Source organism: Primulina tabacum, chromosome 4 (assembly GCF_025594145.1).
Source record: "Primulina tabacum isolate GXHZ01 chromosome 4, ASM2559414v2, whole genome shotgun sequence".
Taxonomy (NCBI): Eukaryota; Viridiplantae; Streptophyta; class Magnoliopsida; order Lamiales; family Gesneriaceae; genus Primulina; species Primulina tabacum.
In genome coordinates this window covers 43,440,728-43,512,816 of record NC_134553.1, presented here as the reverse complement: position 1 = coordinate 43,512,816, position 72,089 = coordinate 43,440,728, and the positions used below count along the sequence as shown (strand labels likewise).

At 35.5% G+C, this 72,089-nt stretch overlaps 1 long non-coding RNA gene across 1 annotated transcript; it reads left to right on the top strand.

Moving 5' to 3' along the window:
* Nucleotides 1-41,345: 41,345 nt before the first annotated feature.
* On the top strand, nt 41,346-50,178 carry LOC142543325 (uncharacterized). The gene is made up of 3 exons (XR_012819721.1): nt 41,346-41,515; nt 43,725-47,494; nt 49,701-50,178. It is a non-coding gene; the product is annotated as an uncharacterized LOC142543325 (long non-coding RNA).
* The last annotated feature ends 21,911 nt before the right edge of the window (nt 50,179-72,089 follow it).

Here is a 72,089-nt window from a genome sequence, read left to right as displayed (position 1 = left end):
TAACGCATCTGATTTTATGAATGAAATAGTTCATTTTATTATACTTCTTGTACTATGTTATCTACTGTTTCTACTTAAAGCATAAAGATCAGAAGATAGTAATCAGTAGTTACAACAAGTCAATTAAACCAAGAACATTTCAGAAATAAGAAAACTTAGTCTTCGGAAGAGGTTTTGTAAAGATGTCTGCTGTTTGTTGATCCGTAGGGACATATTCCAGAAGAATGTACTTTTTCTGCACATAATCTCTAATAAAATGGTTTCTGATGTCAATGTGCTTCGTTCTGGAATGAAGTACTGGATTGTGTGGAATTGATATAGCACTGGTATTTTCACAAAATATAGGTGATTTAGAGGCTTGAACTCCATAGTCCTTAAGTTGTTGTTGCATCCAAAGTAATTGTGAGCAGCATCTTCCAGCAGCAAGATATTCTGCTTTGCAGTAGACGTGGCTATGGAAGTCTGCTTTTTATTGAACCAGGAGATCAACCTATCACCAAGAAATTGACAAAAAGCACTGGTGTTTTTTCTATCTAGTTTGCAACCTGCATAGTCAGCATCTGAATATACAATAAGATTGAAAGAAGAATCATTGGAATACCATAGGCCGACATTTTAAGTACCCTTTAAATATTTCAAAATTCGTTTAGCAGCAATAAAATGCGATTACTTAAGGTTAGACTGAAATCTCGTACAAATACAAACAGCAAACATAATATCAGGTCTACTGGCAGTAAGGTATAACAATGAGCCAATAGGACCACAATACTGAGTTACCTTTACTGAAATTCCACTTTCATCTTTATCAAGTTTAGTAGATGAACTCATTGGAGTGGAAGCAGCAGAGCATGTTTCCATGCCAAACTTTTTCAGTAGTTCTTTTGTGTACTTAGCCTGATTTATGAAGATTCATGTATCTAGTTGCTTAATCTACAGTCCTAGGAAGAATGTCAATTCTCCCATCATGCTAATTTCAAATTGTTCATGCATTATCTTAGCAAACTTTTCACACAATTTGGGGTTAATTGACCCAAATATAATATCATCAACATAAATACTAACAGAATGTGCTTGTTTTTAACTAATGTGAATAAAGTCTTGTCCACGGTGTCGATGGTAAAATCATGATTACAAGAAATAGTGAAAGAGTATCATACCAAGCCCTAAGTGCCTGTTTCAAACCATACAAAGCTTTGTGTAATTTAAAGACATGATGCGGTAAGAAATTATCAATAAAACCTGGGGGTTGTTCAACGTAAACTTCTTCTTGCAATAGACCATTTAGGAAGGCACCTTTTACATCCATCTGATAAACTTTGAAGTTCTTGAAAGCAGAAAAGGCCAAGAATATTTTGATTGCTTCAAGCCTTGCTACTGGTGCATAGGTCTCATCATAATATATTCATTCTTCTTTTCTAAAATCTTGAGCCAATAACTGCTTGATGAGATGGTCTAGGTACAAGAAACCACACTTCATTTCTTTTAAATTGATTCAGCTCTTCTTACATAGCTTCAATCCAACTGGGATCCAGAAGAGCTTCTTCAATCTTCTTTGGTCCATCCTGAGAAATAAAAGCAGCATGCATATGTTCATTTATTATTTTCCTTCTGGTTCTTAAAAGAGCTGCTGGATTTCCAATAACCAAAGATGGAGGGTGTGATTTTCTCCAAACAAAAGGGTTTAGAGAGATTTCTTCCTGATTTAATGGATTTGAATCATGCTCAGGTAAAGCAGTAGTAGGTTCTGGACTGTCAGCTGCTGGTTTTGGTACATCCTGTGTCTGTACAACTGGTTCTATCATAGGAATGTCTGGTTCTGGATTTTGAGCATCTTTGACACTTGGTTCTGCATCATGTTCACTATTCAGTTCCAGATGAATTCTATCTAATATGTTACTTAGATTTGACATGTTAGAAATTTCAGGAGCACTGCTATCTTCATCAAAGATGACATAAATAGATTCTTCAACATTAAGAGTTCTATTATTGAAAATTCTATATGCTTTGCTTATTGCTGAATATCCAAGAAAAATTCCAACATCTGATTTTAAATCAAATGTTGACAAATAATTTTTACCATTATTATGCAAATAACATCTACAACCAAACACATGAAAATATGATACATTAGGCTTACTCCCTTTCCATATTTCATATGAAAAAATTATCATCTATATGATTATAAATCTCCATGTCCATATCAATGAAACATGACGTGAACACCACATATGCTAGTCTCGAGATGGAGCTGACATTTATTCTTATTTCAGGTAGTTGAATCGATTAGAAACAAATTTAGAATATACAATAAACTTCCTAATGAATTTCATGATATACGTGACTTGTGGACCTCATGGTACTTATAGTATATTCAAGAAATATTACTAAAATAAATATTATTTTTACATAAAAGTCAATAAATCTCAATCCATAAGTAGGTTCCATGGATACCTACTCTAACTAAATCAACATGAAAACATATGCAAACAAAAATAAATTGATTATCTATTGTTATTTAATAAATTAGAATCATATATAAAATGAGAGATTAGTTATTTTGTAAATTTCCACAAAGTAATGAAATAATGCTAGACGTAATCACCAACCTAATCTAAAATAGTACAACATTTACAAAATCAAATCATAAAAATCGATTTTTTCCGGTTTGTAATTCGGGAAGCACGCCCAATGTGTGTGTGGTAGCCTGCCTAACTGTATCTTATTTGGATTTGGGAATTCTAATGTGTGTATTGCGTATTGATTGACAACTATAAATTTTAGTCTACTGATAAACATTTGATCCTAACATAAAATATTTATTTATCATAGTTTAATATGTTTTAAGAAATTAACTTTAGATTTTTTAATTTGACAATGCTCTCCATTATTAAAAAATTATCTTATCCAAATCGAAGATAATAATTTCATTTATTAGATAATTCATACTATGCATCAAGTATAACTCGAGATATATATTTATATATACAATTTTATTATGTTGCCGTAAAATTAGTGTTCAACTTTAAGCGACAGCTGATATGGCTAACATGCCACATCATTTTTTTTTAAAAAAAATAATAATAAAGGAAGGTTGTGAAACACTTCTCTCGCACAAATCGTGTTACTCTCCCTTGGAGCAACGACTCGTGCATATATTACTTTTAACTTATTTAAATACAATTGGAGCAACTCCTCGTGCATTTTAAGTACAATCTGATTATACCTCTTGTTGATCATAGTTCTGTTTTATGTATAACACGCTGTGTTGATTGTTTCTGCCCAAAAGCGCTGAGAGATGTCTGCATCTGCTAGCATCGTTCTAGCAGCTTCTTTAAGAGTTCTGTTTCTCCTCTCAGCTACTCCATTTTTTTGAGGCGTTCTGGAATCTGAATATTCATGATAAATACCATGTTCATCCAAATATAACTCAAGAATTTTGTTAGTAAATTCAGTGCCCCGATCATTTATGATTTTAATGACAGAAACTGATTTTTCATTTTGAATCTTTTTCAGAAGCTTGATTAGGAGGCCACTGGTTTAATATTTTCCAGCAAGAAAGATTACCCAAGTAAATCTAGAAAAGTCATCAACAACAACAAGAGTGTATTTCATTCCCCCTAAGCTCATGATAGGGATTGGACCAAACAAGTCCATATGCAATAATTTCGAAACATCTCGACGTTGATTTACTGTCTTTATTCTTAAAGCTAGATCTAATATTTTTGCCAAGTTGACATGCAGAACATACATGATTCTTAACGAAACTAATATCAGGTAAACCATCAACTATATTCTGCTTCTTGAGATTATCGATTGACTTGAAGTTAAGATGATTCAATCTCTTGTGCCATAACCAATGTTTATCACTTAGGGAGGCAACTAAACATGTAGGAAGATTAACATGATCTTTGTTCCATGATACTTTGTAAGTGTTGCCTTCTCTCTTTCCGGTTAAGACTATAGACTCATTAGCATCTTTCACTGTGCAGGTGTGCTTCTGAAAAGCTACTGAGTATCCATTATCGCATAGTTGACTAATTCTAATTAAATTGTAACATATATTTCCAACCAATAGCACATCATTTATAGTGATATTACCATAGATAACATTACTCTTACCCATGGTTTTACCTTTTGAGTTGTCCCCAAAAGTAATCTTTGGTCTATTACAACTCATTATTTCTGAAAATAGACTCTTTTGCCCAGTCATATATCTGGAACATCCACTGTCCAGATACCATGTAGAGCTGCTTATCTTGGATTTCCTCTCCTGTTCCTGCAAACACAAGTTTTAGTAACTGGTACCCAATCTATTTGGGTCCAAGCCTTATCTGTCCTTTAGAAACCCACATTTGTACAATTTTAGGTGATCTTGTACTTCGGATATCCTCAGAGTTGCGTGCAACAGAAGGTCTATTAATGTTATTTCTAACAAAATTCATTTTAGGATGTTGTTCTTCCCTTCTGTTTTTATCGTCTGGTCTGTATCTCTTCTGAACTGGTCTACAATTATAGTACTGGTAGTTTCTAACCTTCACAGAGGGTTGTCCTCATGTGTGGAATCCTCTACTGGATCCAGCACTTTGATGGACTCTAGTCTTAGGTTCAACATAACCCAGACCATAATGTTTACTTCTGTTCGTCTGGTCTACATACCTTTCAATTTGAACAGTTGGTACTTCTGGTTTATGTACCATACTGGATTTAATAAGGTGAATGTATTTCTCTTTGCTCATATCTAGTTTTGGCTTTGTACTTGTTTCAGAAGTACTTCATCATTACAAAATTCGAGACCACTCATGTCTCCAGATTGCTTCTGTAATTCTTGCATCTTTTCTAATGAAACAGAAGACTTATTTCATGCATTCACAAGTACCGATAGCTTCTGATTTTCAGACATCATCGTCTGGGAATCTGCATTTACTCTGTCATTCTCAGTTCTCAATTTACCTATCTCAACTTCTAGATCACTGCTGTTGTTTTCTTGCAATCAAGTGAACTTACTAATTTGATCTTTCAAGTTTTGATTTTCAATTTTAACCTCCTCGAATGACTGAGAAAGTTTTGAGTACTCTTCTACCATATTATGCAATGATTTAACTAAATCATTTCGTGTAAATTCATCATAATCAAAATCAAATACCTCTCCAGATGTCGAGGTTGGTTCAGTATTCGCCATTGAGACACTTGATTTCTTCTTCATCACTATCGCTGGAATGGCTATCTGAGTCAGAAGAATCGGAGCTAGAATCTGCCCATTTTGATTTTCTTTCTTCAGCGATCATTGCTTTGCGATCTCTTCTAGATTTCTTATCATTTCGCTTGTACTCCTTCTTTTTTTGGTCATCCTTCTTAGGTATTGGGCAGTCAGCAATAAAATGTCATATTTTTCCACAGTTGAAGCATGTCATATCACCAGGTGGTGATTCTTTTTTGAAGTTTCGGTTTGGACTTTGGTATGCTCGGTAATTCTTCTTCATGAATCTTGAAAATTTCTTCACGAATAGGGACATTGCATCATTGCTGATTTGTCAGCAGTCTTGTTAGATGTACTTTCATTAGCAATAGCAGGTGATACACTTGAAATAACTGCAGCAATAGCATTAGTAGTAGCTGCAAGAGCTTTGGTAGGTGAATTCGACAAGGGCTCTTCTTCACTTCTTACTTCCAATTCAAACTCATAAGCTTTCAAATCTGCAAACAAGTCATGTATCTCCAACTTGTTCAGATCTTTTGAGACTCTCATAGCCATTGTCTTTACATCTCATTCCCTGGGTAAAGCTCTCATCACTTTGAGTGCCACTTCTCTATTGCCAAGTTCCTTTCCTAAGGCTGCTAGTTCATTTATTAAGCTGCTGAATGGCTCATCAAATTCGCTTAGAGTTTCTCCAGCTTTCATCTTAAGATTTTCAAACTTCTGCATTGCAACAGACAGCTTGTTTTCCTTTGTCTGTTCATTTCCTTCACAAATTTGGATGAGTTTCTCCAAGATCTCTTTTGTTGTAACACATTTTGATTTTGCTGAAGGTACTTTTTTCAAGTGTTTTGTAAAGAATATCCTTAGCAACATTGTCTAGATTTGCTTTCTTCTTGTCCTCGCTTGTCCATTCACTTCTTTGCTTTTCAACCATTTGTGGTGCACCTTCAGTAACAGCAATAGTTGTATTAGGCTTTAGAAATTTCAAGGGACCATTTGTGATGACAAATCTCATACCATCGTCTTTGGCTGCAAGATCGGCTTGCATCCTAATCTTCCAATCATCGAAATCCTCCTTTGAGAACATAGGGACTTTGCTGAAATGTACCATTTCTGTTGTAGAATTTCAGAACAAGAATAACCCGCTCTGATACCACTTGTTGTGGATCGATATAGAGTTTAGAGGGGGTGAATAAACTCTTTCCTTTCTTTGACGTTTTTGCAAAGATTCTAGAATCCTGTTAGAGATTATGTTTATCTTGTTCGAATATATTTCTAGCAGATCACAATAACTTGTGCGAAAAAGATCTGATGGTTTGAGGTGAAAATAATAAAACAGTAGGCAGCAGACGGTAGTTGTTTCTGCAAGTTCGAAGATGAAATCTTCTACGTCTCTCCTTCTTCTGTTTCCAGAAGGTATCGCTAAAAGACTTTGGTTTTCACTGAAACGACCTCGGTTTTTTTTCTAATCTTAAATCATAAATTTTAAAGTACTAAATAAAATAATTTAATATAATCATGAATCATAATAATTTTAAATTTTAAATCATAAGTGCATAAAATAAAATCTTAAATCATCGACTAACCAAAACATCCTAAATCGACCTTTACAAAAATCAATTAACAATAAAATAAAGCATAAAAATTATCTCTAATAAAAATCATTAACATAAATCCTTAAATCAAAAATCGATCTAGCTAGTGCGGAAACATAAAGGCCATCGGGTGTGTACTGCTGCACAGAGGGATGTAAACGATCCAAACCAAACAACCAAACAGTATCAGGCTTGAGCTTGGCTCGTTTAAGATTGTTTGAGGCTCGAGCACGATTCGAGCTTTTATTATCAGGCTCGAGCTTGGTTTGTCTTGAAATTACCAAGCTCGTGAAAAGCTTGACTCGTTTAGCATGTTAATCAAGTCGGGCTCAAGCTTGATTCATTAATAGCTCGTTTAGCATGTCTAACAAGCATGGCTTGAGCTCGGCTCGTTTTCGAGCTCATAAAGCATATAATTGAGTTCGAGCTTGAACTTGATTCGAGCTTGTTAAAAATTAAATATATTTATAAATTAATTTTAAATCAGACATAAAAATGTAAATTCATTCATAAATAATCAAAACGACACAAATAAGAGCAAAAAAAAACATAAATCAATATATTATTGAACATTCCAAAATAATACATCTAGAATATTCATCATACACTGATATCACCATATAAATAATAATGAAATAATTTCACCTCTTTAATACTTCAACTAAGTATGTTGAGAAAGTAGGGATGACGTCAGAAAATCCATTAAAATCAAGAATTACAAAATCATCTCCAATATCAACTAGTCAAATATCCTGCAAACTCCATAATAACATTTACTAATATTTTTATTTGTCTTGTGTTCAATTCCTTCCATTGACTTTAGTACTAATATTTTTATTTGTCTACTCAACAAATGAGTCAAGCTCAAGCTTACGAGCCACCTAAACGAGTTGAGCTCGAACTCGAGCTTACGAGCCACCTAAACGAGCCGAGCTCGAGCTCGCGAGCCTATTATCAAACATGTTTGCGAGCTCACGAGCAGAATATCTTTAGGCTTGAGCTTGGTTTGATTAATTTTCAAGCTCAAAATCGAGCTTGAGCTTGGTTTGATATGATTAACAAACGAACTCAAACGAGCTTTTTATCAAATCGAGCTTCGAATAGCTTGCAAACGGTTTGGTTTATTTACATCCCTAGCTGCACTCAATCCACTCAAGCGTCAGCACCTCCCATAAATCATCTAAACATGCATCATACAAACCTAGTGAGTCTAAAGACTCAACACGTTCTAAGCATGGATAACAAATAATACATATACATTCACATGCATTAAAATCATATTTTTATTTAAAATAGCTTTTGGACATAAATAAACCATTTAAAATCATTTTAGCATAATTAAATCATAAATCGTAAAATCATTTTAAAATAACTTTAAGCATAAATAAATCCTTCCAAAAATCATTTAAAATAAGCTTTGAGCATAAATAGATCATTTTAAAAATCATTTAAAAATACCTTTAATCATCATCATGAATCATATATCAAAAAAATCATTTTAATCATAAGCTTTCAATCATATATCATTTTGGGTGAAGTTTGATCCTTGAAAGTGACTAGCTTTTATCCTTTGGTTGATTGCAGTCTTAGCTCCACATGGTCTCCACCATGGAAATACGATCGCCGGGGTCCCTTAGGGCCTTTTCCATACACGGGGTCCCTCTGGGTCCTTGGCACGTAAACGGGGTCCCTCTGGGCCTTGGCCCGTATATGGGTTCCTCTGGTGCCTTGGCTCTCACGTCATCCCCACAAAATCATATATCATATATTTTATCATAGTCAAATCACATCTCTCAAAAATATTTTTCATTTTCTTTAACAATCATAAAATAAGACACATTTCCTAAAATAGCATTTTAAGCGGTATAAATTGTACAACTTTACCATAAATCATAAAAATATATATTATCATCAAAATCATCATTATAAATCATAAAATCTCATTTTACAAGAATTACGATCCTTCGGGATACTGCCAAGCTTTTACATATTTTTCTAAGTGTAAAATTATTATTTTGCCCATGTACGTAAAAATTCTCGAATTTATCTTTCTCTAACTTTTAATGACATGAGATTATTCTAAATAATTATTTAAGCTTAAATATAATTTTTCATAATTTTATGAAGCTTAAAACTAGGCTTTTCAATTAATTATTTAATTAGCGTCTCATGCGGCGATTAAATCACGAATAATTCCAAAACTCATTATTTTGATCCCAAATTTTAAACATTGCATTTTTATTATTTATTCTATCCTTCCAATTCATGAGCCACACCCCTAGACCCCTGGATTCAATTTTTGTTCTATTATTTTTGAAATTGACCCTTATAGGAACACACCGAGCCATCTCCCAAAATACTCGAGCCACGCCCAAGCCACCTCGAGCCAAACTCTAGCCAACCCACCTAGGCACCCAACTGACCAAGCCCATCCCCAGGAACCAGAACCTAGATCACCCAAACTCTCCTGGAACCAAGCTACACAATCTGGACATGGATGAACTCACACATAAGAACTCCTAGTGACCCTAGGACTCCTCCAGCTGAGCTACCCTCGATACCACATGACCCTGAACATCCTTGAACCACGCTTAGACCCTACCCAGACGAGCCCAAGCCCTGGACCCCGCGCACGAAGCACCTGCATCAGAAAACAGCATGCGCGATCCTCCCCTGCCCCCCACGTTTTGCTCGGCCCTCGCTGGACCAAGCCACACCCCTGGACACAGACCTTCCTACCCCTCTTTGGACCATCCTAAGCCATCACCCAGACCACCTAGCCAGCCCCTTAGCTAGCCACTCCCCTGAAATTCTCGGCCACCAGAAATTCTTTTCGAGAAGAGCCCCAACCAGCGTGGACTCTTTCCCGAGCCCCAAGCTCGAACCCAAGCCGCCCTAGGACTCTTACTAGCCTTTGAACCTTACCCTGGCCAAGTCCCCAACCAGATCTGGCCAGCCCCCAAGCCCCATGCAAAACCCTCGAGCCCCTTAAACCATAGCATGCCCATAAAACTCAAAAACTCACGGCCCTTCTTGTTAAAAATCTTACGGTTTCCAGCCTTGTTCTCTCACTTACTTTGTCATATTTTGGATATAAATCTATCATAATTTATCATGTGTTGACAGCGTGTCCGTCGGAATCAAAAACGTTTTTCAAATAAACGTAAAATCGTTGAAACTTTGAAAAATACGATCTAACGTAAAAAAAAATCCAACAATCATATTTTTCATGGATAAATAATTAAATCATGCCTAATATGATTTGTATGATGTTTGAAAGGGTTTAGAAAACGTGCCGTTGCGTTTATAACGCTCGAATTTTCAATCGTCGGCAAGGAAGGACGAACGGGCGACGAAGAATACAAGTTTTTCTTTTCCTCCAAATTTTCGAAATTGTGGTGTGTGCTTTGAGGTGTGTTTCACAGGCTGATTGGTGTGGAATAATGGTGATAAAATACCTAAGAAACTTATTTATAATTTAATTAATAAGTTAAATGGGCTCTGATTTTGGGCTTGAATGCTTAAATTAATTAAATTGATCTCAATAACACTTAATTAATTAAATAATAAAAGTTTATAAAATTAGTTTCCATAAAATAATATTTTTGATCATTTAAAACTCCTTGTTTGCCCAAAACCAGCTTCCCGATAAAAATCGAGCTCGACTCATAAAATAATTCGAACTTCAAAATTTTTAGGAAAATTAAATCATCATTTTTAATCATATTAGGAAGCCTTGCCATTATTTAAATAAAAATACATATTCTTGTCTTGGTCATCTCCGGTCTTCTTTCCCCTACTTATTATCGAATATTCGGGTAAAATCTTTAATTTCATGTAATCATGTCATATAATCATTTAATCATGCAATTATACATTTAATCATATAATAAATACCATGCAAGAATTTAAAAACAATTAAATAAAACAATTAAGCAATTAAAATAATTTTCATGCATGCGGTTTACGTGGATTTATTTTTCGGACGTTATATTGTTCGGGTGACCTGAACCCTGGTCGGGCGAGATGACCCTGGTTGGGCGAGATGAACCTTGGTCGAACGAGATGGACCTGGTTGTGCGAGATGACCCTGGTCTAGAGAAATGAACCCTTGTCGGGTGACCTATACCCTGGTCGGACGAGATGAACCCTGGGCAGGCGAGCCAGACTCTGGTCAAGGGAAATGAACTCTGGTCGAGTGACTTGAACCTGCTAACTTCTACCCGAGCTCTTCTTAGTTTTCCGAGAGTAACTTGGAATCTGGTCCTTCTTTGGTCCTCCCTTCCTGCCCGAGTCTAAGGATGACCTGAGCCTTTCCAGCATATCACCACTCCCTCCTCAAATAGTTGGGCTAGAGTTATACTTGCTATCTCGATTAGTCATGCTTGGACTCCACCGAAAAAATATTTAGTTCTTGCTTTCAGATTGGCTCCTACAAATAAAAATGAGCAATTTGAAGAGGATGGTGTTGTCCTTGCGAACATGAAAAACTTATCCCCTCAACTGTACTTGTTTGATGAAAATATTCATTTTCTAGTCCAATCCTTTCTTTCTTGAATTTTTGCTAGCTAGTCGAGCAGATTGCAGGGTCTTGATCACTGAGTGATGACTAAGTAGTCCCAACACTTTGTAAAATTTTCCAAGTGTTTAAAAGTAACCGGGGCCTGATTTCTCCTAGGCTTAGAATACGGTGTCCGGGCCTCATGTTTCTCGGGCTTTGAATAAGGTGCCGAGGCCTCATGTCTTCGGGGCATAGATAAAGTGTCGGGGCATCATGTCTCCCGATTTTAGAATAAGTGTCATGGCCTCATGTTTCCAGGGTTTAAATAAAGTATGGGGGCCTCATCGCTCTCGAACTTAGAATAAGGTGCCAGGGCTTCATGTCTCTCAGACTTAGATGAAGTGTCCGGGGTCTCATGTCTCCCGGACTTTGAATAAGGTGCCGAGGCCTCACGTCTTCTGGGTTTAGATAAAGTGTCGTGGCCTCATGTCTTCCGATTTTATAATAAGTGTCGTGACCTCATGTTTCCCGAGTTTAAATAAAGTGTCAGGGTCTCATCCCTCTCGAACTTAGAATAAGATGTCAGGGCTTCATGTATCTCGGACTTAGATGAAGTATTGAGACCTCATGTCTCCCGGGCTTTGAATGAGGTGCTGAGGCCTCATGTATTCCGAGTGATTAAGTGTCGGGGCCTCATGTCTCTCGATTTTAAACTAAGTGTCGTGACCTCATGTTTCTGGGGTTTAAATAAAGTGTCGGGTCCTCATCCCTCTTGAACTTAGAATAAGGTGTCAGGGCTTCGTGTCTCTCGGACTTAGATTAAGTGATGGGGCCTCATGTCTCCCAGGCTTAAGATATGGTGCCGGGTCCTCATGCTTCTAGGTTTAAGATAAGGTGTCAGGGCCTCATGCCTCCCGTACTTAAGATAAGGTATCGAGTCCTCATACCTCCCAATATTTAGATATTATGTCGGGACCTCATGCTTCCCGGGCTTAAGATATGGTTCAGGGGCCTCATGCCTCTCGAGCTTAAGATGGCCTCATGCCTCCCGGAATTCTAACTTTTCTACATCTTCGGCTGGTTTATTTTCTTAAAAATAAAATCATTAACCTGGAAATCCTGAATCCGAATTAATTTGCAGTAGAGTGAGATTTCTTAGTTGAACCGAATTAAGTGACTAATATAGATTTATGCTACTGAGTGCAAAGCCAAATGCTCTTCCATGCCAATCCGGAAATAGCTGCCAAAATTCGAGCTAGATGAAGAGCCATAGAAAAATCTGAGTGCCGAGATGGTCAAGATTATATTTTAATGGAAACTGTATCTATGTCTATATTTCGTATTTCTCACAGATATTGTCAAAGAGGATGCCCCGGTAGATTGGGTGAGCTTGGTGGGAGACCTACAGAGCATATATGTTACTTTCCTTGTGAATATATTTTGACCTGATGGGATGAGCCTGACCTGGCATAATGGGACGATCCAGATGGCCTGACCTGGCCTGACTTGATGAGATGAGCCCGGGTGACACGGTCTAGCCTGGTTGGGATGTGCCTGGCCTGACATGATGAAATAAGACCGGGTGGTCTGCGAGTGACTGGGTAGGATGAGCTCGGATCCGATGATCTACATACACTCAACAAGAAAATATCAGTGGGGTGTCGGAAAGGTTTCCGGCTTGGCCACTCTGACGTTCAAGTTTGATAGGATCGATTAACGTATCAAGAAGTGTTTAGAAAGGGGGGTTGAATAAACACTCACAATTAAAACTGATCTTTTCGAATTTTGAGTTCAGTTTGGTGACAAACTGATTCTCGGAATCTTGCTGGTCAATGACAATCAGTTAAACTAAAGTAGTTGTGGAAAGTAACTGACTGACAGATAGAATAGCAAAACTGAAATAGAATACACAAGGATTGTTTCTGGATGTTCAGAGATTTCAATTACTCCTACGTCACCCCTTCTATCTCAAGGATAGGATTTCCACTAAAAGACTTTGATCGAATACAAGATTTGTACTGACCCACTTCAGTTTGGACTTATCACTGCCAAAAACTGAAACTCTTAGTATTACAAAATGTTCTCAGTGCGAAACTGATCTTAGCACTATCGAATTTAACGATTATTACAAAGTGCTAGTGAGCTCAAATTGTAGCATTGATTGCTACGAATAAACCAAGTAAGAGTGAGCTAGGATTTTGGCAGAGTTACAGCAAGCTTTGGATAGAGTGATCTCCTCTTTTATTCAGCTGTTCTTCTATCATATTTATAAGCTTCCCTTCCAACGGTAACTTGAGATATATTTGAATATTTGTATCCGTTGATTGCCACTTCATTATTTCTTGGGCATTGTTTGCTTCATTTATTGTAATGCGACGTCTCAACTACTTTAGCCGAAATGCGTTGTTCTAAGCTGTATTTATTGAAGTGCGGCGTTTCATATTCAGTTGCAGTCTTCTATGTCTCTTTGTCGGTTGAATGTTCTTTCCCGAGACATGTTCAGTTGAAGGATGCTTAGCTTAGAAGCATACGGCTGAATGTATCAACTGATCGATTTCCAACTGATCAGTTTTCTTTATTAGATCAGCTGATTTCAGTTGTTAAGTCCAGTTGCTGAATTACGCGTATCAGTTGGTTCATATTTTGTCAAACGCCGGAATTTAGTTTCCAACAATTTCCCCCTTTATGGTGTTTGACAAAACTAAGTAAATAATAACTGAACGTCTGAACTCATTGCAGATAAATTAAGAGATTGATCAACTGAATAATGGACTACACGAATCTGTAGAGATTTTTCTTCAACGAGATAAAATAAGAGATTGATCAACTGAATAATGGAATACACGAATCTGTAGAGATTTTTCTTCAACGAGAAGATTTCTTTTGTTGTTCTAGAATCTCTTTGATCTCTTCCCCCTTTTTGTCAAACAACTCCATCTTCAATGAGAATTTCCGAACATTTGTTGATAAAACATTGACAGTAGTGGATATGCTAGAGACAGCAGAGAGCATTGTGTTTTGCAACGAGTCTATTTTTCTTGTTACAAGCGTCTCTAGATTTTCAACTCGTTTGTTGATATCGTCTTGAGTGATGGAGAGACTCTCAGCCAAACCTTTGTTCTTCTTAATTGCTTCCATTGATTGAAACAGAGAGTTTAAGGCTTCTTGAATTGCTTTCAGTTTCTCTGAGTTGAATGCCTCAGAATGTTCTAGCTTCAGAGAATGTTCTAATTGAGTATGCTGAATCTTGTACAGATCATTAATTACTCTATGTATATCATGCTGAATTTCCTGAATTTCTGCAAGAACAAAATCAAGATCTTTGGCGGAGTTAAGATTTGGCTGATCCGACGCTCCATCTTCCTGTGAGACTTGATCAAAAACCACCATGGTTCTTTCAGATATCATTGTTTCAGCATATTCGGTTCTGGAACATCTGTTTCAGTTACTGCCACTTGGACCAGATGAGGTGAAGACTGATGTTGTTCAGCATTTGAGCTTTCCTGCTGAATGTGAGAGTTTGCAGGATCTTTAGCTACTGAGTCATGAACTGATGCTTCTGCTTGATAGTCATCTGAGATTCGAGCTGACTCTTTAGTTGGAGGATTGTCAAAAGTAGGCAACAGAGCCTTCAGATTCTCAGCAATTTGGTGATCTGGTGATTGAGCAGACATCATTCTTGGATCATTTGGTTCAGAAATGGCGGCCTTAACTGGCTCTTCAGTTAAGATGGTATTCTCTTCAGCTGCTTGATCAGCGGAGTGATCAACTGATAAAGGTTCATTAATAGCAGATTCTGTCACCACTGCTTGAATAATTTCATCAATGTTGGCAAAATTCAACTCGGCTTCAGAGTACAGCTGATGTTCCACAGCAGATGATTGTGGCACATCCCGAACTGGTTCTTCAGCAACCGGTTGTGGAGGTGGCTCTTTCTGCTGGGAGGAGAATGTATCTTCTTCTGTTTTTGAACAGGATGATTTTTCAGGAAGAACCAATTCCTGATCCTGTTCCCAAAATCTGATTTCCCTTTGTAGGCCACTAAGATCTGAGTCCAGTTGGGTGAACACAGCTCTATCATGATATGCAGTTGGACCTATGGGATTGTAGTTGGATTTCAGCTTTTCAACCATTCTAGTCAGCTTTTTGGCTCGAATTTGATCAAAGGAATATTTTTGCCTCTCCAATGCCTGGGCAATAGTAGCAGCTTTGACTATATTCAACACAATCGCTTCAAGTTTAATAAACTTTTTCAGTTGGGATTTGTGCTTCAGATCTTTGGCAAAAATCTCAGTCCTAAAACTCTTCCAACTATCAAAAGATTTTAGTTTCGATGTGGCAAATGCATTTACCTGTTCCCAAACTAGGTCAATGTGAGTTTGGATGGCATTAGATGGTCTTGGCTTTTCAACTAGCGTGCCCTTTCCTTTTTCAGTAGTGAGAATGTGAGGAATATCCAAACCAGAGTGAGTGGTTTCCACTTGTTCCATCAATATAACGCCTTTAAATCTGGCCGGAGGCAAAATGGTAGGGCGATTTACATGAGTTAAGGGAGCTCTTACTTTAGCGGGTGCCTTTTCTTCAGTAACTGAATCATCAGGTGGAACAACCTGCAAAGGGATAGCCTGAATAGGCTGTTGGGCAGGTGATTGAGTCAATTTCTCAGTTGGAATGAATTCCACCGCTGTTATTGGTTTAGTTCTTTGCGTCCTCGGTCTCTTGAAAAGCTTAGGAGAAGGAGTTTTCTCCGAATCAGATTCACTGATAATCAGTTTTCGTTTAGCAGTCTTCAATTGGGCCAAAGTTTTGGCCTTCTTGACTGGTGTTGGAGCAGGTGGTTGCGTCCCAACCTCCTGTTTGGTTTTCAAAAACTGTTTGGGAGAAATGTCCAGTTTGGTCTTTGGCGGCAAGATGTTCTTTGCAGTAAATACCTTGAACTTTGATGATTTTCCAGCATTGTCAGCTACCAATCCCTTTAGTTTCAGAATATAACTGATTGGAATAGCAAAGCCTCTTGATTGTTTGGTAGATTGAAGCATATTCCTCAGAATATTGAAAATAATATGCCTCCAGTTAGCTTTCTTCTCTCCCATGATGATGGTCATCACTTGGAATTTTTCAAGAGTAAGGGCAGCATAAGAGCCTGCCTTAGCCAATATGTCATTCGCCACAATGCCGGCTAATAATTGAATTTCTTATTTCAGCTCTTTCTTTTGATCGGAAACTTTGATTTTTCGCCTATCAGCAGAGAGCAAAGATTGCATTTCCTCAATGTCAGATGTTTTGACTTCAGAGAAGCTGACGTACCCATCAGTTGGCAAAGAGAAAATTTCTCTGAAGGCCTCTTCAGATAGGATCAACAGCTGATCATTGACAGTTATAGAGATACTTCCATCAGTAGTGACAAACCCTTTCAGATAGAATTCATTTACTTCCTTGGGATATATCTCCTGCGAAGATTGTCCCAAAAACATTCTGAGACCAGCAGATTCAATCTTCAGAAAGAAGTTCTTAACTTCAGCTTCTTGAACTGATAAAACTGAGTCAAAATCAATGGCCATAGCGTTCAACATGTGAGCTGGGATTTGATTCGCCATTTCAAAAGATAAAACGATCTGAAATTCGTAAAAGATAAGCTCTGGAATTAGTATGCTTTTAGGAACTTATTGTATTCGTAAGAAAGAAAACTGAATTGAAGCGGGCATAGTACATTTGTACGTGACTGTTCAAATTCGGGACACGTGTCAGTCCATGAAAAAATTTGAATAAAAATATGTGTACGTGTGTTGTAAGCGTGTGTGCAAAAAAGTGAGCGGTTTAAAATAGGCTACGTTATGAAACTGCAGTAACGTCAGTTGATTTGGAATATAATAAGTTTTTTAATTTGTTAACTTTTGTGAGAAGATTTGTAAAATATCCAGCTGAACAATCAGTTGGAAAACTGATTCGTTTCAGTTGAGAATTCACAAACAATTGTCCTCTCAGTTAACCTTTTCAAAACTGATATTCTCCCTTAATCGGTGCATAGAATAATTAAAGTGATGATATAAAAATAAATTTAAAGATCAGAAAGATTATCGTTTGCTGAAACGTTGACGGCCCTTCAGCTTCCATGATTTTCGGCTATAAATAGAAGTAACACGGTTAGTTTCAGTCATATTGGTGAAAATATTCAAGACAAAAAGAATGGGCAGATACGAGTAGCTCGAGTGCTTCGCCGTTTGCTCTGGAGACCAGGAAGGCTGTTATAGAAGATGAAGTCTTCTATAAGAGTCTTCACTACTGGGAAAAGTTACAGAAGCTTGAGTTCCTGTATAATACTGGAGAGGCTACCACTCCCGAACTGGTGGCAGAGTTGAAAAGAGTGCGGGAGCACTTGAACATAGCTGTGTGGGTGGACATCTTTAAGGATGGTCATATCTATCAGCTAATGCTTCGAAAGGAACTGAAAATCCTTAAGCGCATAGCTGTTTCTCAGAGCTTTGTCAAGACATCTACCGCACCTTTATCCACTTGGTTGAAAATGTGGATAATTGTTGTAGAGGAAAAATATGATGATGTAATCCGTGCAAACGTTTATGGTTGAATGAATTATTTATATGAGCTTAATTTTGTTTTTCTCTTTCCTCCAAATGATAAATTTCATCAGTTGTTATATATGAATTGCGAACTTAAACAGATGAACTGATGAAAGACTAACTTATATAAGTTGACTATGAACTGAAATCAGTTAAGCATTAAGTAATAAATGACAAACTGATATCAGTTGATAATGAACAACTGATAAAAAAGAAGCATGGGTAAATGAGAAAAACGCTTCGGTTGACTTGAGACTCTTTGGTTTCTTCAACATTTAATGTCATCTGTCTATAACTAAGACGAGAGAGATAAAATGTGAGACAATAACAGTTCAATATGTCGGATTCAGGTAATTCTGATGCATGCAGCAGTACGCATATTCAAGTTACGAACAATTAAGTCCTTATTTAGAAGAGTTGAAGAAAACGATGGAGGAATATGTCTTGACGAAAGTGATGTCAACATGGTTCAAAATTCATGATTTGCAGAGGATAAGTAGTAGTGGTTCTGCTCCTTCTCGTGCTCAAGCAGCAACAGCAAGAAAATACATTGATCGTTTTGAAGTCAGGCATGTTACAGACCCGGTTGATGACAATGTTCGGTTACAAGCAATGCTATGGAAAGAATGGCATGTGATTGAGAAGATTTCTCCAACTGAATCATTTTCTAGAATCCGAATTTATGAGTTGAATAATTGGATTACAGAATGGCAAGATTCAGTTGGTTCTAAGTTATCTTCTGTAAGATGGAATCGATTTTATTCTTAATAAAGTATCATTTCCAATTTGTTGTTGTGTTCTTATTTTCTGCAAAGAATTTTATTAGTAAACAGCATCAATAATAATTTTAAGACAAGTCAATTAAACCAAGAATATTGCGAAAGTAAGAAAACTTAGTCTCGGGTAATGGTTTGGTGAAGATGTCAACTGCTTGTTGCTCAGTTGAAATATACTCCAGTCTAATGTTCTTCTTCAAAGCATGATCTCTAATTAAGTGGTGCCTGACATCTATATGCTTGGTCCTTGAGTGAAGAACTGGATTATAGGTGATGGCAATTGTGCTCGTATTGTCACAAAATATGGGCGATTCATTTGTAATTACTCCATAATCTCTCAGTTGTTGCTGGATCCAGATCAGTTGTGCACAACAACTACCAGCAGCAAGGTATTCTGCTTCAGTTGTTGAGGTAGCTATGGATGTCTGCTTTTTGCTGAACCAAGAGATCAGTCTGTCTCCTAGAAACTGACAAGATCCACTTGTACTTTTACGATCAAGCTTACATCCTGCATAATCTGCATCTGAATATCCAACTAAATTGAAAGTAGAGTCTTTAGAATACAATAACCCAACATTTTGTGTACCCTTAAGATATTTCAAAATTCTTTTAACAGCTGAGAAATGTGATTGCTTAGGATTTGCTTGAAATCTAGCACACATGCAGACAGCAAATACAATATCAGGACGACTGGCAGTTAAGTACAACAATGAACCTATTAAACCTCGATATAATGTCACCTCAACTGATATTCCCCCTTGATCAGTGTCCAATTTTACTGATGAGCTCATGGGAGTATTTGCAGCTGAACATGATTTCATGCCAAATTTCTTCAGCAACTCCTTTGTATATTTAGTTTGACTGATGAATATACCAGTCTCCAGTTGCTTCACTTGCAGTCCAAGAAAAATGTCAGTTCACCCATCATGCTCATTTCAAACTTATCCTGCATTAACTTAGCAAACTTTTCGCATAATTTGGGATTAGTTGACCCAAATATGATATCATCAACATAAATTTGAACTAATAAAATGTGATCATTCTTAGCAAATTTGAACAAGGTCTTATCAACTGATCCAACAGAAAAATCATGATCAGTTAGAAATTTTTTGAAAGAGTTTCGTACCAAGCTCTGGAGCTTGTTTAAGACCATATAAGGCTTTGTTCAAATGATATACATGATCAGGAAAGTCGTGATTTACAAAACCTGGGGGTTATTCAACATATACTTCCTCTTGTAGTTGACCATTCAGAAATGCACTTTTTACATCCATCTGATAGACCTTGAAGTTCTTGTGTGATGCATAAGCGAGAAAAATTCCGATTGCTTCCAGTCTTGCAACTAGAGCATACGTATCATCATAGTCAATTCCTTCTTCTTGCCTATATCCGTGTGCCACTAATCTTGCTTTGTTGCGTCCAACTGAACCATCCTCGTTCAATTTATTTCTGTATACCCATTTTGTACCTATAATAGTTTTGAAATTGGTCTTGGAACTAAGTTCCAGACATTGTTATAAGTGAACTGATTTAACTCTTCTTCCATTGCATTTACCCAGTTAGGATCAGCAAGAGCTTCATCAGTTTTCTTCGGTTCTAGTTGTGAAACAAAAGCAGCTCAGGTGGATGTGATTTTTCCATCTGTACTCAGTATTTGTTGTATCAGCAATTTCTTCAGTTGGTAACTGAACACAGTTTTCAGTCTCAGTTGGTGCTTCGTCAACTGGTATTTGAATGTTATCATTATGCTCTATCAACTGATCATCAGCAACGACTTCTTGCACATCTGATTGGTCCAGTACTTCTGGTTCAGGTGTTTGAAGTATGTTTTGATTGCCATGACTTTCATTTTTGTCATCATCTTCCAAACTGATATCTATAAATCGATCAACTAGATCAACTTGATCAGTTGGCTTATCAGTTAGTTCAGTTTCATCGAAATCAACATGAGCAGATTCTTCAACATTTAGGGTTTTCTTGTTGAAGACTCTATAAGCTATACTAACTGATGAGTATCCAAGAAATATTCCTTCTGCAGATTTAGCATCAAACGCTTTTAAATAAATTTTACCATTATCAAGAATAAAACATCTGCAGCCGAATATTTTGAAATAAGTAATTATACTTTTTCTTCCATGCCAGATCTCATATGGTCTTTTCATATGATTTTTATTAATCATTGATCTGTTCTGAGTGTAACACGCAGTGTTTACTGCCTCTGCCCAAAATCTTTGAGAAATACCAGAATCAACAAGCATCATTCTAGCAGCTTTCTTAAGAGTCTGATTTCTCCTCTCAGCTACACCATTTTGCTGAGGAGTTCTGGCTGCTGAGAGCTCATGCTTAATTCCAGCATTTTCTAGGAAATTTGAAAGAGTTTGATTGATGAATTCAGTTCCTCGATCAGATCTGATTAGATCAATTCCAACTGATTTTTCATTTAAAAGTCTTTTGAAGAGCTTTATTAGTTGCGAAGCAGTATGGTCTTTAAATTTGAGAAAAATAACCCAAGTAAATCTTGAAAAATCATCTACGACTACCAAGGTGTATTTCATTCCTCCTAAGCTCATGACTGGTATATGACCAAAGAGATCCATGTGCAACAGTTCTAAGCATCGGGATGAAGATTTACAGCCCTTGTTTTTAAAAGAGGATCGTACTTGTTTACTATACTGACATGCTGAGCAAAGTTTTTCTTTTGAAAAGTCTATTTTGGGCAAACCAATTACAAGTTCATGTTTACTCAGATAGGCAATGGTTTTAAAGTTTAAATGATTTAGTCTCTTTTGCCACAACCAGTTTTTTGACGATTTGGAAGCAATAAAACAAACTGGTGCATAAGTTTGATCATTCCAACTGACTTTATATGTGTTTCCACAGCGTTTGCCAGTTAGTATGATTTCATTAGTTGAATTTTTGATTGAACATGAGTTTTTGTCAAATTGTACTGAGAATCCACTGTCGCATAACTGACTGATGCTAATCAAGTTATACTTCAGGTTTTCTACTAATAGAACATCTTTAAAAGTAAAGTTACCATGGATAAGCTTACCCTTACCCACAGTTCTACCTTTGGAATTGTCCCCGAAACTGATGTTTGGACCACTGTATTTGATCAGTTGAAATAACGCACTTGCATCTCCTGTCATATGTCGCGAACATCCACTGTCCAAATACCATGTTGAGTTCTTGTTTGTACCGGTTACCTACAATCACACACATAATATAACTTGGTACCCATATCTATTTGGGTCCTGAACTGATTAGTCCCTTAGGAACCCACACTTGGATTAGTCTAACAGACTTTCCAGTAGCTGTATTCCAAATGGTTTTTCTCGGCTTTTGTGTGCTTGGTGTGTAGTGTACAGATGATACAATATGTGTTTTAGCTTTATTCAACTGATTGTTCAATCTATATCTCTTCTGAACTGGCTTGCAGTTATAGTAATTGAAATAGTTATTCGAATAGTTCTTGTGAAACCTCTTTGATGACTGACTTTGTGAATCAGTTGAGAATTTTTTATTATAACCAATCTCATTCTTCTAGCCTTGTTCATATTCTCAGTAGGTTGCTCAATCAGTTTACTGGGCTCAATTTGTTCTTGTACCACTGTTGTTTTGACAAAGTGGATGTATTTCCCTTTGTTTGTTTTTAGCTTTGGTTGAGTATCATTTGGATACATTTCTCCTAGAGTGTTGAACCCTAAACCAGTTTTATCAGAAACTGATTTTTGTGAATTATGCATCTCATTCAGTGCAATAGATGACTTGTTCCAAGACTGAATGAGCTCAGTCTGTTTAGAGTTTTCAAGAATCAACTTCTGGATTAATGACTGATTTTTGTTTTCTCTGCTTTTAATTCAGAAATTTCCCTTTTTAGACTCAACCCATCAACTGATTCATCAGTTTTGGTTTTATTGTCTGTGGGATCAGTTTGCTTTGCTTTGATTTTTTCAAATGATGATGCAAGCTTTTGATACTCATTTACCATGTCATGTAGTGTTAGAATGAGTTCTTCTCGTGTGAAATCAGTTGAGCTGAAATCAAATACCTGTTGGCTAGATGATTTTTCTTCTGCATCATTAGCCATCAAGCACTTGACTTCCTCATCATCACTAGAGCAGCATGAGCTTTCTGGTTCTGACTCCTCACTGTCAGTTTCTGCCCATTTAGATTCGTTTTCTTCAGCTAAGAGTACCTCATGTTTCTTTCTGAAGGACTTCTTATTTTCCTTGGGTCTTCTTTTGTGTTCATATGATTTCTTTCTTCTATCAATTGAGCATTGACTATCCTTCTTGGGTTTAGGACAATCAGCAATAAAGTGACCTGATTTGCCACAGTTGTAGCAGGCATTTGATTCATCTTTGGAGTTGTTCCTTTGGTATGGCTTCTGGAAGTTTCCTTGATTCTTTCTCATGAACCTTCCAAATTTTTTGATGAACAATGACATAGCATCACTGCTACTGATCAGCAGATTTTTCGACTGAACTGATTGGTTCTGTTCTGACAGCAGCTAGAGCAGTTGTGGCTGCAGGGGTAGATGGTTCTCCTTCTCTGGTCTGCAGCTCAAATTCATAAGCCTTTAAATCAGCAAACAGATCATGAAGTTCAATCTGGTTCAGATCTTTGGACTCCCTCATTGCCATGGTCTTGACATCCCATTCCTTGGGAAGACCTCTCATTACCTTCAGTGCAATCTCTTTGTTGGTATACACTTTTCCAAGTGCATTTAACTCATTGATGATACTGCTTACTCTTTCATCATACTCGTGCATTGATTCTCCTGCTTTCATTTTGATGTTATCAAACTTTTGAACAGCAATAGAAAGTTTATTTTCTTTGGTTTGATCATTTCCTTCACACAGCTGGATCAGCTTTTCCCAAATTTCTTTGGCTGTCTTACACATCTTTATTTTGCTAAAGGTTACTTTGTCCAGCGTTTTGTACAGAATGTCTTTAGCCACATTATCAAGATTTGCTTCTCTTTTATCTTCAGTTGTCCATTCATCTTTGGACTTTTCTATTCTTTGTGGTGCCCTTTCTGTTATGGCAACTGCTGTATTTATTTTTAGAATCTTCATGGGTCCATCAGTTATGACATACCACATGTCATCATCTTGTGCAGCTAAATGAGCCTGCATTCTGATTTTCCAATCATCAAATTCTTCTCTGGAGAACATATGAATTTTGTTGAATGAAGTCATGCTAGCAAGTTTATAGATCAAAAGTATTCAAGAACAAGATTCAACCGCTCTGATACCACTTGATAGGATCAATTAACGTATCAAGAGTGTTTAGAAAGGGGGGGTTGAATAAACACTCACAATTAAAACTGATCTTTACGAATTTTGAGTTCAGTTTGGTGACAAACTGATTCTCGGAATCTTGCTGGTCAATGACAATCAGTTAAACTAAAGTAGTTGCGGAAAGTAACTGACTGACAGATAGAATACAAAACTGAAATAGAATACACAAGGATTGTTTATGGATGTTCGGAGATTTCAATTACTCCTACGTCACCCCTTCTATCTCAAGGATAGGATTTCCACTAAAAGACTTTGATCGAATACAAGATTTGTACTGACCCACTTCAGTTTGGACTTATCACTGCCAAAAACTGAAACTCTTAGTATTACAAAATGTTCTCAGTGTGTAACTGATTTTAGCACTATCGAATTTAACGATTATTACAAAGTACTAGTGAGCTCAAATTGTAGCCTTGACTGCTACGAATAAACCAAGTAAGAGTGAGCTAGGATTTTGGCAGAGTGACAGCAAGCTTTGAATAGAGTGATCTCCTCTTTTATTCAGCTGTTCTTTTGTCATATTTATAAGCTTCTCTTCCAACGGTAACTTGAGATATATTTGAATCTTTGTATCCGTTGATTGCCACTTCATTATTTCTTGGGCATTGTTTGCTTCATTTATTGTAATGCGACGTCTTAAGTGCTTTAGCCGAAATGTGTTGTTCTAAGCTGTATTGATTGAAGTGTGGCGTTTCATATTCAGTTGCAGTCTTCTATGTCTCTTTGTCGGTTGAATGTTCTTTCCCGAGACATGTTCAGTTGAAGGATGCTTAGCTTAGAAGCATACGGCTGAATGTATCAACTGATCGGTTTCCAACTGATCAGTTTTCTTTATTAGATCAGCTGATTTCAGTTGTTAAGTCCAGTTGCTGGATTGCGCGTATCAGTTGGTTCATATTTTGTCAAACGCCGGAATTTAGTTTCCAACAAAGTTAATACATGGTTCACTAAGTATAGAGAGAATTTATTGAATGCAATATAATGCAATATCTCATGCCCAAATGAATGAGCAAACCCGAGTATTTATAGGAGAGAATATGACCTCGATTACGGTGCATGGACACTGTTCTTGATTATACACTTGCCCGCGCCCTGTCCTCTGATGGCTGCCCATGCCCTGTCTTTTGAAAATTGCCCATACCCTATCCTTTTTTAGTAGGCTTGACGACCCAGAATGTATTGATCTTGTCATGGACATTAATTGTCATGATAATGATTTCGAGGCATGGTGACCTATACTAGTGGGCTGAACCTTGGTCGAGGGAGATGAACCTTGTTCGGTGACCCGAACCCTTGTCGGGGATGATGAACACTGGTCAGGGACCTGGACCCTGGTAAGACGAGATGAACCATGGGCAGGCGAGTTGACCTTGGTCGGGCGAGATGAACCCTGGTCGAGGGAGATGAACTTTGGTCGGGTGACATGAACCCTGGCTAAATTCTACCCGAGCTCTACTCATTTCCTGGTAGCAACTTGGAATCTGATCCTGCTTTAGTCATCCATTCCTGCCCAAGTCCAAGGATGACCAATCATATCCAATGCATCACTAATGATAGATAATATATTGAAACAAATATTGAATGAAATAAAAATATATAATAATTTAGTTTCTTATCATTTATAACATGTATACCAAATAGTATTAGATCATCTTAAAATTTTGATCGACGGGCTCAAATTGGCAGTATGGCACCAAAATCCACCCAAGTACCCCTGGCTAGCGACAATATTGCTCAAAAACTGGAAACCCATTTTTTTATTGTCTGAAAACTAATGAAAATAATTATCAGGTATAGTAATAAAGTGATCAGATAAGGGTAAATCTATCCTATATTATTAAGTGTGAGAACATGATAATAACTACCTAGAGAGGACTCCAACTTTTTTTTTCCAATTTTACCCTTATATGATACTAATATTACACTTTTGTTTTTTGTTTTGTTTTTTTAAAATTTCAACACACACTTTTATTTATTTTTTATTTCAACCATTCAAATATCAATTTAGTCCCTCCATAATTTGTCAAATTTCACTTTAGTCCATCGATAATGATAAAAAAGATTGTACACACGCATCGCGTGTGCAGAGGAACTAGTTTATTTTAAAGCTCCGAGCCTAAATTTAAATTTGTATTCAGTTTTTATCAAAGAAATTATATGTTTGTACTCCCTGATCCACAATAAAATGTGCTTGCATTATCTGAGCGCACATGTTTTTTCATGGATAAAAATTAGTACAAAACATAAAAAATATGATACCAATATATGATATTTAAGTACCAACTGTTTCAAATCTAGTATTAAATATATAATTTTTGAGTATCCAAATATGTGTAGCAAATATTGATATTAATAAGTGGTTTTAATTTTATACTCAAAATCTTATCTTTTGTATCAGATATAAATTTTTAGTTCTCAAATATCATTTATTAGTATCATATTTTCAATGTTTTGTATCAATTTTCATCCGAAAAGAAAAATGTGTCATTAGTACCTAAATTTGATATACATGTTTGGTTTCTCAAAAAGCATCTATTAGTAATAGATTTGAAATAACTGGTACTAAAATATCATATATCAGTATCATATTTTTATTGTTTTGTACCAAATACATTTTTTCTGACAAGGGGTCTGAAAGCAAGTTTTTGTTTGTTTTTGGAGATTTTTGACCAATTTACAATTTAATTATTGTTTTAAATATATTATAAATAACCTGTATTTTGATTTCGAATCAAAGGAAATCAATATATCAAATAAAACTAATTTAACATGTTAGATAAATCATTTCACTATATTAATTAAAAAGTTAATTTAATCAATTAAAATAATCACATAAATTATTTTAAGTGTAATGTTCACATGTATATATATTAATGAATTTATAGAAAGATGTTTGATGGAATAAAATGAATATTGTAAAGAAAATAGTTTTAGAGTTAAGTTTGAATAGATATTTTTATGATAAAATGCTTACGACTAGGTAAAAAACAATACTTGTCAGTCAAGATACATATTTATTTTCTTATATTCGTGACAGCGTAAAGTGAATCTACTTGGGTGCTAATGGGTTGGTCTATTAGATCCATGAGTCTGGAAAGGTACGTGTCTATTTGCTGATGATGTCTCATATCTCTTAGACAATAGTCTTACCCTTTCTCTACCACTGACCTGGTCCATAGCAGAAATAACATTATTCGTTAAGATCTGATGTCACTATTTTACGGTCCATCTAGCCAATCATATCAAGAGACGCTACCTCAGCAGTTTGACGCACGAGAAATTTCTAGGAGATCACAAATCTCAGTACTACTCTCACTCTGCACACTTGTTTTGATCGAATAAAGTTTAGAAGAAGTGAATAAATTCTTTTAATTTTTTTTTGCAAAACTTAAGATACAGTAGCTCGTTCTTGAAATGTTAAAAAATGAACCAAGCATCGAGAAATTATATTGATCTTGGTTCAAAATCAATCGGAAAAAACTCAAAATAATCACTCTAAAAATTGATCAAACACTTTAAAATATATGCAAGTTGAATGTATAAAAACGATTTGCTTGAAATATTTTATCAAATAGTTTATATGTAATATTTTGGCATTTGAAAGAACATATAAAAATGCTTCAACAATACCTATCAAAATAACAATAATTAAAAGCGATAAATAAAGATAACAAATTTTTTATGGATGTTTGGAGATTAAAAACTCCTACGTCCTTCCATTTAGGAAGATATCTATTATAAGACTTTGATTGGTACAACTCTTTGTACAAACCCACTTTTACTTATGTTTTGTCTTTTACCTAATCAAAACTCCTACTACATTCTAGATTTTTGGCTGCAACCTTACAATCTGTATAATATTAAAAGTCTCTTTTGACAAGACTACAAACACAATCCTTAATGTCTTTGTGTAAAGACTATTACTCAGCTATTCTTTGAAGATCAATTCTCATGTATACGTATGAGTGATTGTGTGTGAAAATTTAAACTATTATAATATATGTTTCTCAAATGTATCATCACATTTTTTCTTGGTTTTGCTCTCATTCTAGCTTGTTTCTTGTTATAATATGCTCATGCTTTGAATCCCAATCAAAATATTATTGTTTGATATTCAAATGATTGTATTTATTACCTCCAAGAATGATATGACCTTTTAAAACTATAATATGACTGTTTGGAAAGATTTCGTATGATTTTTGACATAAAATGGTCGTATTCGAGTTGCTGGCCATTTTTTAATATCGGGATAATTTTATGCTGGAGTGTCCGGAGTTGGTTAGGTCCAACTGCGGCTGGAGTTGGTCCAAATATAGGTGCAACTGGAGTTGGTCTGGTCCGACAGATGCTGGAGTTGGACCAAGTCTAGCTGATCTCTATCTTGATCATAACTCTTGATTCGTAGATTTTCGAACAAAGTAAAGAACATGAAAATTGTAGCCTTTCTCTAAGCATTTCAAAAAATTAAGAATCACTCATTTTCGATTTCTTGTGAGAAAGATATACTTAAAATACCTAACTATATACAAGTTGTAACATGTTCTTCGTTAAGAGCAGAACTAGTGCAGAACCAATAATTAAATAACGATTTATCAGTTTCTGAAGCACTTATACATGCTTCTACTTTGGAAGATGATTTGTAGATCATTGTATTAGTTTCGTAACACATACTGAATCATTTCATTTTGATTAACTAGTTGGGAGATATGACCAAAATATCAAAACTGCTCATGTCTAACTGATAGCTGTATTCGTGTCATCCAATTTGTTTTTGCAGTGTCCAGTTAGCATAGCTGACTTCCGAACTAGTTTTGTCAGCTTGAGATATGACTAGTATAGAATCGACTTTTCTTTCCAACAGTTTGGTCTGTTGGTCATTTGGATCACTGTCTATGAGATATCATCAAAATACATCAGCTCGCCAGATTTTCAACTTGACTAAATTTGAGTTTCGGCTTCTCAAATCTTCCAACTTGACATCTATCAGCTACACACTTGAGTAAATATGTTAAAAACACAATAAAATATTTTGAAATTATCAAATTCGAATTTGCTAGCGTTTCCATTTTCCAACAAAGCTTAACCCCACATTTCCCCAAGAAGTATAGAAACAAACTTCTTTGGAGACTTGAACCCATGACCTCACTATGATATCAATTATTAAGATTAAGCGATTACCACTAGGATAAAATCTATATGTGTTAGCTAACACAATTTTATTTTCCTATACTCATGGCAGCGTAGAGGACACCTACTTGGGTGCTATTGGGTCAGGTGGTTAGGCCCATGAGTCTGAGGAGATGCATGCCTGTATGTTGGTGCTATCTCTTATACGTTAGAGATCAGTCTTACCATTTCGTTACCATCGGCCTTGTCCTCAGTAGAGACAATATTACCCGCTTTTACGGTCCACCTAGCCAACCAGATCAAGTGACGTAACGTCACTAATCCAAATACTATTTTCACTCATGCACACTCAACCCATCATATATGATTTGTAAATGAATTTTGTTACTTTTTTTTCTTTCACTCTACTTATTTTAATGCAAAATCCACAATAAAAAATAGAATTGATAATTATAAATGGGTAAGCTACTTTTATTTTCAGCTTAAAAGAATGGAAGCGCTTTTTTTTTCCGTCACTAATTTAATATTTTTTTGCTTTTATCACTAGGTTAAATTAAAATAAGATACTTTACCTCCGGGTTAGTGATTCACGCATTCTGCAAGCAAAACCATTTCCATTTTTTACACATTGGGAGGATTTTCTTTCGATAAATATAAACCCAAACTCCAAAATTAATTTCAACCGTATTTTTTCAAAAAATCGACACGTAGAATAATTAAATGAATTCGATGAAATATGATTAAAATGTAAAAAAACGAGATTAAAATTACTATGCTAAGACAAACTTTGACTACTTGAAAGACTACAATTACAATGATTTTGATATTTTTTTTTCTAATACATACATTACAGTATTATAATAGGTACAAATCGCTAAAATTTGCGTTGGACCAAAATTTTGGTAAGATTTATTCAGATTCTGATATTGACTCATTTGACTTGGAATTTATTCCATATCTTTCAACACGTATAGACTTGGTAAGATAACAAATATTCAAATTCATTTTCAATTTAATTAAGTTCACATTTAGCAATTCTGGGATGGGTGACTCTCTGGGAAGTTTCTTAGGGTGCGTGTGAGTGAGGACATAAGCACGCTGGAAAGACTCGTCTTGTTACAGTGAAGACAGTCGTCGAATCTGGGACATTACATTTACAGTACAACTCTTGTACACACCCACTTCAGTAGGACTTACCATTGTCCTACTGAAACTCTTAGTTTCACAACACAATATAATGAATACAACAAGATTCTGGAAAAGACTCTTTTCCAAATTACAAACTCTTCTCAATAAGATGTAATAAAGTGAATAGCTTGTGAAGAGATGAAGAAACAGCACCACAAGATGATCTCAGAAGATCAGATATCTGCTATAAAGAGTGTGCTATTTTCTGTATATTGAGCTTGAAGATAAAATGTAGTTCATGATTGCTCAAAACATCGTTGGAATAATAGACAGAGAATGTGTTGCTTGTTAATGATAATCGTCGTTCTCTATATTTGATTGATCCTTTAATATATAGAAACCTTGAATCCAATTTCTATAAACAAAACGGCTTCTTTGACTCTGAGTGAATCAGCTTTAACACTGAAAAAGAAGTCCTGCAGAAAGCTTCAGAATAATCAGTCTTTGTTTTATACCAAAACTAGTAAAGCGCGTTAAATGTCTTCGTACAGCATTAAATGGTTCAATTAATACTAGTACTGTGTAAGGTAACGGTAACATTTAAGATTTGTAACGATCAAACGAAAGACGTTAAGTTCTGCTTCTGTTTTATCATTATAAATAATTATATTTGATAAAAAAAAATAATCAAATACATAATTTATATGAATTTTAAAATATTTAATAATAAATAATTGATAAAAATATTTAGTTAGTATAAATAATTAATGTAACTACATAATTTCAAACTAAACATTCAGTATAAAATAATTAATCGTAATTTAATTAATATAAAATGATTAAATTAATAATTTAAATATATTATTATAGTTATATGATTTCAAATATAATATTAAATATATATCAAATTAAAATTTTAATTATGTTTATAATAATAAATTTATAAAAAAATTACTAAATATATCATGAGTTTTAATGTAAATAAAATAAAAAAATATTCTGAAAATATTCCTTTTAAAAGTAAGATTTGGAATAGATGGATGTGTTGGAGATGTATATTGTACTTGGCACAGAAATTGCACTGTTTTGATATAGAAGTTACAATAAAATAGAGTTATGTGTTGGAGATGACCTAGTAAACTTTGTGAATATATTTCTTCTTAGTGAATTACCACCATCCCGTGTACTATACTAGTTCCAATATCTTTCAAAAAAATTGCAGGAATTCAGAAAAACTTTAATCAAAATATAACATTAACTAAATAATGAATGTTGTTAAAAATGACATTTACTCTATCAATTTAGGAACATTCATCCTTCCTTCTCCAACACCCAAAAGCAACCAATCGCAAAAAATAGTATTTATATCCTAATAACATAATAAATGAAAAAATAAGTATTTAATTAGTTTAAGCAAGGGATTAGATTCACATAACATTAAGTTCAATGATTAATAGCTTTAAACACGCGAATCCTCCATGAGAATATCTTCGTACTTAGTTTAATCCATTGAGGAGAATCATGTTCCATTGGCCCAAATAAACTTTATTCCATGAGAGATATTTTATGATACTGAAAGAAGAAAAAAAATACCAGAAAATTATATCCAAATCAATCAAGCATAGTCCAATTAGATAGTGTTCGCAGAAGATTATATTTTTTTTAAGTGATTAAATTTATAGATTATGAAAAACAAAAAGATAAATAAGTAGTGAGTAGTGTATTAAAAATATAAGTGAAAAGTTGAGATTTTTTAAAAATAGATTGTTTGATCATATAATTGATTATTATACTATTTTTTTTAATAAATAAAAAAATACCCTTGTTAGAAAACAAATCTCTCTCTTGATTTATTTCATGAAGTTTTATTATTAATAAAAGGCCGGTTCTTTCAGGATATACCCTTCTTCCCCCAAGAATCTTGATTGCCATTTTAATTTTATGAATTTTTAGCAGAAGAAATAATATGTGGATAATCTGAACCCTTTACCCATACAGAAAATTCAGAAAAACTTGGTTCAGAATCCCAATCATTTTGGAGGAATCCACCTTATCGATCCAGTTCAAACATTTTCCTTATATTTTAACTTGCTAACTATGACTGGACACAAATGTAAATGAACTTCAAGGACCGGTACTGTAAGTTCATTGTTTATATACTAAAATATGCATTAAAGAATCAAATCTATAAAAACAGATTTCTTCAAAGGATAAAGGATGCTGATATTGAGTCAATAGACTGGGAAAGAAGGCTTCGTAGGAACAAAGAATCAGTTAAAGGATAAGCCACTTGTGAGTGAACATATATCTTTCAGAACATATATATTCTGTTTTCACTTTGCAAGAAAAGGGACATATATTGATTTTCAATCTCATGTGTTCAAGTTTCATAGCTACTTGAATAATACTTACTTATCTGAAAGGAATCATCACTTGTTGTCCAGCAAATTAATGGCCGCGTTCAGCGTTTTGGCTTTTCTTGTTTCCCCTATTTTGTAGTTCTTCTACATCATATATAATTTTCTATATAAAGGGTGATCCGCTGATGAATTTTTAATCAAGGAAAACTAGAAGTCTTTCTTATATCTAAGAATATCTATAGCACCCTTTCGTGGAATTACATATATGGCACCAAAAATAGACCTTATTCGAGCAGGCAATGAAGGCTTTCCGCTCATGAAAGAATACGTAAAAGCGAAAAGGCCTGCTGCCCCCAAAACAAGTACTATAGTTTGTTCGTACCCGTGTCATCCGCAGGAGAATCATACTTGTCAGGTAAAACCAACCGAAAAAATAATGATCTTGTATGAGGTGGTGCAGTTTCCTGGTGGAGTGGCAGTTATGGACTATTCTCAGAGGGAAAATGCAGCTGCGGCCTTGTAAATTTGATGGTTTATGCATTAGTGTTCCTATAATTGGAGATCACATTGTACACAGAGTTAAAAATGTACTAGTTATATGTAGATGAAGTCTGGATGTAATGTAACACTTGTTATACGAGAATACCAAGTGTGTTGGCATTATAATACTTTTTATCATATTTTGCTTCCTTTTTGTCACATCAAGTGGTTTGATACATTGCACTGTTAGCAATTCATCTGATAGTGCTCGAACGCACGGGCTAAATGATAGCAATATGCAAGAAGCTTCTTTCAGAATATGCCATCCCTGCCTCCCAAGATCTTCACAGAAGGACCTAACTGTTTGTATCAGTATCAGGGACAGAAGACTCATCTTCGTCTGGTAGAACCCGCACCCACAGCTGAAAGGACGATGAAACATTACAAGGCATATCAATTGACAAAGTATTAAACATGGACGATTCAATGACGAAGTATATGGCTTATTACACTCTCGGGTTTCTTCACATATCAGGATCGGTAGTGTTATAAAAGACGTCATCTAGGGCCGCCTAGGAGTTGGGATGCCTTTCATCGTCCCAATATTTAAAAAGGCGATTGACTCTGGACACTGTTTAAATTATCGGTCATTATATAGAATTTTTTTATTTTTTAAAAAAAATTGTTTGACATATTTTTCAATCATTTTGTATAAGATAAGGTAGATGAATATGCCATTGATTTTGATCTTGAATTCAATATACAAGAATTATTGAAAAAATGTGAAATGAATAAGAAGAATTTGATATTTAATTAAAAAATAAAAACTGTTTAGGTGGTCGTGTAAGCGTCTCTTTGTCCCACATTGGCAGACAGTGAAAGTATAAATTTCTTAATAATGGCTTACAATGCACTCTCGTGGAAACTTAAGTTAACCATTTTCATAAAACAGAAACGGATACAAAGTAGTTTTTATAGAGGCCTATTATGCAGTTATGCAGGCGTCAGCCTCTACCCTAGACGTGACAGAATGGTATCAGAGACAGTCACAAGCAGAAACATCGAAAAATAAGTATTATGCAACGCAAAGTGCTATGTGGGAGGCAGCCACATCTTGAACTTGTGGAGCAAAGTGCTACATAACGGGAGTCACTTTTTGAACCTATAGGAGTCATTTTTAGATTCTCGACGATGGTGGATCCAGGGGCATGTCACGACGAGGATGTTGCATACTGAAAGAAGTGTGATTGTGATACCCTTGTCCTACATTGGTAAAAAATAAAAGTTTAAAATATTTTATAAGAGCTTACAATATACTCATATAGCAAATTGGGTCAACCATTTTCATAAAGTAAGGATGGATACGAAATAGTTTTAATATGGTCCTATTATGTAGTCATGCATGGGCGGGCGTTGGTTTGGGTGTGACACTAAGCGTCTGGGAGCTAGGCAGTGGATGGCCGCTTGTCTACGACTATTTAATGTTAGGGTACCGATTTCTCGCAATTAAAGGGCAGCAGAAGTTTTAAATTTTTGTTTCGACATTCGAAACTGACCTTCGGCGTCATATGTTTATTTAACATCCATATGGTGTTTTAGTTTGTATACAAGTGCATATAATATGCTGGACTCCAAACTAATCCGAGATTAGCGAAGATGACATTTCTTGTATCTCTTTTTGAATGGATCTCCGCCTTTTAATCGTCAAATTAGGTCCACGATCAGATAAAGTTTTCCTTGTTTGGATTGCACTAGTAATTGAAAACAAATTTGTCTTGAGACTGTGACGTTAGAATTTCCAAAATCCGGAGTGGGTGCAGCAGCGCGGGACATAGCACTGAACACGATCGAAAATTTTTGCACAAACTTGTAGTGGCCGAGACTTGCTATGTAATTGGGGAGAGTTTTGGTGAACTTTTGTGTGCAAAAACTCGGGTTATTTAATATGACCCTCAATGAAATATTTATAGAGGTTGATTCCTGATCTCATTAGGAGTCCATCTCCCATCAAGATTCCTAATCCTTCTCTCACCATGACTCTTAATTTTCACTAAAGAAAATTCTCATATTATTATTATTCTTTTGATAATGCATTATAATTAATAATATATATGCACATCTTTTTGTCTCCATATAAAATGTATATATAAACATTAATATATTTATACATGCATATACGCATAGATATATTTATTAAATTAAATAAATATTATTTAATTCATTTAATTAACTTATCAATTAATTAATTCTAGATCTTTCTAGAACATTTTATGAAAATTTGTACATATTAATAGTCATCACTATTAGTACCATCATTTAATCATTAAATTTTATATTTAATAAATAAATGATTCTGAACTCATTATAACCCCGATCGACGATCTGACAGCGTCGATGTGTCAAGATAAAGTATTGTTCATATAATAAAAATTGAAAATTTCAAAGATTAAAATTTTCATTCGCCATATTGGCAGCTGCCAGTTTAGTAAACTATTTAATCAAAACAGGAAGATCTACTCTCATTACTTAATTAGTGATTAAGTTAACTTCTATTTCTTCCATCTTATTGAATCAACTTATAAGCTCCTTTATAAGAATTCTGTTTGATCTCCATTAAATTATAGTCACCAAATTCAACTCCTTGAACTTTAACTTTCTCAATGGGAACACAAAATCAGATACTTATGTGACATTCAGTGATACAGTTTATCATGGGTTCACATCTCTAAGTGATTCAGAATAACATTTATTCTTATTCGGGCTTACCCCAATTAGTTTCATTCTTTTCATCAACTCTTTGATCAAAAATGTATAAACACATTTCTAATTGTATCCAACAGATCATGGTAAGAGCGTCTAGTAGCATCGCCCTATGATCCCCTAGGTATTATTGATAGTTTCTGCATGAATCTATTTAAGTCATGGTTAGCATACAGTACGGTCCCTTCAACTCATATATCTCGATCGAATCTACATGTTATATCGAGAGTTGCATATTAATTCGATAATGATGAGATGTATCTTTAAGTATTAATAATGAGATGATATGTATAATTAGAAAAACACATTTCTCTAAAACGTATTTCTTGCTATGGCCAGATACTCCTTAACTATTAATTCATCAGACCACATAAGATATATTCACCCGTAGGCAAACGGTGAATCCCTGACTACAATGTATTTTCTCCTACGTATTTCGAAACTACACACAATCTCGCCACTTGATTACCATCAATGGAGTCGATAAATGGACTCACTGTCTATAAATTTTTGTGGAATATTCGGCAAAAAATTTAATTAAATTCGTGTATATAAAAAAAAATTATAGACAGTGAGGCAATTTCATTAATTTTCGTAATCACGATGATTTTTTTCCCCTTATATTTGAGCTACATTTTCGAGACAACGCATCCCTACACCTTTCAAGCTTAAAGAATAAATTCTGTAATTAATCATTCATTTAAAGCTAAGCTTCAAGCACCTGTGGTCACCATTATTATTCTTCATGACATCATAATATGTGATGTGTGCACTATAACTCATTCGAGTCACTCACAAGATTCTCACCTACAGAGGTCTCGTTGCTTCCAAGAATCCGCTGCTTTGTGCTATCTTGAGGCCGTATCTGTTGAGCCATGAACATCCATCACAAGTTTTGTTAGAAAAAAATTACGGTATTGGTCCACACCGTTTTTTGTTAGGTCAATTTACGGTCTTAACTTACTAATTTACATTTTTTCTTCAATTTTATTCATTTAACTAAAATATTGAAATGACATAAACACGTCAACAATATTCGACGGCATATCAGCAATTTTGGTCTCACAACATCATTTTCCCATTCTCATGTTAAGGACTAAAATTGGGGATAAATTCAAATTAGTAAACTAAAACTTTAAATTGATAGACATGTCCAAAAATGGAAAACGTGTCGCAAAACTGTAATTTTTAGGACTAAATAATTTACCAAACTTTAATCGCTGCAGAACTATCTAATCAAATTTTCTTTTTCTGTGCTACGTTTGAAAGGAATCAACAAAGTTAGGAAACAACAGTGCATTTTCCTCGCTCCCTCGTTGAACTCCTCCTCTATATATAGCATACATCCCCACAAAACTTCATAAACCAAAACAAGTTCTTATCACAAATATAATAAACACAGAAATGGCCAGCGAGAGTGAACTTGCAAAGATAGCAAGAGAAGGCTTCTTTATAATAGAAAAACACTTCGTAAAAAGGGTTGGGAAAACGACTCCTCCGCAGAAACCTAGTCTTCCTCAGGCATACGCTCCACGCAGACATTATTTTCCGGCTAAATGGCCGGAATCAAACAACTATTACGTGTATAATCCGCAGGAGTCTCTCGTCGTCTATCAGCCTGTTGAGTCCACGGCTACTACAGCAGAAGCTACTGTCATAACTGGCCATGATGCAGCCACGTTTGCTGGTGATAATAATGTAAGGAGGAACCCAATGCGTACGGCTTATTAATTTGCTGTATACAAGTGCAAAATCTGTATGAAATGTTGGGTAAAAGTAGTATTGTGTATGCTAGGTTTGCCGGGCTTGCACCAAAGTTGCAGTGCTTTGTGCAATCTAAATAAATAATATAACAAAGTTTATTAGATATATATTTGTCTCTTTTGCAGTGTTCGAACTTCAAAAATTTAGTTATGATTTGACACACACACACATGCTTTTAAAATCGTGACCATTAATTCAGACATGGAAAACAAATAGTAATATTCTAGATCTTCCGAGGTTGTCCAGTTTAAGGCCTTTCAAATTAAATTCTTGCATCGTATAATTTGGGAAGTTGTGGTGTTTTCTGTTTTCGTCCTCTCACTTGTCAAAATTGGGCCTTAATCATGTAATTTATCTTCTTTTTCTAAGTTTATAGTCATAATTCATAGGGTCTGGCAGATCAGGCACGTCAGAATTCTCCAATACCACGTAAGTATTCTCGTCGTCACAGCATCGCTCCGGCGAAATAAGATAAAAAAATTTACAGGACTAAGATGAAACTTTGACACAAGTCAGATGATGAAAATAAAAAACATAACAATTTACATGACGATTTTAGTAATTTTCCCAAGTATAATTTTGCACCAACAAGATAGTTTTATAGTTTTCAAATGTTACTTGTGAACCCACAGAACTTCTCTATGATCCGTTTGGAGGAGTAGAAGTATTTGTACCAAAAGATTTCAAGGAGTAACGTATTCCCTGTAACATCACTTCAAATCTATTGTATCCATTTGGTTCAAAATTATAATGAAAAATTTGAAGGCTTTTATGTTTGCTACATACACTTTTATGTTTTAATATCAAATTCATTCTTCAACATAATTATTTTAAATCCATTAATTTTAAATACTTTGATTTAAAATCCTCCTACAAATCAAAATTCATCGAGTGAAACGCAACCTAAAAGTAATTATGGTCATAACGAAGGTTTAATTGGAAAGATTAATACTTATTCAAAGACAATTTTTTCCTCTGTATAGGTTGTTTTTAGAATAAAGTTGCATGATTTTACAAGGTTGTGTTGTCCCACTCCTGAGATTATATACTATGTTGTAGCTTTTTAGCGATTTGTTTGGTTTATATGTTTGTAACCACTAGGGTATAGCCAATGTATGTGTATTATTTTTTCATTTATAAATTTTTATTCGCGGACAAAAAAACACTTCTGCACTTAAAATAATTAATTTTTCGGAATATATTTATATATATATATATATATATTTTCATATAATATCATGATGAGGACCTGGGCATTCAAATCTTAGTATTGGATAATTTGATTGAAACTACAGCTTTCGAGTTGTTTATTATTCTCTTGTTAGATACTCGAAACCGAAAGTTTAAAATATTCCTTTCAACATGCCATGTACCCATTTACGATACTTAAACGTGTGATATCTATCAAAATATATAAAAGTTTAATAATTTTCGTTAATGAAATAAAAATAAATTTGGGCTAGCTCCTAAAGTAGCATGAAATTTCTCCCTGATTACTAAAAATTTTAAAAAGAATATAATTTATTCATTAATTATAATTTTTAATAATATTGTGCATATTAAATTATAGATTTTTGTTTTTTTTAGCCTTTCGAGTTATTTGATAAACTCTAAATGTCACGCCCCGAAACTCAGGGTTGACATCGGCGTTGTTTAACAATCACACAATCGAAAACAATCAGCATCGTATCATAATTCAAATGAAATAACCATTGTCTTTACAATACCGAAATTCCAAAAACGACAGAGTTTAAATGCGAAAACGTAAAACTGAATAATAATATTAAACTTTAAACTTAAACTAAACTCTTGAACATTCACCATCCCCAGAATTGATCAGACTCTTCCTCCTCGAGTTCTTCCTCAGGCTTATCTGCGAAAGGTTTGTAAAGGGGGTGAGTATTTGGGAATACTCAGCAAGTGGGGGCGTATCGAGCACTACACAGAAAAATATTTACTCCATTTTCGAAAACAACACATAAATACATCATGCTTTTCGTAACGTAACGCCGCCATATTCATAACATAACAGCACTGCGATTTTTCCACCTTCTATGGTTTACTGATATCAGTCCCTAAGTTTTAATCCTCTAAGGGGGCGAGGCCATAAGACGGTTCTATCCCACCGTGAAGGGCCATATGTTGGAATTTCACCCATTTCAGGGAATCCTCACAGTGCCAACACGTAAATGTACCACAATTTCAAAAAACGTTAGACAGAACAACGCTGCTCGACCGAATTTTTGAAAAAAAACGAACACATGCATAATCTGAAAATTTAAACATTTAAAACAGACCACTTACAATATTTGTAATTACTAAAAACGTAGGTGCTTGGCTTCGGGAATTGGGTCGCTTCTCGTTCTTGCTCAGACAGCGCTTCGGCTCGATTTCTTGGACAATTTTTGTGCAGAGTTTTGGCTAGGGAATACTGCTGAAATTCTCGAAAATATGCAGCAAGGATTTTCGAATTTGTGGTGTGGGGAATGGCTATGGGTGGGGCTTATTTATAGGTGAAAGTGAGCTAAATTTGGTACTCAATCATACCCAAAAATCATGCCAAATCTCATAAATTTGACCCCAATATTCCTTCCATGGCTTATGATTTAGCTACCTAAATGGTGGGATTTAATCCTTGATTCCCTCTCCTTGGATGGTTCGAAAATATGGTGTAAGGGGAGAAGGATTTGCTTCCAATCTTTGGCTCAAGCTTGCATGATATCAAATATCTAGGGACCACCATATTTAGGCAAAATATCTTGTATATTTTCGAAATTTCCTTGTAAAGATCAAGCCTTAATTCCTCTACTTTGTATGATATTCCAAATCTTGTAAATTCCGTTGCATATTTTCGACAATATGCATATTCATGGGTAGGAATATTAAAGATTGTATTTCCAAAGTATCACAAAATAATCCGTTGCATATTAAAGATTTGTATTTCCTAAGTGTTTAAAAAAAATCTCACCTAAAATATGTACACCCAAAAATTCTAACTCATAAAATTTAAAGTTGCCTAGTTGGGTTTTCACACTAAATTTGATAAATTTATATAAAATAGCTTATTTCCTAATGAAACTTTTTTTTTCATATCTTATAAGATTAGATTCAAGGAATAAACTTTAGGACTAAAGAAACTTATAAATAATCAAATATAGATGTAACGTCCCGAAAATCGAAAAGTCCACGTGAACCACATGCATGCAAATTATTAAATTTCTTTGGTATTTTATTAAATTCTTTTAAAGCATAAAATATATGTTTATTTCATTAAATTGTTTTTATTATTTTTATGCATTATTATTGTATGATAGGATTTAATTCATGAAATTTTAAAAGCTCATGCACTATGATTTTTAAGTTTCATTTCGTGCACGAACAAGGAGCGGAGACCGAGAAATTTTCAAGAAAATTATTTTAATTACACGATTAATTTTTATTAATTATTATAAGATGTTTTAAAAGTATTTTTCAAGAATTAAGATTTATTTGATATTTTTACAAGCAAGATTTTAATTTCTTAAGGTACGTAAAATTTATCGAATCGGGGGACTTTACGAGGGTTCGGCTAATATTTTCAAAAACTTTCCAACACGATATATTTTTCGAGAGTTTGTTTGATTTTAATGGACCTACTTTTAAGCTTATTGGATTTAAAATCTTTTTTATTTTAATTGAGGATCATTAGTACATATTTTAATTAACCTAAATTATACTTAAACTAAGCATAAACCTAAACCTAATAAATACATAATGGCCAACCACCCATTTATTGGAGCAGCCCCTCCACGTAAAGACCGAAGCTTTTTCTCCCTCCACTCACAAAGCTCCTCGTGTAATTGCTGCTGCTAAGAATTCAGTGTCTTCATTTCTCTTGATCAAGCAAAAGCTTTTCCCTTCGGCCGTGTATTCTTCCATCGTTTGTTCAAGATTAATCACCAAGGCACGCATTGTACTTTCGTTTTTGCATCACATACGTCATATACATGCTGTTTTGCGTGATTCATGTGTTTAAAATTCGGTCCATGTAATATTTTTCAGAGCAGGGTTTGGTTAGTATGGTTTTTGAGCAAATATTTGCATCTCTCACGTTTTTCATGATTTGTTGCAAAGGGGCTGCCGATTTTATGTTTCTTAGGGGCTGAAGACGTCTATGATTAAGGGAGCTAGGTACTGGAGTCGAATCTTGGGTGGTTTAGGGGAGAAGGTAGGAGAACCGATGGGTTTCATTTGGTCACACAGGTTGATTGTGGCTACATTGGAGGATTTGAGCGAGCCGGCGGTGCGAGAGCCACTTATAGCCTTGGACCAGACCCTGGTGGAGCTAAGTCAGGGTCTAGGATGGCTCGGACACAGCTGGACATGACCATGAAACCGATCGAGCAAGAGGGAAGGATTTTGAGCTAGTTTCGGGTGAGCTTCGGGTGTGCGTGTGTTGCAGTGTGCATGGGCTGATTTCTTGGGATGGTTCGGTCCATAAGGGTCCTAGGGTGGTCTAGGAGAGGTTGGTTAGGTGCTGGTCCGCGTGGTCTTGAGCTAGGATCGATAATTTGCAAGTTTGGTCCATTGAGGTTTGAAGTTATAGTATGCTGGAAATTCCAGCGGCTTGTGGCATCCTTTTCGTGTGTTTAAGGGGGCTGGAAAATGTGGTTTAGGGGCTGGTAAATTTTATTTTAGGCATGGTTTAAATTTGGGAAAAATTTGGTTAAGTTTCGGGTCGATTCGAGTTAAAACCGGGACCCCGGTCCAAGTTTTAAAACAATTCGGTTAAGTTATGAAATGAGCTCAATTTTACGTCTAGAAATGCTTATAAATATGTTTTGAGATATTTTTAGGTGTTTGGTAAGGTTCGGATCAAAATAATGAGTTTTGGATTTATCCGAGATTTAATCGTCGCACGAAACGTTAATTAAAAGATTAATGAAAACGTCTAGATTTAAGCTTAATAAAATTATGAGAAATTATATTTAAGCTCAAATAATTATTAGAAGTCTAAGTTTTTAATTTGAGAATTTTATGCTAAGGTTTGGTTTAATTCGGGATTAAAACGCATTAATAGGTTATATTTAAAGATTAATTTAAAAGTCATAGATTTAAGCCAAATAAAAATATGGGAAAGTTCTTGTAAGCTTAAATAATTATTTGGGACGTGTTAGAGATAATGGAATTAAGAAAATGTCAAAGAATTGAAATTTTACGTCTAGCGGCAAAATGGTAATTTTTGGGTTTCCAAGGGCAAAATGGACATTTTGCACCCACGGTGAGATTTTGGTCATGGCAGCGCCCTGAGCACATTTTATCACGTTTTAAATGGTTATGCATCATGTTTATGAATTTTTATGAAATTATAATAAATACGGTGCATGCTTGGTTTAAAGGAAAAATTACGTATATGCATGATTTTATTAAGTGATGAATATGATGACACGTTTTGAAGGAAGTGATTTAGTTGTGACTAACACGATGACATGATGATATGATTGGAGATATCGTGAGGGAAAAGGCCCTAGAGGGAGCCCGTTTACGGGAGAAGGCCCCAGAGGGAGCCCGACGATCGTATTTCCATTGACATGATATGATGATATGATAGGCTCGGGCTCAGTTGACGGGTGAGAGTGTCGCTGATGTCCCCCGCCGCCGGGTACCGCGGTTACACGTAGATGGATCCATCGACTGACATGATGATATGATGATACGAAAGTCACAGCTAATGAACGGAATTCAAATTAAGATTTTAACACGTATATGCTGATACGATGATACATGCTATTACCATGTTTTGACAGGTCATAGTTACGCATACGACATGATTTTACACGAGACGTTGATGTTCATGCTTTTAAAGTTCATGAAATATATGTTTACGTATATGATGATATGAGATGACATGCTTTGACACGACATGATTTTACACGAGACGTTGATGTTCATGCTTTTAAAGTTCATGAAAGATATGTTTATGTATATGATGATATGAGATGACATGCTTTGACATGACATGATTTTACACAACACTTTTACATTATGCTTTTAAGTTTATGAAAGATATGTTGAGTATGATATTTTTCACTGCTGTGTGCTAGGTATATGTACTTGTTATTAACGGTGCAGGTGTGTTGAGTATTTAGACTCACTAGGCGTGTGTGATGCAGGTGAGCTTAATGATGAGGAGACTGGAGGTGCCGAACTCTGAGTAGGCAGACCTGGTAAAGTGACACGACCCGTGGACCACATGTTTTCCGCATTACGGGAGATGAATATTTTCATACGTTGATGATTTTAAGAATTTTACACGTTTATGTTTACGTATAATTTTAGACGAGTTGGGTTATTTTAAACTGCGCTATTTTTACTGACAAATATTTAAGATCATTTTTGTACATGTTATATTTTTCTATTACGATTTTTACTCCTTTACGTTTACGTTTGATGTTGGTCATTTTAAACTCTGATTTTTTTATTGTAAAATAAAGACAATTATTTTAAATGTTATTTCAAAAATGCGAGCTTTTATTTAAAAAAAATGTCCAGTAGAATTTTAAAAATGAGCGAGACGTTTCAGTTGGTATCAGAGCAAGGGTCCTCCTGTATAGGGTTGTGTCACCGCCAGCTTCTATCGCTCAGTCTTCAAGCCTCAAGTCTGTAAGCTTTTATGATTTAATTGTTTTAAATGATTTACTTTTATCACCTGCATGTTAACATGATTTACGCTTTATGACGATCTACGGTATATGTTTAACTGCTTTGATGATTTAAAGATTTATTGTTTAAAAAGATTAAATTGCATGTTGGTTACGTTTGGAATTGGACATGTCTAAGAATTCGAATATTGGGCTTTAGGAAAGGTTGAAAATAATTTGACTATATTAATTTTTGGTCAGTAGTACTGATGTACTCCTTATGGGTCATAGGTTAATCTTGAAAATTTTGAATGCTTTTGAGACTTGTAGAATTTATAAGAAATTATTGATGGTTCGTGGTTGCTAGCCGAGTTAGTTTTTGAGAATTCCTTGTAAGGGTTAATGATTCGAAGACTACGACGATCTTTGGAAGTATAAAAACGTAGAATTTATTTAGGATGCATGCTCTACCTAGTGGGACCTAAGGATTGAATTGCGTGGATTGGGAATTTTAAGGATCTAATTGTATTAACCAATAATTTGATGACCTAAGTGCAACAATAAAATTCTAAGGGACTATTTTCGAAATTACTGAATTTTGGGATTAAATTGAGTTTCGAGAATTTTAAGGTTTAAGGAGGCTAAATCGAAAATTTTATATGGAAAAAAAATGCAAATTTCAAAGAGTTGTAGGGTCAAAAATTGTAATTTTCGAGAACTTTAAGGGCCAAATCGCAAATTCAGAAAATTTTTAGGGTTAAATTCGAACTTTGAGGAAGAATGGGGTTAAATTAATAATTTTTCGAGGTTATGAGAATTGATTTTGGGTCTAATAAGCTTAAATTATTGAACTTTATGTTAAGAGAAACCTATAAAATGGGATTAAGAACACCAAGAACTTATGGGTAATTGTTGGATTTTCAAAATTAAGGACAAATTAGATAATTTTTGAGAAAATATAGAATTAATGTTGCAATTTTAAGAAATTTGGGGGAAATAGTTTAACAATAAATGGAATCAAATAATTTAAGTGATAAGAATTTTCGATGGTTTAAGCTTAAATGGATAATTAGAATCTTGAAATATCTGGGTTATAATGTTATAAGGAAAGTTAATCAAGGATATTGTAGGATGGATCAATCTTGGGCATGAAAATTTAAGCGTTAGTGAAATAATGTTGTGGCGAATTAAGAATTTAAAGTGACGACAATTTAAGGTAAAATGATCAGTTAGTTAAGTTATAAGAGTAAACATAAAGTTAACAAAATTTTAGGAAATTAAGTTTGATGTATCATAAGTTTTTATCTTGATCTTAAGAGTTAAAATTATATCTTTTTTGGGGTTAAATTTTTCTAGAAATTTGGGTATGATGGATGGTTAGGTTACTTGATAGACGCATATAATAATTGAGATAAACACTTTGTTTTGAGAATTTTTTTTAAAGTAATTAAGAAACTTGGGAATACGTGAATGTGTGTGTTGAAATTATGTTATCCAAAACTATTTGGGTAAGTTTAAATTTTTAAATTTATGAGATATGCGTTCATACGGAAATTTTGGGTGAAATAAAATAAAAGAGAATTAGTTGTGTTCGATATAGGTTACCAGTAAACGAATGTTAAGATTTTTATCGAGTAAGAAATCTAAAATTTTGATATGAGAATTCTAGAATTTTATGGGTTATAAGTGAAGTTGATTTATTAGAGTTAGTCCATCATTATCAGGGGATAATTTATTAAGTTTTATACGCTAGTATTAATTAAGCATTAAGGATACGTAAGAACGTGACATTCACTTCAATGAAGAAAGTCCAAGGGTCTTAGGCCTCAACACTATATTGTAATTGGAAAAGAAATAGTTTAAGCATGCAATTGATGTGAGAAGGGTTTTACTAATTAGGTAGAAGATCGTTATTGTATAATTGGGTTTTATGGATTAACGTATTTGAGGTTTAAGATTTGCAACAATTTTACATCCGGGATGTACTTGTAAATAGTAAGTTACTTAAATTTGGTGTCGTAAGATAAAGATTCGATTCAAGGATCTTAGGCTAATATTATTATGGGGTTGAGATAAGGCTTAACTTTTAAGTGTATTATCGATGATAGAAGTCGATCAGTAATTTTTTGTGCTAAAGTTTCTCAAGTTGAACTGCATAAATGCTAATATAATAAATAGGTCAATGAACATTCTGAGTATAGTATAAGAAAGTAAGACGCAACAAAATTCCGAATGTCATTTCTAATATTGGGAAGTTTAAGAAAAGTTGAAATTCGAGGTTATAGAAAAATGAAATTAGGTCAACATGGGTCGTTATAAGTTGAGTTTCGCAAACGATGATTTAGAATGTAGAGTTTATTAAGATTGAGGAGACATAAGGACATCTTAAGAATTATTATTTTATCAGAGTAGCGTCCCGGAAGCGTGGACCATTGGGATACTAGAACTAAGTCTAAACTTTGTGATTATCAAGGATAAGCGAATTTCGGGGACGAAATTCAATTTAAGGGAGGGAGATTGTAACATCCCGAAAATCGAAAAGTCCACGTGAACCACATGCATGCAAATTATTAAATTTCTTTAGTATTTTATTAAATTCTTTTAAAGCATAAAATATATGTTTATTTCATTAAATTGTTTTTATTATTTTTATGCATTATTATTGCATGATAGGATTTAATTCATGAAATTTTAAAAGCTCATGCACTATGATTTTTAAGTTTCATTTCGTGCACGAACGAGGAGCGGAAACCGAGAAATTTTCAAGAAAATTATTTTAATTACACGATTAATTTTTATTAATTATTATAAGATGTTTTAAAAGTATTTTTCAAGAATTAAGATTTATTTGATATTTTTACAAGCAAGATTTTAATTTCTTAAGGTACGTAAAATTTATCGAATCGGGGGACTTTATGAGGGTTCGGCTAATATTTTCAAAAACTTTCCAACACGATATATTTTTCGAGAGTTTGTTTGATTTTAATGGGCCTACTTTTAAGCTTATTGGATTTAAAATCTTTTTTATTTTAATTGAGGATCATTAGTACATATTTTAATTAACCTAAATTATACTTAAACTAAACATAAACCTAAACCTAATAAATACATAATGGCCAACCACCCATTTATTGGAGCAGCCCCTCCACGTGAAGACCGAAGCTTTTTCTCCCTCCACTCACAAAGCTCCTCGTGTAATTGCTGCTGCTAAGAATTCAGTGTCTTCATTTCTCTTGATCAAGCAAAAGCTTTTCCCTTCGGCCGTGTATTCTTCGATCGTTTGGTCAAGATTAATCACCAAGGCACGCATTGTACTTTCGTTTTTGCATCACATACGTCATATACATGCTGTTTTGTGTGATTCATGTGTTTAAAATTCGGTCCATGTAATATTTTTCAGATCATGGTTTGGTTAGTATGGTTTTTGAGCAAATATTTGCGTCTCTCACGTTTTTCATGATTTGTTGCAAAGGGGCTGCCGATTTTATGTTTCTTAGGGGCTGAAGACGTCTATGATTAAGGGAGCTAGGTACTGGAGTCGAATCTTGGGTGGTTTAGGGGAGAAGGTAGGAGAACCGATGGGTTTCATTTGGTCACACAGGTTGATTGTGGCTACATTGGAGGATTTGAGCGAGCCGGCGGTGCGAGAGCCACTTATAGCCTTGGACCAGACCCTGGTGGAGCTAAGTCAGGGTCTAGGATGGCTCGGACACAGCTGGACATGACCATGAAACCGATCGAGCAAGAGGGAAGGATTTTGAGCTAGTTTCGGGTGAGCTTCGGGTGTGCGTGTGTTGCAGTGTGCATGGGCTGATTTCTTGGGATGGTTCGGTCCATAAGGGTCCTAGGGTGGTCTAGGAGAGGTTGGTTAGGTGCTGGTCCGCGTGATCTTGAGCTAGGATCGATAATTTGCAAGTTTGGTCCATTGAGGTTTGAAGTTATAGTATGCTGGAAATTCCAGCGGCTTGTGGCATCCTTTTCGTGTGTTTAAGGGGGCTGGAAAATGTGGTTTAGGGGCTGGTAAATTTTATTTTAGGCATGGTTTAAATTTGGGAAAAATTTGGTTAAGTTTCGGGTCGATTCGAGTTAAAACCGGGACCCCGGTCCAAGTTTTAAAACAATTCGGTTAAGTTATGAAATGAGCTCAATTTTACGTCTAGGAATGCTTATAAATATGTTTTGAGATATTTTTAGGTGTTTGGTAAGGTTCGGATCAAAATAATGAGTTTTGGATTTATCCGAGATTTAATCGTCGCACGAAACGTTAATTAAAAGATTAATGAAAACGTCTAGATTTAAGCTTAATAAAATTATGAGAAATTATATTTAAGCTCAAATAATTATTAGAAGTCTAAGTTTTTAATTTGAGAATTTTATGCTAAGGTTTGGTTTAATTCGGGATTAAAACGCATTAATAAGTTATATTTAAAGATTAATTTAAAAGTCATAGATTTAAGCCAAATAAAAATATGGGAAAGTTCTTGTAAGCTTAAATAATTATTTGGGACGTGTTAGAGATAATGGAATTAAGAAAATGTCAAAGAAGTGAAATTTTACGTCTAGCGGCAAAATGGTAATTTTTGGGTTTCCAAGGGCAAAATGGACATTTTGCACCCAGGGTGAGATTTTGGTCATGGCAGCGCCCTGAGCACATTTTATCACGTTTTAAATGGTTATGCATCATGTTTATGAATTTTTATGAAATTATAATAAATACGGTGCATGCTTGGTTTAAAGGAAAAATTACGTATATGCATGATTTTATTAAGTGATGAATATGATGACACTTTTTGAAGTAAGTGATTTAGTTGTGACTAACACGATGACATGATGATATGATTGGAGATATCGTGAGGGAAAAGACCCTAGAGGGAGCCCGTTTACGGGAGAAGGCCCCAGAGGGAGCCCGACGATCGTATTTCCATTGACATGATATGATGATATGATAGGCTCGGGCTCAGTTGACGGGTGAGAGTGTCGCTGATGTCCCCCGCCGGGTACCGCGGTTACACGTAGATGGATCCATCGACTGACATGATGATATGATGATACGAAAGTCACAGCTAATGAACGGAATTCAAATTAAGATTTTAACACGTATATGCTGATACGATGATACATGCTATTACCATGTTTTGACAGGTCACAGTTACGCATACGACATGATTTTACACGAGACGTTGATGTTCATGCTTTTAAAGTTCATGAAATATATGTTTACGTATATGATGATATGAGATGACATGCTTTGACACGACATGATTTTACACGAGACGTTGATGTTCATGCTTTTAAAGTTCATGAAAGATATGTTTATGTATATGATGATATGAGATGACATGCTTTGACATGACATGATTTTACACAACACTTTTACATTATGCTTTTAAGTTTATGAAAGATATGTTGAGTATGATATTTTTCACTGCTGTGTGCTAGGTATATGTACTTGTTATTAACGGTGCAGGTGTGTTGAGTATTTAGACTCACTAGGCGTGTGTGATGCAGGTGAGCTTAATGATGAGGAGACTGGAGGTGCCGAACTCTGAGTAGGCAGACCTGGTAAAGTGACACGACCTGTGGACCACATGTTTTTCGCATTACGGGAGATGAATATTTTCATACGTTGATGATTTTAAGAATTTTACACGTTTATGTTTACGTATAATTTTAGACGAGTTGGGTTATTTTAAACTGCGCTATTTTTACTGACAAATATTTAAGATCATTTTTGTACATGTTATATTTTTCTATTACGATTTTTACTCCTTTACGTTTACGTTTGATGTTGGTCATTTTAAACTGTGATTTTTTTATTGTAAAATAAAGACAATTATTTTAAATGTTATTTCAAAAATGCGAGCTTTTATTTAAAAAAAAAATGTCCAGTAGAATTTTAAAAATGAGCGAGACGTTTCAATAGATGATAGGATCGATTGATGAAGCAGAGATTAAGACGTTGCGAGAGATCAAGCACGTACATTGGTAATTTAATAAAGAGCTCAGAGCCAAGACATATTGAAGTATTGACGTGGAGTGTCGAAGATATTCATGCACAATATCTAACCACTTTAATGATTCGTTATGTTTATCAAAGAAGATTTTGGTTTCACAAAAGTTGCATCTATAGTTTTGGTTATTTGATTGATAATTGTTTTGGATGCACTTTGCCCCTCATTTTGTTAAGAGAGTTAGTTTTTCTTTATTCACTAGTACTAGTTTTGTAAATTGACAAGTTTTTCTAGTGAATCTTTTGCCATGAAGCAACGCAAAAGTATACACTTATGCATTTTTAATTTTGTCTAATTTTATCCATCAAAGATTAATTATGTGACATTATATAATTTTTTTTGCATGTTGTGTTAAGGTGTTTCACCACTACATATAACACATATATCTGATTCATACAATCTTCATTTATTCAGTATTTTTATGTCAAACAACTCTTTCAATTGGTATCAAGAGCGACACTTGATGTTTACTAAGTGAGATTTTGGATATTTGTGTTTGAACGGGAAAAAGTATTATCGACGTGTCAACTGTCAACATTGTATTTTGACCATCGATTTTGGATGAATCCAATAATGCTCTTTCGAAAGTCAACATGAGGTCCTACATAAAATCTATTGAAGAAAGAACATGACAATGTATTATAGATGGTTGGAATCCACCAAAGACTGTTAATGAAGATGATGACAGTTTTATTAAACCATAAAGTGCATGGACGACAGATGAATTCCAGATTTCGAACTTCAACACAATGTCATTTTCACGTCAGTTGACATAAATTTGTTCAGTCTAATCAATAATTGTTTCTCTGCCAATGATGCATGAAAAATCTTTCAAAACACTATGAAGATTCTGAATGTGTGCAAAGAACCAAACTAAAAATGCTAACCATCAAGTTTGAAGATTTGAGAATGAAAGAAACAGTATCTATTACTGCTAATGATCTTCGACTGCGTGATATTGAAAATGAAGTATCCGGTCTTGGTGATCAGATTTCTAATGGAAAATTAGTCAGTAAGTTGTTAAGATCACTTAAGCTGCCAAGTTGGTGACCTTCAAAGCGAGTTTGATGCAACAGAAAATATATTTCAAAGTGTTATTTTGCCCAAAGATTGCATCCAAAACCTTATCAAGTTGTTGTCCAAATCGTGCCCAAGCCCTGCCCAAGTTTTTCCAGGCACTCGTCCAAATTTCAATCAAGTTCAATCGGAATATTTGAATTATTGTAAGTGGGATTATATATGTTTTAAATATTTATGTATGTTTTAAAATTTGACTGATTACTGTATTTTTTCTTCCATGTGTATTGTTATACGCTTTGTTATGCATCTTTGCTAAGTTCCTATTTGTTCCATCCGTTTCATTACAATTCGATTTGTTTGATCCACTTGTTTTGTTCCAATGGGATAAGTCTGTTTGTTACGAATGATAACGCATCAGGAAATCCTATGAGATAAAAGACCCTAGAGGAAGATTGTCTATGAGAAAAGACCCTTGAGAGAGCACGAAAGCGTGAAAAGACCCCAAAGGGAGCCCACTTACAAGAAAAGTTCCCAGAGGAAGCTCAAGATCAAGGATAACTCATGGTAATTATAATAAGATCTATGTTCATTATATGATTCTGATTTGATAAGACTGTGTTCTATTAAGATTTTTTTTAATATGATATGATTTTTTGATACTGTATAAGTTCTTAACTGTTTGTTCCATTTTTCAAATTTTGTTCCAGAAATGATTACTTTAAATATATGTATATCTATAACTTGTTATTCTGGTATTCGATCAGTCCACATTTGCTGAGTATTTCCCAAAAGGCTCACTTCCCTTATTAGCATCCACAAATAAAGGTGAGGAGTATGTAGAGGATGAGGAGTAAGACCAATTTTGGGGCTGGTGAAGAAATCTGGAGTTATGAAGATTCAAGTCTCTAATATCAAAATCATAAGTTTATTTGTAACACCTTCCGCATTGTACACATATTCTTTGAAAGAACAGTTTATGCCTTATTTGACTTATGCATATGTAAAGACTATGTTCATTTATGAAATAGACTGGTTTTGACTTTCTTTTTGCTATGAGAATTATTATTGTTATAAAATGTCGGATGTTATTTACATCTGGGTCCCGGGGCATGACATTTGAGTGGTATCAGAACCGTCAAGTTCATAATTCGGTTGAGATTTTGATAGAAAAAATTTGACAAAACCCAATGCCTTCTTATCCAAATCGTTCCGAAAAATCAAACTCATTTTCCATCGTTTAAATTTTCAAATCCGAGTTGTTGTCATTTGTGGGAATATTTGAATGGACTATATCCTCGCATAGAAATCCTGAAACTCGATTACGTCTGTTTTTTTCATACATTCAATCTAAGCGAAAACTTCCAAACTTTCCATTATTGAAAAAAAATCCCACGAAAAATTTTGTTCAACCCAAATCTTGAATTTTTACTTGTCTTTTTGATTATGCAACTTTTATTTTGTTGCTCTTATTATTATTCTAAACATTTTCATTCGATTCATTCTAGGAGATGATGCCCTCGTACTCATATTCGTGCTCAAGCCGCCCTTTGAATACGTCAACTCACCATCGATAACCAAACCTGGGAAATCACAACCTTTGAGGCTCAACTCACTAGAGAGAAACAAGAGAAGGAAGAGCTCATGGAAACCGAGGGTCTGCTCCAGTCTGATGTGCTACGTCTCACCCATCACCTTAACCTAGCAGAGAGCCAGCTCGCCCTAACCACAAGTCATCCATCTCACGTTGTACGACTAGTTGCTTTTAACCAAAAGTTTATAGAAAGGATTGAAACTGAGAAGAACCTTGCTACCCGCTCTCTTCATAAGCACTAAGACCTTGCTAGCAAGCAAGAGCGTTATATCTCCAAGCTTCATGGCGCTATGGATAAGTTGCAAGAACAAAATAACTATATGCACCTCGTCGTGGAAAAAAATGGAAAAAAAAAGAAGAAGAAGAAGAAGTGCATATGGGTATAGTTGAGGAAGACAATGATGATGGAGATATGATAGAGTAGGATAGATTGTTACTATTGTTGTAATAAAAATATTCTATGAAAATAAAAAAGTGTGGCATTTTTTTTTATAAAAACTTGATTATTATCCTTATATTAAAATACAAATTATTGGAATCTATTAAATATTTTATAAACCTACCAGTTAAACAATTTTTCACCCTTCAAAGATATAGGCAAGAAAGAGAACATGCCGCCGTCACCGATGGTCAACCTTAGCCAAGAAGAAATTATGGTAATAGCAACCATTGTGGCTGCAATAGTACAAAATTTATGAACATTAATAATGCTAACGCCAATCAGCTACTACTGGAACCTCAACCATGTGGTATTAAGTACCACTACGGGTCCCTCCGAAGAAACTGAATCCCAACTTTTGATGGGAACCGTGATCCTGAAGTTGGTCATAATTTGCTCAAGAACGTTGAAAACTGACTACATATACTAGAAATGCATGAATAACTTAAATCAAAGGTGGTGACGCCATTTCTTGAAGACAGAGCATGAAAATGGTGAGAAACCATCTCACCAGCCATAGCTGATACTGGACAGATCACATGAAATATATTTTGAAGAGAATTTTTGAAGCAATATTAACAAGCAGAGTTCCGTTTGCAAAAGCTAAGTGAGTTCGAAGGCTTTAAAAAAATTCAGATATGACGTGATAAAGTATATCTCAAAATTCAATGATCTCGGAACTTATGTCCCAACCATTATGGCGGACAAGAATATGAAAATGTGTCATTACAAGAGAGGCTTGAGCAGCCGAGTCCAGTCGGCCTTAGTTGTATATAAACACACCAATTTTGCTTACTTAATAGGAGTAGCCATAAGCACTGAAACTGACATCAAGGATTGTGATGAAAAAATCAAACACAAACGGCCTTTTCGTTGGTGAGTCTCCCCAAAGTGGATAGAGTTTCAAACAGCCCAAACATTCAAGTAGCTCATTGAAAGGAACTTTTACCACCTCCAACAACAAAGAAATAAATCTTTGTACTAATTGCAACATGCGGCACTTGGGGAAATGCTACAAAAAGTCTGGTGTTTTTTTTCAAATGTGGGATATTAGGGTATTAGATCGCTGAAAACAAGGATAAAAGAACCATGCCAAACATGTATACTAGCAAGCCAAAATTAAAAAAGCCCAATGCTTGAGTGTTCACCACGACCCAAGATGAAGCAGTCAATACAAATGATGATGTGTCAGGTACCATCCTGATACGATCGATTAACGTATCAAGATTGTTTAGAAGGGGGGTTGAATAAACAATCACGGTTAAAACTGGTCTTTTCTAATTTTGAGTTCAGTTTGGTGACAAACTGATTCTCGGAATCTTGTTGGTCAATGACAATCAGTTAAACTAAAGTAGTTGCGGAAAATAACTGACTGAAAGATAGAATACGAAACTGAAATAAAGTAGGCAAGGGTTGTTTCTGGATGTTCGGAGAATTTAGTTACTCCTACGTCACCCCTTCTATCTCAAGAATAGGATATCCAATATAAGACTTTGATCAAATACAAGAATTGTACTGACCCACTTCAGTTTGGACTTAACACTGCCAAAAACTGAAACTCTTAGTTTAACAGAATGTTCTCAGTGCGTAACTGATCTTAGCACTATCGAATTTCAACGATTATTACAACTTGCTAACGAGCTCAAATTGTAGCCTTAACTGCTACGAATATATCAAGTAAGAGTGAGCTAAGATTTTGACAGAGTGACAGCAAGCTTTTGAATAGTGTTGACTCCCCTTTTTTCCTTCAGCTGTTCTTCTGTCATATTTATAAGCTTCTTTTCTCCAACGGTAACTTGAGATGAATTTGAATCTTTGTATCCGTTGATTTCTACTTGATTATTCCTTGGACATTGTTTGCTTCATTTATTGTGATGCGGCATCTTAATTGCTTTCGCCGAAATGCGTTTTTCTAAGCTGTATTGATTGAAGTGCGGCGTTGCAATCTTCTATGTCTCTTGACGGTTGAATGTTCTTTCCCGAGACATGTTCAGTTGAAGGGTGCTTAGCATACGGCTGAATATATCAACTGATCAGTTTCCAACTGATCAGTCTTCTTTATTAGATCAGTTGATTTCAGTTGTTAAGTCCAGTTGCTGAGTTCAGTTTACTCGATCAGTTGGTTCGTATTTTCAGTAGGTTCATATTTTGTCAAACGCCGGAATTTAGTTTCCAACAATTTCCCCCTTTATGGTGTTTGACAAAACTAAGTAAATAATAACTGAACATCTGAGATCATTGTAGATAAAATAAGAGATTGAATTTCTTGAACTGAAAGGGATCTTGATTTAATAACAGCTGAATCTAATAATCTGATTAACTGCTTCTGCTGTTTCTCAAGATGCTCTTTGATCTTTGATTTCTTCCCCCTTTTTGTCAAACAAATCCATCTTCTCAGATAATTTTCGAACGTCAGTGGAAAGAATTTTGACATCTGCGGAGATACTTGAGACAGCAGTTTGTAAACAAGTCTGCAGCAATTCCATTTTATTAGAAACAGAAGTTTCCAATCGCTCAACTCGTTGACTGATTATATCCTGAGTTGTATAAAGACTTTGAGCTAGACCTCTGTTATTCTTCATCTCAAGTACAGTTCGGGTAAGAGAATCCATGTTTGCTTGAATGTCTTTCAGTTTTGCTGAATCAGATTCAATTGAAGAATCCAATTTGACAGTATGAGACAATTGTGTGGATTGAATTTTCTTGATTTCAGTAATCATCTGCTGCATATTGTGCTGCATATTCTGGATTTCTTCAAGAACAAGATCCATTTCTGTGGATTGAAGAGGAGGTGACTGATTAGATGTTCTTGGTTCATGTGAGACTTGATCAAAGACCACCATGGTTCTATCAGATAATATCGTTTCAGAAATAGTCTGTGCTAGAATGTCTGTTGCAGCAATTTCTTCGTGAATTTGAGGTGGTGAAAGTGGATTTTGATCAACAGATAATGCTTGGTCAGTTTCCACTGGTGCCTCTTGTTGAGAGTTTACTGAACTTGGTTCTGGCTCCTTTGTTTGAATGAGCAATCGACTCACCACATTTTCAGCAACTGCTTGACCTGGAGATTTTTCTAGTTCATCAGTTTGAGTGACTTGTTCAGCAGAGATTTCTGGCTGAACTGGTGCTTCTTGTTGTTCTTGCATTGAATCTGGGACTGGCTCTTCAGCAACAAGTGGTTCAACTAGTTCTTCAGATGATATTTGAACTTCTTGTTCTGGTTGTTCAGTTGAAGGAGCAACTGATTCAGAATGTATTTCTTCTAGCTGAGCTTCCAGAGCTATAGCCTGAATGATTTCATCAATGTTTGCAAAAGATAGTTCAGTTTCAGAATACAGCTGATGTTCAACCTGAGAAGATTGAGGCATATCCTGAACTGGCTCTTCAGCAGCCGGTTGTGGAGATGGCTCGTTCTGTTGGGAGGAGGATGAATCTTTTTCTGCATTTGAATTGGAGGATTTGTCAGGAAGAACCAATTCCTGATCCTGTTCCCAAAATCTGATTTCACCTTGTAGATCTGTGTCCAGTTGGGTGATCACAGCTCTATCATTATATGCAGTTGGACCTGTGAGATTGTAGTTGGATTTTAGCTTTGCAACCATTCTAGTCAGCTTTTTGGCTCGAATTTGATCAAAGAAATATTTTTGCCTTTCCAATGCCTGGCCAATAGTAGCAGCTTTGACTATTTTCAACACAATTGCTTCAAGTTTAATAAACTTTTTCAGTTGGGATTTGTGCTTCAACTCTTTGGCAAAAATCTCAGTCCTAAAACTTTTCCAATTATCAAAAGATTTTAATTTCGAACTGGCAAATGTGTTGACCTGTTCCCAAACCAGGTCAATGTGAGTTTGGATGGTATTAGATGGCCTTGATTCTTCAACTAACTTGTCCTTTCCTTTTTCAGTTGTGAGAATGTGAGGAATATCCAAACCAGAGTGAGTGGTTTCCATTGGTTCCCTCAATATAACACCTTTAGATCTGGCCCGAGGCAAAATGGTAGGTCGATTTACATGAGTCAAAGGAGCTCTTACCTTAGCGGGTGCCTTTTCTTTAGTAACTGAATCATCAAGTGGGACTACTTGCAAAGGGATAGCCTGAATAGGTTGTTGGGCAGCTGATTGAGTAATTTTCTCAGTTGGAATGACTTCCACCGCTGTTATTGGTTTAGTTCTTTGCGTCCTCGGTCTCTTGACAAGCTTAGGAGAAGGATTTTTCTCCGAATCTGATTCACTGAGAATCAGTTTTCGTTTTGCAGTTTTCAGTTGGGCCAAAATTTTGGCCTTCTTAGCTGATTTTGGAGCAGGTGATTGCGATCCAATCTCCTGTTTGGTTTTTGGCGACAAGATGTTTTTAGCAGTGAAGACTTTGAACTTTGATGATGTTCCAGCATTGTCAGCTACCAATCCCTTTAAAGCCTCTTGACTGTTTGGTTGATTGAAGCATATTCTTCAGAGTATTGAAAATAATATGTCTCCAGTTGGATTTCTTTTCTCCCATGATGATGGTCATCACCTGGAATTTCTCAAGTATAAGGGCAGCATAAGATCCGGCCTTAGCCAATATGCCCTTCGCCACAATGTCGGCTAATAACTGTATTTCTGGTTTCAGCTCTTTCTTTAAATCGGAAACTTTGATTTTCCGTCCATCAGCAGATAGTAAAGATTGCATTTCCTCAATGTCAGATGTTTTGATTTCAGAGACGTTGACGTACCCATCAGTTGGCAAAGAGAAAATTTCTCCGAAGATTTCTTTAGATAGGATCAACAGCTGATTATTGACAGTTACAGAGATGCTTCCATCAGCAGTGACAAACCCCTTCATATAGAATTCATTTACTTCCTTGGGGTATATTTCCTGCCAAGATTGTCCCAAAAACATTCTGAGACCAGCAGATTCAATCTTCAGAAAAACGTTCTTAACATCAGCTTCTTGAACTGATAAAACTGAGTCAAAATCAATGGCCATAGCGTTCAACATGTAAGCTGGGATTTGATTCGCCATTTCGACAGATAAAATGATCTGAAATTCGTAAACGATAAGCTCTGGAATTAGTATGCTATTAGAAACTGATTGTATGCGTAAGAAGAAAACTGAATTGAAGCGGGCTTAGTACAGTTGTTCGTGACTGTTCAAATTCGGGACACGTGTCAGTCCATTAAAAATTTTGAGTAAAACTATGTGTACGTGTGCTGTGGGCGTTTGTGAAAAAGATGAACGGTTTAAAATAGGCCATGTTATGAATCTGCAGTCACGTCAGTTGATTTGGAATATAATAAGTTTTAAATTTGTTAACTTATGTGAGAAGATTTGTAAAATATCCAGCTGAACGATCAGTTGGGAAACTGATTCATTTCAGTTGAGAGTTCACAAACAATTGTCTTCTCAATTAACCTCTTCAAAATATATTCCCCCTTAATCGATGCATAAAATAATTAAAGCGACGATATAAAATAAATTTAAAGGTCAGAAAGATTATCGTTTGCTGAAACGTTGACGATCCTTCATCTTCCATTACTCTTGGCTATAAGTAGAAGTGACATGGTTAGTTTCAGTCATATTGAAAAACATATTCAAAGTAAAAAGAATGGCAGATGCTAGTAGCTCGAGTGCTTCGCCATTTTCTTTGGAGACTAGGAAGGCTGTGATAGAAGATGAAGTCTTCTATGAGAGTCTTCACTACTGGGAGAAGCTTCAGAAGCTTGAGTTCCTGTATAATACTGGCGAGGCTACCACTCCCAAGTTGATGGCAGAGTTGAGAAAAGTGCGGGAGCACTTGCACATAGCTGTGTGGGTGGATATCTTCACAGATAGTCATATCTATCAGCTGATGCTTCGAAAGGAGCTGAAGATCCTTAGGCGCATAGCTGGTTCTCACAGCTTTTCCAAGACATCTACTGGACCTTTATCTGCTTGGTTGAAGATGTGGATAATTGTTGTAGAAGAGAAATATAATGATGTAATCCAAGCAAATATTTATGGTTGAATGAAACATTTATTTTGGCTCAACTTTGTTTTTCTTTTTCCTGCAAATAATAAGTTTCATTAGTTATTATATATGAATTACGATCAAAAACAGATGAACTGATGACTGGTTAAGCGTTAAATAATAAATGTCAAACTGATATCAGTTGATAATGAACAACTGATAGTTAAGAAGCCTCGGTAAATGAGAAAGACGCTTCGGTTGATTTGAGTCTCTTCAGTTTCTTCAACATTTAAATTTCATCTGTCTATAATTAAGATGATAGAATGTGAGACAATAACAGTTCAATATGTCGGATTCAAGTAACTTTGATGCATGCAGTAGTTCGCATATTCAAGTTAATGAGCAATTAAGTCCTTATTTAGAAGAATTGAAGAAGACAATGGAAGAATATGTCTTGATGAAAGTGATGTCAACATGGTTCAAGATTCATGATTTGCAGAGGGTAAGTAGTAGTGGTGCTGTTCCTACTCGTGCTCAAGCAGCAACAGCAAGAAAATACATTGATCGTTTTGAAGTTAGGCATGTTACATATCTGATTGATGACAAATGTCTGTTAGAAGCAATGTTATGGAAGGAGTGGCATGTGGTTGATAAGATTTCTACAACTAGGTCATTTTCTAGAATCCAAATTTATGAGTTGAATAATTTGATTAGAGAATGGCAGGATTCAGTTGGTTCTATGATATCTTCTGTAAACTGGGATCGATGGTATTCTTAATAAAGTATTATTTTCAATTTGTTGTGTTCTTATTTTCTGCAGATAATTCTATTAGTAAAGCAACATTAGTAATAATTTTAAGACAGATCAATTAAATCAAGAATATTGCGAAAGTAAGAAAACTTAGTCTCGGGTAATGGTTTGGTGAAGATGTCAGCTGCTTGTTGCTCAGTTGATATATACTACAGTCTATGTCCTTCTTCAAAGCATGATCTCTAATGAAGTGATGCCTGACATCTATATGCTTGGTCCTTGAGTGAAGAACTGGATTATAGGTGATGGCAATTGTGCTTGTATTGTCACAAAATATGGGCTATTCATTTGTAATTACTCCATAATCTCTCAGTTGTTGCTGGATCCAGATCAGTTGTGCACAACAACTACCAGCAGCAAGATATTCTGCTTCAGTTGTTGAGGTAGCTATGGATGTCTGCTTCTTGCTGAACCAAGAGATCAGCCTGTCTCCTAGAAACTGACAAGATCCACTTGTACTTTTACGATCAAGCTTACATCCTGCATAATCTGCATCTGAATATCCAACTAAATTGAAAGTAGAGTCTTTAGAATACCATAACCCAACATTTTGTGTATCCTTAAGATATCTCAAAATTCTTTTAGCAGCTGAGAAATGTGATTGCTTAGGATTTGCTTGAAATATAGCACACATACAGACAGTAAATACAATATCAGGGTGACTGGCAGTTAGGTACAACAATGAGCCTATTAAACCTCGATATAATGTCGCCTCAACTGATATTCCCCCTTGATCAGTGTCCAATTTTACTGATGAGCTCATGGGAGTATTTGCAGCTGAACATGACTCCATGCCAAATTTCTTCAGCAGTTCCTTTGTATATTTAGTCTGACTGATGAATGTACCAGTCTCCAGTTGCTTCACTTGTAGTCCAAGAAAGAATGTCAGTTCACTCATAATGCTCATTTCGAACTTTTCCTGGGGGTTGTTCAACATATACTTCCTCTTGTAGTTGACCATTTAGGAATGCACTCTTTACATCCATCTGAAAGATCTTGAAATTCTTGTATGATGCATAAGCAAGAAACATTCTGATTGCTTCCAGTCTTGCAACTGGAGCATATGTCTCATCATAGTCAATTCCTTCTTCTTGTCTGTATCCTTGTGCTACTAATCTTGCTTTGTTGCGTCCAACTGAACCATCTTCGTTCAGTTTGTTCCTGAAAACCCATTTTGTACCTATGACAGTTTTTGAAATCGGTCTTGGAACTAAGTTCCAGACATTGTTATGAGTAAACTGATTTAGCTCTTCTTGCATTGCATTTACCCAGTTAGGATCAGCAAGAGCTTCATCAGTTTTCTTCGGTTCTAGTTGTGAAACAAAAGCTGAATGGATAAATAAGTTTAGCATTTGATTTCGAGTTCTTACTGGATCTGATGGATTTCCTATTACCAGTTCAGGTGGATGTGATTTTTTCCATCTGTACTCAGTATTTGTTGTATCAGCAATTCCTTCAGTTGGTAACTCAACACAATTTTCGGTCTCAGTTGGTGCTTCGTCAACTGGTATTTGAGTGTTATCATTATGCTTTATCAACTGATCATCACTAACGACTTCCTGTGCATCTGATTATCCAGTACTTCTGGTTCAGGTGTTTGAAATATGTTTTGATTATTATGACATTCATTTTTGTCATCATCTTCCAAACTGATATCTGTAAATCGATCAACTAGCTCAACTTGATCAGTTGGCTTATCAGTTAGTTCAGTTTCATCGAAATCAACATGAGCTGTTTCTTCAACATTTAGGATTTTCTTGTTAAAGACTCTATAAGCTATACTAACTGATGAGTATCCAAGAAATATTCCCTCTGCAGATTTAGCATCAAACGCTTTTAAATAATTTTTACCATTATCAAGAATAAAACATCGGCAGCCGAATATTTTGAAATAAGTAATTATACTTTTTCTTCCATGCCAGATCTCATATGGTGTTTTCATATGATTTTTATTAATCATTGATCTGTTCTGAGTGTAACATGCAGTGTTTACTGCCTCTGCCAAAAATCTTTGAGAAATACCAGAATCAGCAAGCATCGTTCTAGCAGCTTCTTTAAGGGTCCGATTTCTTCTCTCAGCTACACCATTTTGCTGAGGAGTTCTGGCTGCTGAGAGCTCATGCTTAATTCCAGCATTCTCTTGAAAATTTGAAAGAGTTTGATTGATGAATTCAGTTCCTCGATCTGATCTGATTCGATCAATTCCAACTGATTTTTCATTTAAAAGTCTTTTGAAGAGCTTTATCAGTTGTGAAGCAGTATGGTCTTTAGATTTGAGAAAAATAACCCAAGTAAATCTTGAAAAATCATCTACGACTACCAAGGTGTATTTCATTCTCCCTAAGCTCATGACTGGTATAAGACCAAAGAGATCCATGTGCAACAGTTCTAAGCATCGGGATGAAGATTTACAACCCTTGTTTTTAAAAGAAGATCGTACTTGTTTACCATACTGACATGCTGAGCAAAGTTTTTCTTTTGAAAAGTCTATTTTGGGCAAACCAGTTACAAGTTCATGTTTACTCAGATAGGCAATGGATTTAAAGTTTAGATGACTTAGTCTCTTGTGCCACAACCAGCTTTTAGATGATTTGGAAGCAATAAAACAAACTGGTGTATAAGTTTGATCATTCCAACTGACTTTATATGTGTTTCCACAACGTTTCCCAGTTATTATGACTTTACCAGTTGAAGTTTTGACTGAACATGAATTTTTGTCAAATTGTACTGAGAATCCACTGTCGCATAACTGACTGATGCTAATCAAGTTATACTTCAGGTTTTCTACTAATAGAACATCTTTAAAAGTAAAGTTACCATGGATAAACTTACCCTTACCCACAGTTCTACTTTTGGAATTGTCCCCGAAACTGATGTTTGGACCACTGTATTTGATCAGTTGAGATAGCACACTTGCATCTCCTGTCATATGCCGCGAACATCCACTGTCCAAATACCATATTGAGTTCTTGTTTGTACCTGTTACCTGTAATCACACACATACTATAACTTGGTACCCATATTTATTTGGGTCTTGAACTGATTAGTCCCTTAGGAACCCATACTTGGATTAGTCTAACAGACTTTCCAGTAGCTGTATTCCAAATAGTTTTTCTCGGCTTTTGTGTGCTTGGTGTGTAGTGTACAGATGATACAATATGTGATTTAGCTTTATTCAACTGATTGTTCAGTCTATATCTCTTCTGTACTAGCTTGCAGTTATAGTAATTGAAATAGCTATTCGAATAGTTCTTGTGAAACCTTTTTGATGACTGACTTTGTGAATCAGTTGAGAATTTTTGACTATAACCAATCCCATATCTTCTAGCCTTGTTTATATTCTCAGTAGGTTGCTCAATCAGTTTACTGGGCTCAATTTGTTCTTGTACCACTGTTGATTTGACAAAGTGAATGTATTTCTCTTTGTCTATTGTTAGCTTTGGTTGAGTATCATTTGAATACATTTCTCCTTGAGTGTTGAACCCTAAACCAGTTTTATCAGAAACTGATTTTTGTGAAATATGCATCTCATTTAGTGCAGTAGATGATTTGTTCCAAGACTGAATAAGCTCAGTCTTTTTTGAGTTTTCAAGCATCAACTTCTGTATTAATGACTGATTTTTGTTTCTTTCTGCTTTTAACTCAGCAATTTCCCTTTTTAGACTCAACCCATCGACTGATTCATCAGTTTTGGTTTTATTGTCTGTGGGATCAGTTTGCTTTGCTTTGATTATTTCAAATGATGATGCAAGTTTTTGATACTCATTTACTATGTCATGTAGTGTTAGAATGAGTTCTTCTCGTGTAAAATCAGTTCAACTGAAATCAAATACATGTTGGCTAGATGACTCTTCTTCTGCATCATTAGCCATCAAACACTTGACTTCCTCATCATCACTGGAGCTGTATGAGCTTTCTGGTTTTGACTCCTCACTGTCAGTTTCTGCCCATTTGGATTTGTTTTCTTCAGCTAAGAGTACTTCATTTTTCTTTCTGAAGGAATTCTTATCTTCTTTGGGTCTTCTTTTGTGCTCATATGATTTCTTTCTTCTATCATTTGAACCTTGACTATCCTTCTTCGGTTTAGGACAATCAGCAATAAAGTGGCCTGATTTGCCGCAGTTGTAGTAGGCATTTGATTCATCCTTGGAGATGTTCCTTTGGTATGGCTTCTGGAAGTTTCCTTGGTTCTTTCTGATGAACTTTCCGAATTTTTTGATGAACAGTGACATAGCATCACTGCTCAATTGATCAGCAGATTTTTCGACTGAACTGATTGGTTCTGTTCTGGCAGCAGCTAGAGCAGTTGTGGCTTCAGGGGTGGATGGTTCTCCTTCTCTGGTCTGCAGCTCGAACTCATAAGCCTTTAAATCAGCAAATAAATCATGAAGTTCAATCTGGTTTAGATCTTTGGACTCCCTCATTGCCATGGTTTCGACATCTCATTCCTTGGGAAGACCTCTCATTATCTTTAGTGCAATCTCTTTGTTGGTATACACTTTTCCAAGTGCATTTAACTCATTGATGACACTGCTTACTCTTTCATCATACTCGTGCATTAATTCTCCTGCTTTCATTTTGATGTTATCAAACTTTTGAGTAGCAAAAGAAAGTTTATTTTCATTGGTTTGATCATTTCCTTCATACAGCTGGATCAGCTTCTCCCAAATTTCTTTGGCTGTCTTACACATCTTTATTTTGCTGAAGATTACTTTGTCTAGCGTTTTGTACAGAATGTCTTTAGCCACATTATCAAGATTCACTTTTCTTTTATCTTCAGTTGTCCATTCATTTCTGGGCTTTTCTATTCTTTGCGATGCCCCTTCTGTTGTAGCAAGTGCTTTATTTGTTTTCAGAATTTTCATGGGTCCATCAGTTATGACATACCACATGTCGCCATCTTGTGCAGCTAAATGAGCCTGCATTCTGATTTTCCAATCATCAAATTCTTCTCTGGAGAACATAGGAATTTTGTTGAATGAAGTCATGCTGGCAAGTTTAGAGATCAAAATTATTCAAGAACAAGATTCAACGGCTCTGATACCACTTGATAGGATCGATTAACGTATCAAGATTGTTTAGAAATGGGGGATTGAATAAACACTCACAGTTAAAACTGGTCTTTTCTAATTTTGAGTTCAGTTTGGTGACAAACTGATTCTCGGAATCTTGTTGGTCAATGACAACCAGTTAAACTAAAGTATTTGCGGAAAATAACTGACTGAAAGATAGAATACGAAACTGAAATAAAGTAGACAATGGTTGTTTCTGGATGTTCGGAGAATTTAATTACTCCTACGTCACCCCTTCTATCTCAAAGATAAGATATCCACTAAAAGACTTTGATCAAATACAAGAATTGTACTGACTCACTTCAGTTTGGACTTAACACCTCAATGTATAGAAATAAAGAACACGACAACACATACCTCGCGCACGAATGTCAGAACTCGGGGCTCGAGTTGTCGTCCGCAGCATCTTCATCATCCTCGTCCATGGGCTGCGGCGGTGATAGATCTGGTGGTGGGTAAAATTAACAAATAAGGGAGTAAAATAAAATAAAATAATAAAAACAAAATGAATGCTAAAAAATAAAAATTGTGGGTTGCCTCCCACACAGCGCTTGGTTTAACGTCGTGAGCCCGACTGTCACGAGACTGCTCAAGGTGGGTCGTATGATTTCTTGGATGCCCTTATTGCCACCAGTTGACCTTCAAATTCCATGGTCATCTTTTCTCGTTTCACGTCAATGATGGCTCCAACAGCAGCCAATAATGGTCGTCCTAGAATGACGTGAACGTTCTGATTATTCTCCATGTCAAGTACCACGAACTCTGCTAAAACCTTCAATTTGTCGATCCGAAGTTCAACATCTTCCACGATGCCCAACGGTGTCCTGATCGATTTATCTGCCATCTGTAAGCTTAGTCCTGTGGGCCTCATCCTGCTCAATCCAAGTTTCTCGTAGAGAGAACTTGACATTATATTTATGCTCGCTCCTGAGTCACAGATAGCTTTTTCCACTAAATGACCCCCTATTTCACATGGCATAATAAATTCACCGGGATCTAGCAACTTCTGAGGACGATTTCTTCATGTTCCTTCGGTAAATTCACCTTCCACCTTATCTGCAAACTCATTATTAGTGTGTAGGTTCTTGAGATCTTCAAGACCTTTTTTCTTTTGAAATTCATCTTGTAATTGTAAAAATCTCTGGGGGTATGAAAGTAAAGAAATATCAATGCATTGATTTAAATCATACATCTCATATTTCTTACCTCGAGCTCTTTTGGTTGGAGTTGGCTTTTCATCCCGAACAGGTGTGGGTTTAACCTCTTTCTCTTCTCTGTTTACAACTCCAATCGCCTCGTGTTGTATAAAAATGGCATTCACCTCTCTCAGATTTGGGTCTGCAGTCTTTTGTACTGCACCTGACGGTTGAGATGTGATTTGCTTCGTTATCTGCCCCACTTGCGACTTAAGGATTTTCAGGGTAGCTCCAATACTTGCCATGTGGGTCTCTAGGTTGTCAAGCCTAGACTCAGTCCTAGCCATCCTCTTACCAGATTCAGAAACGAATGTCCCAACCTAATCCTCAAATGATGGTTTCCCTTCCCCATTTGATGTATTGAACCCCGGTGGAGGATTCAATACATTCTTATTATTTGCGTATGAAAAATTCTCATGATTTCTCAATCCACGATGATAAGTATTAGGGGAAGGGTTACTTCGATATCCTTCATATCCTCCAAAGTTTTTGTTGTTGATGTATTGGACTTCTTCAAGAAAATGTGGTTCTTCAACAACAAGCGGTGGTCCTTCAGTGTTTGATGTACTCACTTTATTCATGGTTGCTATCTGTGTAGTCAATGCTGATACTTGCGCAGTGAGTGATGTAATTGGATCCACAGCATAGACTCCAGCTGTCATCGGTACTCCTGACCTCTCAGACGGCCATTGGTAGCTATTAATAGTCATTTGCTCAAGCAAGTCATAGGCTTGAGCAGGCGATTTGGCAAAGATCGTGCCACCTGCCGCTGCATCCACTGTTGTCCGTGTCTGACCGTTCAATCCATTATAAAACAACTCAATCTGCACCCAGTCTTCAAAACCATGATTCGGGCACCTCCGCAATAACTCTTTATACCTTTCCCAAGCTTTATACAACTGCTCGAAGTCAGTCTGTCTAAAAGTGCTGATCTCAATCTTCAATTGTGCAGACTTCGTAGGGGGAAAGTATTTAGAAAGGAACTTCGTCGCCAGCTCCTGCCATGTCGTGATGCTTCCCAAGGGAAGCGATTGTAGTCATCCTCTTGCTTGGTCCCTAAGAGAAAAAGGAAACAAGCGCAATCGAATTATATCATCAGAAACACCATTTATTTTTACCGTGTCAGTGATTTCAAGGAATGTTCTGAGATGTAGATGAGGATCTGCAGTAGCGGTTCCAGAAAACTGGTTTTGTCGAACCATATTGATAAGAGCGGGTTTCAGCTCGAAATTATTGGCATTTATGGTCCCTCGAACGATGCCAGAATAATGAGTGTTGATCACTGGTCAGAAGTGATCTCTGATAGGTATAGCTTCTGGCGGATTATGTCTGTCATTCTCTCTGTGTTCAATCATTGCTTGGATTTCTTCTCTTCGTGCTTTTCTTAATCTTCTCACAGTTCTTTCGATCTCCGGATCAAAAATAAGCACGTCAGGGTTTCGCGATCTTAGCATGCACTGTCAAACAGAAAAAAATGAAAAACTCAATCAATAAAAAAATAAAAAGCTCTAAATTAAAATCTAGACTAATTGGTAACAATATTGATATAAATTCAAATTTTGACACTCCCCGGCAACGGCGCCAAAAACTTGTTGCGTGTTTTCTTGATTGTTCGCAAGCGCACGATGTCAAGTTATAGTAAAATGAAATTTTGAGTACGAGTGTCGATCCCACGAGGAGTGTAAACTAAAATTATATCAATGCTTGTAATTAAAATAGTCTCAACTTTATTAAGAAGAATCAAAAGAGATTTGGTTTACTTAATCGAATTAATTGAAAACAAATAATTAATCTAATCACCAGGTTGAGGAATAACAATGAGAGAAAATATCTAGAGAAATGATTTCACCAAGTTTCCACGATAATTATTCTCAATTAAATTTATATTCACGAATTCCAATTATTTAATGACCAAGAACACTTAATTATTTTATTTCCCCTTTCCCAAGTGACAAATAAATTGTATCAATCAAACTTCGATTCAATTATTCCTAATAAAATCTAAGTTTCATTGATAAATGCAAACAATGTTCTACCTAAGCCTCGCTAAAGTTATACGCCTTCCGAACGCTATAAACATTCAACGATGTGTCTCTAATTATCTATAATCATAGTCCATCTCTCGAGTTATAGAATTAATCAAACTACAAACAATTTATGGCCAGTAAATTGCAGTGAGATAAACACAGAGAACACAATTAAACAAGAGCGGAATTCAATCATCAACATATCCACGTCAAATCATCGTATAGACAAAGTTACATCAACCTCTAGAATGAAAATTTAGTTCATCACGGAATCCAAGCGAAGACAAGACATATTCATAGTTTTAAACATCACTACACAATAAAATAAAGAAGCGAAGGAAAATATAACAAATCCGAAGTATCATCTCTGTCCCCAGATCCGTCGTTCTTCGTATTTGTGATTGTTCTTCGCACTCTGAATCTTCGTCTCGTGTGTGCTTTCGGTTTCTCGCGTCCTTTTTTTCTCTCCCAAGGCGGCTGCTCGTGCGTCTTCTTTCTCCAATGACGGCCCCCCTTTTCTGACCTAGATCGCGGCTTTTTATAAGTTTTCTGAACGTCGTGCGAGCAGTTGCGCGGCCACGCGCATCATTCTGGTCGCTAGTTCTTTTCTGCGCGCGCGATGGTTTTCTGCTACTTCCGTGCACGCGGGTGCGCGCGATCTCGCGCGACCGCGCGCCAGGTTCTGGTCTCTTGCCTCTATTTGTGCGCGCGCGGTTGCGCGTGAAGTTGCGCGGCCGCGGGCGCACCTCTGTCCGATGGAGTGCTCGCGGCTGTGCAACTTATTGGTCCGCTTTTGCGCACCGCTCTGTTTTCTTGGTCCAATTGGCTTCGTTTCCCCTTTTTACTCCATACCTGAAATGATAATCAAAACAAGCCAAAAACGCATAATTCCGTTCGAAACTAACATAATTCAATATGGATTCTTATATAAATTAAGTGCAAATACTGCACTTATAAGACGCCATCCTAGGAATGAATTGGTTAGACAAGAACCATGCCTTGATGGACTGTCAAAAGAAGAATGTCAAACTTGGGCTTTGCACCAAGAAAAAATCGTTTATCATAGCAAATCTAAGGAACAAAAGTCTCTTCTATCTGCATCACTAACTTGGAAGGCCATGAAAGGCGGTTAGGAAATTTACTTTGCAATGATTATCAAGGTAAATAAAGAAACTACCCCAAGATTAGAAGATATCCAGTCATTCAAGAATTTTCGGACGTCTTTCCCAAGGAGCTTCCTAGCATAATTCCTGATAGAGATGTGGAGTTTGAAATTAATTTGGTCCCCGGTGCGATACCAATCTCAAAGGCACAATAACGAATGGCGCCAGCTGAGCAAAAAATAATTAAAGGACCAACTCCAGGAATTGTTGGACAAAAAAAATCCGACCTAGAGCATCTTTGTGGGAAGCTCCAGAGCTATTTGTAAAAAAAAAAAGATGAGAGTATGACGCTATGCATAGACTACAGGGAGATCAATAAAATCACAATAAAAAATAATTATTCTCTCTTAAGAATAGATAACATTTGGATCAATTTAAAAAAGCCAAAGTTTTTTCAAAGCATGATTTGAGGTCAGGCTATAACCAAATGAAGGTCAAGGCAGAGGATATCACTAAAACTTTCAGGACAAGATACATGCATTATGAATTCACTGTAATGGTTTGACCGATGCTCTGGCGGTATTCATGAACCTCATGGATGGAGTATTCAAACCATATCTTGACAAGTTTGTAGTAGTATTCATATATGATATTCTTGTGTACTCACCAAGTGATTAAGATCACAAAGAACATCTTTGTCTCACTCTACAGGCACTCAGAGAAAGAATTATACGCCAAATACAATAAATATGAATTTTGACTAAAGTGTGTCACTTTTCTGGGTCACATAACCTCTGAAATGGGCATATCCGTAGACCCCAAAAAAGTAAAGCAATCAATGATTGACTTCAACAAAAAACTGTAACCGAAGTCTAGAGTTTTCTAGGGTTGGATGGCTATTATAGAAAATTTGTCGAAAAATTATTTTCAATAGTCATTCCTCTCACTAAACTCACACAGAAAAATTCTAAATTTATTTGGAGTTTAGAATGTGACAAGAGTTTCGAGGACCTGGAAAAGAAACTCGCTTCTACCCAGGTATTAGTTCTCCCTGAGTAAGGCAAGAACTTCATGATTTACAGTGATGTGTCAAAAAGAGGGTTGGGATATGTCTTATTTTATTCAAGATTAATTGTGTGATAAATTATATTATTCCATTGTATGTTCTATTAAGGTATTACAACAATACACTTAACACTTATATATGATTCACAATCTCCATTTATTCAGTAATTTTATGTCAAACAACTCTTTAAATTTAAAAAGATCAATAAATTTGAATAAGATCTAACGGTAAAGAAATACTCAGCTCACCCCATTGGCATCCACATCGGTGAAACCCTTCATGTCCACATCTTTTTGTATGGAGCTTTGCGCTGACACAAATATAAGGAAATAAAGTTGTCTTAGTTAACCGCTTTAACTTTTGACTTACTGGTAATCTTTTGATCCTAACACACTTGATTTGCTTCATTCCTTACTGAAACATTACTCCTACAAGAAAATTTTTGATTTCGTGACCAAATGTGAACTTAATTAAATTGGAAATGAATTTGAATATTTTTTATCTTACCAAGTCTATGCGTGTTGAAAGATATGGAATATATTCCAACTCAAATGAGTCAATATCAGCATATGAATAAATCTTACCAAAATTTTGGTCCAACGCAAATGTTAACGACTTGTACCTATTATAATATTGTAATGTATGAATTACAAAAAAAAAAAAAAAATCAAAATCATTTGAATTGTAGTGTTTCAAGTAGTCGAAGTTTGTCTTAGCATAGTAATTTTACTCCAGTTTTTTTACATTTTAAACATATTTCATCGAATTCATTAAATTATTCTACGTGTCGATTTTTTGAAAAAATAAGGTTGCAATAAATTTTGTTGGAGTTTGGGTTTATATTCATTGAAAGAAAATCCTCCAAATGTGTAAAAAATGGAAATGGTTTTTGCTTGCAGAATGCGTGAATCACTAACATGGAGGTAAATTATCTTATTTAAATTTAACCTAGTGATAAAAGCAAAAAAATAAAATTAAAATAGTGACAAAAAAGCGCTCCCATTCTTATAAGAACAAAAAAAAAGCGCTCCCAGTGAATTTCAAAGTTCACTGCATATATACCTATGCAATCTCAATGACAGTTGTTATGATTTAAAATCTATTTATCAAATCCCTCTCCAAATCAGATTTATCAATGTCAGCGCAATCTAAATTATTTGATTTGAATTTATTCTTCCGTGAAATTAGGTACGACAATTTTCTCCGGGAGTTTTAGGTCTCGCGGGGAAAACCCGAAATGAAGTGGGTTTGGAGATTCGACGTTGATTTTATCCTCGTGTTGGATTAAATGGGAATCCCCCATTAGAACTAAAGGGAAGGGGGGTTTTGGGAACAGTACTGGGCCGAACAGGAGACTCCTTTGGTTGGTGAACGTTTAATTAATCTGGTCTGGAGTGGAGAAGCCCAATACTGAAGAAGCCCAAAATATTCAATATTCTCAACTTGGCTATGGCCCAGAGAGATCCAGGCATACCCAAGCCATTAGGTACATTATTCAGTGCAACAGTAAGCTCCAGTTGAGGCCCAATATTATGTAAATCTCGAGATCTTCCAATTCCGAGTTCAGCTTCATTGTCACGTTTTGATCTGACAATGAAGGCAACAAACATAATAAGTTGAATACGAAGAAATTTT